General features: G+C 42.6%; 1 protein-coding gene across 2 annotated transcripts; it reads right to left on the reverse strand.

Moving 5' to 3' along the window:
• Positions 1-24,645: 24,645 nt before the first annotated feature.
• Positions 24,646-60,511, reverse strand: LOC140210406 (mixed lineage kinase domain-like protein). 2 transcript variants are annotated; one of them, XM_072279337.1, is made up of 11 exons: positions 60,432-60,511; positions 52,780-53,247; positions 43,050-43,157; positions 36,584-36,761; positions 36,386-36,483; positions 34,023-34,158; positions 30,969-31,053; positions 30,708-30,853; positions 28,722-28,771; positions 25,686-25,826; positions 24,646-24,864 (listed from the first exon to the last, which is right to left on the reverse strand). In XM_072279337.1, exons 2-11 carry the CDS (start codon positions 53,237-53,239, stop codon positions 24,797-24,799), a joined length of 1,470 nt encoding a protein of 489 aa, XP_072135438.1. In that variant the 5' UTR covers positions 53,240-53,247; positions 60,432-60,511; the 3' UTR covers positions 24,646-24,796. The 2 variants fall into 2 exon arrangements, with proteins under 2 accessions (XP_072135438.1, XP_072135439.1); XM_072279338.1 differs by lacking the exon at positions 60,432-60,511 and adding an exon at positions 60,197-60,280.
• Between the last annotated feature and the right edge of the window lie 437 nt (positions 60,512-60,948).

Genomic DNA, 60,948 nt, shown 5'->3' on the forward strand with positions numbered 1-60,948 from the left:
AATGTGCAACGTGCAATCATTGTAATTTGTAATAAATAGTATGTATAACAGGACAATCAATATAACAAAAAATTACAATTGTATCATCATGAATTAATCAATCTGTCCCGGAGCCTGTTGGTCCTGGCTTTAATCCTACCATACAGTACAGTAACATTAATGTACGGGCTAGGAAAGAGAAGTTTAGAACCCATGTAATACCGTCGGCAGCTGGATAGCAATCCCTATGCTTGGCAAGCAGAGACTGTATGACACATTGATAGGACAAGCCAAACTCTACCTACCAAATCTGTAATGCTTGTTTAATGGCAGTCGAGAAAAGCAGCTCCGCTACACGGCCTATCACACTCTGCAGACTGACCGGCCCTATGATCAAGCTGTACACCCTTATTTGAATGATTTAAAAAAAGCTAAAGGCAACACCGTATGTGTATTTTGGTCCTGATAGACAGTGGAAGATCAGGAAGAAAATTCCAAATGGGGGACTCCTCAATGTCCCATTTGACAGTGGCTGTAAAACCACCAGCAAAACATAAAGATAGCGGGACAATGTAAAATGACTGATGAAATACACTGAGGCTGTTTGTACTTTAACTCTGCCCGTATTGGGATGAGAAGTGTGAATAGAATTGTTTAACGAAAAGGAGAGGAGGATTATGTTGAAGTCCGAGATCTAAGAAACAACCTTTGGAAAGCAACAGCCACCAGCAGAAGACCCTCTACTTCTCCCTACAGCCTTAGCACGGATACCAGTGAACCTATGGGCTCAACATAAAAATCACGTGGGTAACAGCTCCAGAGCATAAAGTTATTCAAAAAAAAATGTGTCACTGCCCTGTATTAAACAGTGCCATATAGCTACTGAAGCTGAAGGTATTGCTTCAGTAATTGACTCATTGTTGCAGCAAGGGTTGCTGGTAAGGACTCAAAGACCGTATAGTATCCCCATACTCATCATCATCGGATGCTGTGCCCAGATTGAGCTTTGACTGCCATAGCCCACACACTCCTGTTTCGAGTCAAGTGGATCAATTCATTGGTATTCATTTCCAGTTCTCTGGCTGCTGTCTCCATCATCATTTGTCTTTGCCTTCCTCTTGCTTTCTTCCCTTCAATCTTTCCCATAATTACCGTGCATTCTAACTCCTCTTTCCTAATCACACGTCCAATGAAGTTACATTGCCTTTTCATGATCTCATACATTATTTCTCTTATTGTGTTTGCTCTGTTCATGACGTCCTCATTAGATATTCGTTTCATCCATGCTATTCTTTGCATCCTCCTCAAAAACCACATCTCTGCTGCTTCAACTCGTTCCCTCATGTTACTAGATATTGTCCAACATTCTGATCCATATAACATAACTGGATAATCCCCATATAACCTAAAGTGGGCAGAAGAAATGAGTGCGTTTTGTGCAGGACCTAAGAGCCAATAATATGATAGTCATCCCTATTGCCCCGCTGGTGCCTGACATCAATGTTAAACCTGCGGCAGCTAGTACCTTTACTGTACTCAGCACTTTTCTCCATACCTTTGCACAAGGATAGCCAGTAGTTATTTGCCTTTAGTTATAAGAGTCAGCAATCTAAGTGGACACGTCTGCCCAGGGGTAGATCGACAGCCCTGCAGTTTATGCCGCAGCAGTTAAAAATGATTTGGCCGAATGCCAGCTGTCCAAATATTCCACTTTAACTCACTATGCAGATGATATCCTGATACCTTCCACTACAGGGCCACCTTGTCTAAATCCTTGAACATTTGGCAAGAAGAGGGCACTGGGTATCTTTGGAGAAAATACAGTTTTGCCAAAAGACTGTCCCGTACCTTGGATTCTAGCTCAGTAAAGTTTGGGAAGGGATAGAATAAAAGCAACAAAGCAGGTCCCAATCCCCAAAATGAAAAGGGACATCCTTTCTTTCCTCGGTATGGTAGGGTACTGCCGACAATGGATTCCGGAATATCGGGAGAGGGATGCCGTATTACATTCTGCTATGTTACAAACTGAGCCCCCCTCCCCGTCGTAGAATGGACACCTGAAAGGGAGAAAGTTTTCCATGATCTAAAGCAGGTTTTAGTCATGGCATCCGTGCTAGGATTACCTAAGCCCTTTTAACTATATGTGAATGGATTGCAAGGGTTTGCTACGGGCATCCTATGCAAGAGTACAGAGGAGGAAAGAGACCAGTAGCTTATTATTCTGCGGCATTACCAGCCATTGTTAAGGGAATGCTCGCCGGTTTGCATGCCGTAGCTGCCACTGCTGTAATGGTAGAAAAGTCTATTCCTGATCATCTGTGTAATGTGATAGTGCCCCATGCCGTAATGCTACTATTGAATTCCACTGCTACTCAGCACTTTACCAATGCCAGAAGAACAGGCTATGGGCTGATTCTTCTCTTTTGATCCAACTATATGTACAAGAGATCTCCAGCTAAAATCCAACTACTTTATTCCATTACCATCTGCACAGCAGGATGAGGATGACCATGAGTGTCTGCTCACAATGGAAGCCACTACTATTCCCCGTCCAGATCTGAGAAACGAACCTATTAACCATATAACCATATAACAATTGCAGCATGGAAACAGGCCATCTCGGCCCTTCCAGTCTGTGCCAAACTCCTACTCCCACCTAGTCCCACTGACCTGCACTTGGTCCATAACCCTCCATTTCCTTCCTGTCATATATCTATCCAATTTAACTTTAAATGACAACATCGAACCTGTCTCAACCATTTCTGCTGGAAGCTCATTCCACACAGTTACCACTCTCTGAGTAAAGAAGTTCTCTCTCATGTTACCCCTAAACTTTTGCCCTTTAACTCTCAACTCATGTCCTCTTGTTTGAATCTCCCCCACTCTCAATGGAAAAAGCCTATCCATGTCAACTCTATCAATCCCCCTCATAATTTTAAACACCTCTATCAAGTCCCCTCTCAACCTTCTACACTCCAAAGAATAAAGACCTAACTTGTTCAATCGTTCTCTGTAACTTAGGAGATGAAACTCAGGCAACATCTTAGTAAACCTCCTTTGTACTCTCTCAATTTTATTGACATCTTTCCTTTTATTCGGTGACCAGAACTGTACATAATACTCCAAATTTGGCCTTACCAATGCCTTATACAATTTCAACGTTACATCCAACTCCTATACTCAATACTCTGATTAATAAAGGCCAGCATACCAAAAGCTTTCTTCACCACCCTATCCACGTGAGATTCCACCTTCAGGGAACTATGCACCATTACCCCTAGATCCCTCTGTTCTACTCCATTCTTCAATGCCCTACCATTTACCATGTATGTCCTATATTGATTAGTCCTACCAAAATGTAGCACCTCACATTTTTCAGCATTAAACTCCATCTGCCATCTTTCAGCCCACTCTTCTAACTAGCATAAATCTCTCTGCAAGCTTTGAAAACCTACTTCATTATCCACAACGCCACCTATCTTAGTATCATCTGCATACTTACTAATCTAATTTACCACCCCAACATCGAGATCATTAATATATATGACAAACAACATTGGACCCAGTACAGATCCTTAAGGCACACTGCTACACACCGTTCTTCAATCTGACACACAGTTATCCACCACTACTCTCTGGCGACTCCCATCCAGTCACTGCTGAATCCATTTTACTACTTCAATATTAATGCCTAACGATTGAACCTTCCTAACTAACCTTCCGTGTGGAACCTTATCAAAGGCCTTACTGAAGTCCATATAGACAACATCCACCGATTTATCCTAGTCAACTTTCCTAGTAACCTCATCAAAAAATTCAATAAGATTTGTCAAACATGACCTTCCACGCACAAATCCATGTTGACTGTTCCTAATCAGACCCTGTCTATCCAGATAATTATATATACCATCTCTAAGAATACTTTCCATCAATTTACTCACCACTGATGTCAAACTCACAGGCCGATAATTGCTAACTTTCTTCTCAGAACCCTTTTTAAACAATGGAACCACATGAGCAATACGCCAATCCTCCGGCACCATCCTCGTTTCTAATGACATTTGAAATATTTCTGTCAGAGCCCCTGCTATGTCCACACCAACTTCCCTCAAGGTCCTAGGGAATATCTTGTCCGGACCCGGAGACTTATCCTCTTTTATATTCCTTAAAAGCGCCAGTACTTCCTCTTCTTTAATCGTCATACTTTCCATAACTACCCTTCTTGTTTCCTTTACTTTACACAATTCAATATCCTTCTCCTTAGTGAATACCGAAGAAAAGAAATTGTTCAAAATCTCCCCCATCTCTTTTGGCTCTGCACATAGCCGTCCACTCTGATTCTCTAAGGGACCAATTTTATCCCTCACTTCCTTTTGCTATTTATATAACTGTAGAAACCTTTTGGATTTATTTTCAACTTACTTGCTAAAGCTGCCTTGTATCTTATTTTAGCTTTTCTAATTTCTTTCTTAAGATTCTTTTTACATTCTTTATATTCCTCGAGCACCTCATTAACTCCAAGCTGCCTATATTTATTGTAAATCCCTCTCTTTTTCCGAACCAAGTTTCCTATATCCCTTGAAAACCATGGCTCTTTCAAATTTTCAACCTTTCCTTTCAACCTAACAGGAACATAAAGATCCTGTACCCTCAAAATTTCACCTTTAAATGACCTCCATTTCTCTATTACATCCTTCCCATAAAACAAATTGTCCCAATCCACTCCTTCTAAATCCTTTCGCCTCTCCTCAAAGTTAGCCTTTCTCCAATCAAAAATCTCAACCCTGGGTCCAGTCCTATCCTTCTCCATAATTATATTGAAACTAATGGTATTGTGATCACTGGACCCAAAGTGCTCTCCAACACATACCTCCGTCACCTGCCCTATCTCATTGCCTAACAGGAGATCCAACACTGCCCCTTCTCTAGCTGGTGCTCCTATGTATTGCTGCAAAAAACTATCTTGCACACATTTGACAAACTCCAAATCATCCAGCCCTTTTACAGAATGGGCTTCCCAGTCTATGTGTGGAAAATTAAAATCTCCCACAATCACAACTTAGTGCTTACTACAAATATCTGCTATCTCCTTACAAATTTGCTCTTCCAGTTCTCGGTCCCCATTAGGTGGCCTGTAATACACCCCTATAAGCGTCACTACACCTTTCTTATTCCTCAATTCCACCCAAATAGCCTCCCTGGACGAGTCCACTAATCTATCCTGCCAGAGGACCGCTGTTATATTTTCTCTGACAAGCAATGCAACACCTCCCCCTCTTGCCCCTCCTATTCTATCACACCTGAAGCAACAAAATCCTGAAATATTTAGTTGCCAATTACTCCCCTCCTGCAACCACGTTTCACTAATAGCTACAGCATCATATTTCCAGGTATCAATCCATGCTCTCAGTTCATCCACCTTTCTTACAATGCTCCTAGCATTAAAATAGATGCATTTAAGAAACTCTCCATCTCTTACTCTCTTCTTATCCTTAATGGAGCAAACAAATTTGTTATCTTTTTCTTCCTTGTCCCCTACATCTTTGGTCTGAATGCTCCTGATCTCTGTCCCCTGCCTATCCTCCTATTGATAACCCTGATTTAATTATTTTCCTAGATGGCTCTTCGCACCGCTCAAAAGATGATCTGTTGCTGGTAGGGTTTGCTATAGTAACTCCCCACGAGGTAATAGAAGATTATGCCTTGCCAATAGGAACATCAGCACAGGCAGCAGAACTTTACACAGTGACATGTGCTTGCATTTTGGCTGAAGTAAAAACTGTCAATATTTATACTGACTCACATTATGTGTTTGGGGTAGCACATGACCTTGGACAATTGTGGAAAAATAGAAGATATACCACCTCATCGGGAAAAATGACTAAACATGCCTCCCTAGTGCTTAACCTTTTAGAAGCCATACAGCTGCCACAGGATTTAGCAATAATTGTGAGGCACACATCTCAGCCGAGAATGAGGTCTCCAAGGGAAATTGGTTTGCAGACAAAGTGGTAAAACAGGTGGCTCTTCAGCAACAGCCTGTGCTACAAGACCCTTGGGTTGATTGAATCAGAAGGGAAGGAGCTCCCTGTGTCTACTGATCTCCAGCAGTTGCAGGAAGCTCAAAATCTTGCCTCACAGCAAGAGAAATGTAGCTGGAGCAAATCTGGGTGCTACCAGGATACCAGTTTTTGGCATCATCCAGACAGCAGACTAGTGTGCCCGTGTAGTTTAATTTTGCCCCTTGTTCACCTGGCACATGGCCAGGCTCACATGGGCAAAGGAGGGATGCAGCATGCACCATCAACAATGGTACGCCCCAGGGATAACAATAATGATTGGGAAGGTAGCATGAACTTACTTAGCTTGCCAGCAAAACAACAGAGGAAAAAGGGGGTTTAGGTATACAGTACCTAATAGTAGACATGTTAGCCAGAAGGGTGGAGGCCTATCCAACTAGGAGCAATGATGCAATAATTGTGGTGAACGTATTGATGAAAGGAATTATACTTAAGTTTGGAATTCCCATAGGGATAAATGGTGACAGGGGAATCCATTTTACAAATAAATTAGTGCAGGGACTGAAGGAAGCCTTGGGGTTCCAGTGGAAATTCCATATCCCCTATCAGCCCCAGTCCTCAGGTATGTTGGAAAGAGTAAATGGGGAAATAAAAGCAGCTTTGACAAGTTTGTCAGCGAAACGGCCTCAGATGGCCAGAAGCACTACCTTTAGTAATGTACACTCTGCAAAACCAGAATAGAAATCCAGGACTTACCCTTCATGACATTTTGATGGGGCGACCTATGACGACAGGAACTAAACCTCCCACGACCCCAGGAAAGGTAGCACTAATATGGATTGATGAGAAGACTCTGAAATATGCACGGTGTTGTGTCAGGAGGCAGGAAATTGTATGAGAGGGTCCAGCAAGCGCAGGTACCATTAACTGAAGGTAACATGCATCCGTTTAAACCGGAGACAGAATGTATGTGAGATCAATGAATAAAGATTCTTTCTCTCCCAGGTAGAAAAGCCCCTACCTAGTGCTGCTGATGACCCGTAAAACCATTAAGGTGAAGGAGAAACCTGAATGGACACTTGCCACCAGGTGCAAGTTGCACTACGATGAAGGAGAAATAAACGCTGAAAAAGTGACATCTTCCCCAAGAAAGGAACAACGCTGAGAACTAAGAACCAAGTGCTATTAACAGACTGAAGAAAAAAAATCTAATCTAACCTGGAGCTCGTGTTACATGTATTTAGTGACCGTAATCATCAACAAAATATATACTCAATAAAGGACTGACATGAGAAAAATAGTGGTAATAACCATATTGGGAGTACGATTGATTCGGTGTAACAGCGTCGGAATATAAATACAGGGAAGTGGAGAAAAAGTTTTGAGCCTGTGAAGGAAGGGCACAGTCACCCACATTTACACAAGACATAGTGGCAATTAGCTAATCATATAGCCTACGGTACAAATTTAACCAACTGTTATGTTTGCATGGCAGTTCCCCATTCGGTGCAGAGTCTGGTAGATCTTAAACCCTTGCCAGTGGGAAAAGAACCCTCTTGATGTATATTGGTAGGATTACAGGTCGATACTATTTCAGGCAGCGAGTCTGCTTGACATTGTCTCAACTCCGTAAAGTATCTGGTCTTGAAAAATCTTAAGTTATGGGGAAACATTGTCACTAATTTTACAGCAAGTGCTCCCCCTATTGTCTCCAAGTTCGGGCTTAGATAATAGCTCCAACACCACCACCACACCACCGCCAATAGAGATGTATGTAAAAACCCGTGTAGCCCCAGCTCTGGTCTGTTTGTGTTCAGGACCAGGGTCTAAGAAAAACTGGTTAGGATTTTCCTTGTGTGATATGTCCTACGTGCCCCAAATGTGGTGGTCCAATCAACCCAACAATGTGACCAACAGAGAGTATTGGACAGGTAAAAATTGGACCAAAGTCCGTTTAAGATTTTTCAAGCATATCCGTGGCTCCCTAGGCAATAGGCTGGGTGCTGCTATTTGGGAAAATTGTCTACCCCTGTTACAGGTATAGTTTCACCACTCCATGTTTCTCCTGCAGACCACCTACACTCATGAACTAGACGAGATCTTCAGATTTCTGTGGGGAATAAGTTTTTAGCAGGATTACTCCCCTGTTAGGGTAAAGTAAATAATGCCCATATAATAGGCAATATAAGTGTAGAACTAGAATAGTTGACCAATGAGACAATGTAGGGATTCACCATTCTTAAGAAGGAAATGCAAAATCTTCCACTGGTGACCTTACAGAACAGAATGGCCCTGGACTATGTACTAGCCGGGGAAGGAGGAGTCTGTGTATTAATAGAGAAAGAATGTTGCACCTACGTACCCGATGCTTCAGAAAATATGACCCATGTGTTAGAACATATGGCCCAGCTGCGACATGAAATACATAGACTGAACTATCAAGTCCCTCCAGAAGGCTGGGATTTATTTAAGTTGGTTAAATCAGTGTTAGGAGAAGAATTTTCCTGGTTACAGAACCTCTTTACTGCTCACTGCCCTGATCTGTTTAGCGGTGGTAGTTCATTGTATCATTCAATTATGCATTCACTAGGTCTCTGCCCCTCCAAAGTCAAAGCAGGGGAGACAGTAGCATTATTGTATGTGCAATCTCACAATGCAAGAGAGAGGGAAGAAGAGGATCATTACGACAAAGAGGAATGTTTAAGAATGCCCCCTTACCCAGTGAGTTATGAGCCCCCTTTTCAGAATGAAGGGAATACGAATTTTTAAGTGTTGATCAGAAAGACTAACAAAGAGGGATTTGTGGTAGAAATGGTTAAAACTAGTGTATGATGGGATACTTGACCATTCTGGAGCAGCTGGACTTAAGACTGCTGATGCAAAGTCGAGAGTAACCTTGAATGATCAGTGCAGTGCCAGGAATTCAAATACATGAGATATTAAGTCCTAGGAGCCAAAGAGGAGGATGCATCCGGAGTGAATCCTGAGGCCTGATAACAGGGAACAATGAGAACTGTTAGACTCTCACTCAGAGATGATTGACGCCTCTTGTAAAAGGTTGATCATGCACCGACTGTGGGATGCAAAACAATCATGCAAATTGTTTGTCTTGTTGTATAAATATGCACAGTATTACCTAAAAATCAGAGCTCTGGTGGCGGTGGAGACTGCGGCAGACTCTCCATGATATCATGTTAATACACTCTTAAAACGAAACTCGAAGCCACTCTGGTGTTCTTAGTTAGTGTTTCCATGACAAAATCCTTTGTTGCTCTGAAAGAACACAGTCGGACTAATCAGGCAGGATTTTGCTGTAGCAAATTCATGCTAGTTAACCTGTACTAACCCATGTTTCTGCAACTTACTATTTTAATTCTGATTCCCATTCCTATTCTGATGTGTTGGTCCCTGGCCCCCTCCTGTCCCAAGATGAGGCCACCCTCAGGTGGAGGAACAACACCTTATAGTCCATCTGGGTAGCCTCCAACCTGATGGCATGAATATTGATTTCTCCTTCTGATAAAAAAAATTCCCACTCCCTCCCCCACTTCTCTCTTCTTCTCTTCCCGTCTCTGACCTTTCACCTCTTCTCACCTGCCTATTACTCCCTCCTGAGTCCCCCGTCCTTCCCTTTCTCATGTGGTCCACTCTCCTCTCCTATCAGATTCTTCTCCAAAAAAATGGAGGCACAAAGGGACTTGGGTGTCCTTGTGCAGGATTCCCTGAAGGTTAATTTGCAGGTTGAGTGCATGGTGACAAAGACAAATGTGATGTTAGCATTCATTTCAAGAGGACTAGAATATACAAGTGAGGGTGTAATGTTGAGGCTTCATAAAGCACTAGTGAGGCCTCACTTGGAGTATTGTGAGTAGGTTTGGGCTCCTTATCTTAAAAAGGATGTGCTGAAACTGGAGAGGGTTCAAAGGAGGTTCATGAAAATGATTCCAGAATTGAATGGCTTATCATATGAGGCGCATTTGATGGCTCTGGGCCTACATGCACTGGAATTCAGAAGAATGAGAGGCGACCTCACTGAAACCTTTTGAATGGTGAAAGGCCTTGATAGAGTGAATGTGGAGAGGATGTTTCCTAGGGTGAGAGAGTCCAAGACCAGAAGACACCGGCTCAGAATTGAGGAGTGTCATTTTAGAATGGAGATGAAGTGAAATTTCTTTAGCTAGAGAGTGGTGACCTATGCAATTTGTTGCCACAGGCGGCTGTGGAGGCCAATTCATTGGGTATATTTAAGGCAGAGGTTGATAGGTTCTTGATTGGTCAGGACATGAAGGGAAACTGAGAGAGGGCAGGAGATTGGGACTGAGAGGAAAATGGATCAGCCATGATGAAATGGCAGAGCAGACTAGATGGGCCAAATAGCCTAATTCTGCTCCTATATCTTAATGTCTTATAAATGATCCTTACTTGTAAAGTAACTGCAAAGTACCTGCTTCCAGTTTACTTTGCCTGACCGTATCTTAGGATATTGAGAAAAGTTCAGGATCTTAATTTCCAGACCACCTTTATTACTTCCAATCATCACCTTGCATTCTACAGAGTTACAGTATAGTCACTACCTCCATAATGCTTTCCCACTGACACTCCAAGCATTTGCTGGGCAACAATCGTCAAGGTTAGGTCCTGTATTGCCCTTTCTCTGGCAGAGGTATCAACAAACTTGCTTAAAAAGCTTCCTGAAAAATTCTATCATCTCTCAGCCTTTTACACAAAGGTAATCTCAGCTAATATTCTCAGATTGCCTTATAGTTAAAAGACCAGAGTATTAGATAGGCACACGAATGATAGAAAAAAAGAGGGCTATGTGTCAGGGAAGGATTAGATTAATCTCAGAGTAGGTTAAAAGGTTGGTACAACATTGTGGGCCAAAGGGCCTGTACTGTGCTGTAGTGTTCTATGTTCTATGTAATACTGGGGAAGTTGAAATTCCTTTCTGCTGTATCTCTGTTACTCCTTGCTATGTTTTGTAACTCCAAAACATAAAACTAATTGCAAGAAAAGGACGTGAGCCCAGGAGAATGGGTCGTAGTTTGTTTTTACTTTAAGTGAGGCACGTGTATGACGTTGTAGCGCAATGACCTATGGCATTCACAATCAAAGTTCAAGGTACATTTATTATCAACCTTGAGATTCATCTCCTTAACAGGCAGCCACAAAACAAAGAAACACACAAGAACCCAGTAAAAAAAGATCATCAAGTACCCAATGTACAGAGAGAGAGAAAAAATAAATCAAACAGACAATAAAAGTAAGCAAATAGCATTCCATAGAGCCAAAGCCCGCCTCAGCCTCAGTTCAGCACAGAGCCAGTAAACGAAGCAGTGAGCACAACAGACCTGACCCCCGCCTATTGTTCCAGAGCTCTGCCTCTTCAATGCGTCTGGCTCGGCATTTAAATTGTCCAGACATCAGGTTGTTCCTCAGACTTGGGCCCGCACCTATTGCATTAATACACTCTGGGCCTGGGCCTGGACCCTGCCACCGTGTTTTGGCCTGTATCCGAGCTTCCCAAATCTGTCTGGCACTTAGATCGATCAAACCTCACTCTCGGTTTAGGTGGACGGGCCTTGAATCAGCCACTCCTCTGCTCCATTTGCCTGACTTTGCCTCAAATATGCCTCAAGCTTGCCTTGATCGGTTCGACCCTCGACTCAGCTTTGCTTTCTCTTGCAACTCCATTGTCTGCTGTGATAAGTTATCATAACTTTTATAAGAAAAATTGTTATTAATAAAGTATATAGTTGTACTCTTTGTTTTATTTGCCGCCAGTAAGTACACTGGACTTCACCAGCGCCATCTTAATCCATACACGTAACCATAGAAACAGGAAAGGGACAATAAATTTGATGGGTGTTTTATTTTTTGGCCCCCCCAATAGTAACAGGGACACAGAGGAGTAGATAGGGAGGAAGATTCGGTAACGGTACAATAATAACAGGGTTGTTGTGATGAGAGATTTTAACTTTTCTCTTATTGATTGGCATCTCCCTAGCGCAAGGGGTTTGGATGGGATGGAGCTTGTTAGGTGTGTTCAGGATGGTTTCCTGACGCAATATGTAGATAAGCCAACTACAGGAGAGGCTGTACTTGATCTGGTATTGGAAATGAACCTGCTCAAGTGTCAGATCTCTTGGCGGAAGAGCCTTTTGGAGATAGTGACCTCAACTCTAACTCCTTCGCCATAGCACTGGAGAGGGATAGGAGCAGACAATTTGGGAAAACATTTAATTGGAGTAAGGGGAAATATGATGCTATTAGGCAGGAACTTGGGAGCAGATGTCCTCAGGGAAATGTACCGCAGAAACATTCAGGGAACATTTGCATGGAGTTCTGTATAGGTATGTTCCACTGAGGCAGGTAAAGGTAAAAGAACCATGGTGTACAAAAGATTAGAAAATCTAATTAAGAAAAGCTTATGAAAGGTTCAAGAAACTAGGTACAGCTAGAGCTCTATAAAATTACAAGGTTGCTAGGAAGGAGCTTAAGGGTGGAATTTGGAGAGGCAGAAGGGGCCATGGGAAGGCTTTGGTGAGCAGGACTGAGGAAAAACCCCAAGGCATTCTACAGGTATGTAAAGAACAAGAGAATAAGACATATGAGAATGGGACCAATCAGGCAGGAAAATACTCAATGAATACTTTGCTTCAGTATTCACCAGGAAAAGGACTTTGGCAATTTTGGGGATGACTTACAGTGGACTGAAACTCTTGAGCATTTAGACATTCAGAAAGAGGATGCGCTGGTGCATTTGAAAAGCATTAAGGTAGATAAGTCACCAGAACCAGATGAGATGTACCACAAGCTACTGTAGGAAGCAAAGGAGGAGATTGCTGAGCCTCTGGCAATGATCTTTGCATCATCAGTAGGGACGGGAGAAGTACCAAAGGATTGGAGGGTTGTAAGTGTTGTTCCCTTGTTCAAGGAAGGGAGCAGAGATAGCCCAGGAAATTATAAACCAATGGCAGGCAAGATGTTGGAGAAGATACTGAGAGGCAGGATTTATGAGCATTTGGAGAGACATAATCTGATTAGGAATAGTCAGCATGGCTTTGTCAAGGGCAGGTCGTGCCTTACGAGTCTGATTGAATTTTTTGAGGATGTGACTAAACATATTGATAAAGGTAGAGCAGTGGATGTAGTGTATATGGATTTCAGTAAAGCATTTGATAAGGGTCCCCATGCAAGGCTCCTTCAGAAAGGAAGGAGGCATGGGGTCCAAGGAGACCTTGCTTTGTAGATCCAGAACTGGTTTGTCTACAGAAGGCAAAAGGTGGTTGTAGATGGTTTGTATTCTGCATGGAGGTCGGTGACCAGTGGTGGTCTGCAGGGATCTGTTCTGAGACCCCTCCTCTTTGTGATTTTTATAAATGACCTGGATGAAGAAGTAGAAGGGTGGGTTAGTACATTTGCTGATGACACAAATGTTAGGGGTGTTGTGGATAGTCTGGAGGGTTGTCAGAGGTTACAGTGGGACTTCAGTAGGATGCAGAACTGGGCTGAGAAGTGGCAGATGGAGTTCAACCCAGATAAGTGTGAAGTGGTTCATTTTGGAAGGTCCAATTTGAAGATAGAATATAATATTAATGGTAAGACTCATGGCAGTGTGGAGGATCTGAGAGATCTTGGAGTCCATGTCCATAGGACACTTAAAGCTGCTACACAGGTTGAGAGTGTTGTTAAGAAGGCGTATCGTGTGTTGGCATTCATCAACCATGGGACTGAGTTCAAGAGCTGTGAAGTAATGCTACAGCTACTTATATAAGACCTTGGTCAGACCCCACTTGGAGTACTGTCCTCAGCTCTGGTCACCTAACTACAGGAAGGATGTGGATACTATAGAAAGAGTGCAGAGGAGATCTATAAGGATATTGCCTGGGTTGGAGGGCGTACCTCATGAGAATAGGTTGAGTGAACTTGGCCTTTTCTCCTCAGAGTGATGGAGGATGAGAGGTGACCTGATAGAGGTGAATAAGATGATGAGGGGCATTGATCGTGTGGATAGCCAGAACCTTTTTTCCCAGGGATGAAATGGCTAACACAAAGGAGCATAGTTTTAAGGTATTTGGAAAGAGACACCAAGGAGATGTGAGGGGTAAGTTTTCCACACAGAGTGGTGTGTGCGTGGAATGCACTGCTGGTGGCAGTGGCGGAAGTGGATACAATAGGGTCTTTTAAGAGCTTCTTAGATAGGTACATGGAGCTTAGAAAAATAGAGGGCTATGTGCTAGGGAAATTCTAGTGAGTTTCTAGAGTAGGTTACATGGTGGGCCGAAGAACCTGTAATGTGCTCTAGGTTTCTATGTTCAATGTTATAAAGAATGCTTAATCAAACAACATATTTACCATATTAATCAAGTATTACTGAAACATTCTTCCCTGCTTAGCTATAAACTCTCTCTCTCTCTCTCTCTCTCTCTCTCTATATATATATATACATACACACACATATCAACATATACAGTAGAAGCAGATGAGTTATTAACTTCAAACTTTCTGCATAATCACTCAGAGTTGAACTGCACATGCATGTAACAAGAGCTGTATAACTCATCCCCTTTTACCTTAGGCCACAAACTTATCAATCACCGTGTGTGTGTGTGTGTGTGTGTGTGTGTGTGTGTGTGTGTGTATGTGTATATATACAAATACTATAATCACACAGCATAGTAAATTTTTTATTTTCCCATTCTGGTCTCAAGATTTAATTGCTGTGGAGGATTTCCTACTTTTGTAGGATAAAATCTTTCTTGACGGGTTGATGGGGGAGGTGGACCACTCTGCTTGGCAGTTGAAACTTGTGGCTGCGAAACAATTTTGGATTCGGGAGCCTGTTCCGTGTTGGTTGTAGGAGTTGACTCTGGTACTGCAGGAAGTGGTTCTGACAGCTCTGGACACCTTTCTTCTGGATGTGATGGCATCCTGAACAGTGCATGGTAAGTTTCACTAGACAATGTAGATCATAATGTGTGAGTATAGTGTCAGATGTCAGCATTTCCTTCACCTTCTGGAAAGCCACCTCGCACTGCCTTATCCATTACTAATTCTTCCCAAACTGTAGTAATGAATTGAAGGGGTGGAGCAGAGTAGCCGGATTTGGCAGGACCACAACTGAGATATATCATTTGGCCTTGGGGCATCCAACGCTGTTTGAATTTTCTCATCACAATTGTATAAAACTTGTGTGTCAATGGTGTGACCACAGTAAGTGATACATGGTTTAAAGAATTTACATTTGTTACTTTGTGCTCCAAACCCATAATCTTCTAATCTTTATAACACAGTCTTCAGATTTTGGAGATGTTCCTTATCACCTTTACCAGTAAAAATGAGTGCCTGGACAGCCTCGTAGCACCTGGCCCATAATTTTCTGCAGAGTGCCGGTGCCGATGCTACTCCAAAACTATGTCTATTATTGTGTTAAAGCTTTATGCAAGTGTTTATGGAGAGAAACACTTTGGGCTTCTGTTTCATCTCCATCTGTAGGTAGGCCTCAGCTACTGTAAATCCACTTTGCTGAAGTGTTTTCTTCCAGGAAGTTTTGCAAAGATATCCTTTATCCTGAGCAGAAGGTATTGATCTACTTTAAGTGCTGGATTGATGGTGACCTTAAGATCACCACAAATCCTGACAAACCTATTCTTCTTGGCCACTGGGACCACTGGCATTCCTTCAGCCTCCATATGATCTAGCTCATTGGCTACTTTATCATGGATAGGATAAGGAACCTGACGGGCTTTGTAAAATTTGGGAGCGGCATTTTCATTTAACACTATTTTGTCCTTGATAGGTTTGATTTTTTCCAATGCCATTCTTGAACACTGCTGTGGCATCATTCAGTAACTTCCTTAGTTCACCTTCAGTTGACTCTATTGCAGGGAATACAGAAAGCAAACGGGAAACGGATCTCCAATCAAGTTGTAGTTGTCTCAGCTACTCACTCCCCACATGCTTGTCCTCCTGCTTTTACCACATACAAGCCTATGTGGCTTGTTGGTTGTTGTATTTCACTGTTATGAACGCTATTCCCTCGGGATCCACCCATTTCTCCAGTATATATTCTTTGTTGGATATCTACAGGCTTTAGTTCAGTATCTTTGAAATACCATTCAACCTTATGGCTGAACCAGCTATGCCAATGTCCAATTCCATTTTAATTAATTTATCATTCAGTTCTGGTGTCCAAATTCTCATTATGGTTAAGTACAAGGCAAGCATTAAGTATACCACAAATGATACAAAATAATACACAAGATACTGTATACAAAGAAGTTCCAAATATATCATAAAGATAGGCTACTGGTAAGCAAGATGTTGCTACATACGATGTATCTTATGCACATTTTCTCACTACAGGTTAGCCAGAACATGTGGCACACATGAATATTCCATCTGTATTTTATCTGCACATGAACTATTCAAGTATCTCTGATTTGTGGAAATATGCATATACATCATTAAATAATAAACCCAAAGATTACTTTTACATACCGAGGATGCTTTCAAAGACCTGAACGTCAGGATGATGTTGAATGGAAAGGCACAAGCTCTCCCTCAACTCAATATGGAGAACAGTCACTCTTCTAGTCCTGTGATTACAAGTCGCACCTTCTGTTTTTGTGCTTCCATTGTTATCTCACCCAGTCCTTGGTTAACTCCTATAGGAAGTTTAGTCTCCTGCAAATCTATGTGGCCCCAGTTTATCAGTCCATACTTTCAGACCAACAAATGGTCGGAGCTTAGGAGGCTGATGGTGCCTAACGGCGTCTCCATTGCTGGCACCTTCGGAAACAGCTCTATTTCTATCTTTGGTATCTCTTTTTTCCCCTTTCAAGGTTCTTTACAAGAACCTGACCTGGAGTTACACGATGACTATGGTTCTTTTCAGAATGAGACCAGCTCTCGGGGCCTCACGACCAGCTGCTTTTCGATATGCCAAGGATGTGGACTGGAAGACTAATTCACCTTCAGGGTACCGGATTTTCGTGGCTCTGGAGACGAGTGGATTTGAGGCCAGTGCTGCTGTCTGATGTGTCGTGGGAGTACACGGAAGATCGAGAGCAGCGAGCTGGCTGCTGGCTGTGTGCCCAGGGGCCCAAGTTCTTTGGGCACAGAGCTCGGAAAAAGTGACGCAACAGACCTTTAACATTGTAAATCAGCGAGTTGTTTTGTTTTTTTTTTGGCATGTGCTTGTGTGCATGCGAGTCTGTGCATGTGCATCTGCATGTGCGTGCGTGCGTCCGTGCGTGCTTCCGTGATAATGTCTTTTTCATGGCTTTTTACAAGGCGCGGAGCAAGAGAGAGAGACTGTGTGGTGCGCCACTCCTCACACAGACATTTTCGCAATATTTTTCCCTTTATTTTACGAGGTCGAGTTGTGATATCGACACTCAACCCGTCATGGATGGAAAGCGAACTTTAGAGCGTACCCGATTGGTTTTGAACCTGGGAACCTCTGCTCCCGGGTCTGGCGCCGATGTCATTGGGCCACTAGCCGGCCCGTGAGTTACCAGCCAGTCCATGAGTTGTTTTGTTATGTCTCCCCTCTCACTGTGAAACAGGGACACCTCTTTTCCCCTTATTAGGGAGAGAGAGAGCCTGTGGTATGTCGAATTACCAGGTGAACCAGTAGTCTTTGGAGTAGTGTAGGTCTGTGTCTTTATTGATGCTTTGCTGCACACTTGAGGTCTCGGTGGAGGGTGCTGATGCGTTTTGCTGGTGGGGGAGGGGTGTAATTGCTTTGCTGCTGCTTATGTGTGGAAGGGAGAGTTTGGGGGGGCTTTGCAGTTCCAACATTTAACTGTCATTCATTCTTTGGGGCACTCCTCTGTTTCTGTGGATGTTGGTGAAGAAAAAGAATTTCAGGATGTATATTGTATACATTTCTCTGACATTAAATATACCTATTGAAACCTATTGAATTCAAGATAGCTGTCTGTTTAGTTGGCTTGCTTTCCATCTACATGTTTACTTAATCTTCATTTAACCATACATACATCCAGCACAATAATCCTACAGGGTGGGTAGTCTTTTTCTGAGTTAGGCCCTCCAAAAGGAAGATGACACGTTTCCATTTTATCTGACCTCAGATAGTCAGGCTGCACAACCGCTCCTCCCTCCTCACCATCCTTGTCACAGATGCCACCCCCCCCCCCGGTGCTGTGTGCTGAGCCCACTGCTGTACGGTCTGCTCACAGATGACCCCCAACAGGGTTGAGCCCACTGCTGTAGGATCTGCTCACATGAGTGCACGGCCAGTCCCCTGCGTAATCACATTGTCAAGGGGTCGCCGATGACATGCAGTGATGGGGCTCTCCCTAACAATGATGAGATGGCCTGCAGAAAGGAGGTGGAAGAGCTCAAGACCTGGTGAAATAACCTCTTCCTCAATCTACAAGACAAAGGAGGTGGTTATCGATTTCAAGCGAACTTGTAACACTCACACCCCTCCTTACATCAGCGGCACAGCAGTGGAAACTGTGAGCAGTTTCAAACTCCTGGGAATGCACATTTCGCACAATCTCTCACGGTCCCGGAACACATTCTATGCAATCAGGAAAGCTCACCAATATTTCTACTTTCTGAGGAGGCTAGAGACGGCTAGACTATGCACATCTATATTCTCATCATTCTACAGATATGCAGGATATGCATATCTGTAGAATGCAGTGCAGTGGACAGGAAGACTCTACAACGGGTGTTCAAAACTGCCCTACGCATTACAGTATCAGCCTACCTGCCATCAAGGACATACGGTATACAGAAAGGTGATGCAAAAGGGTCAGTATTGTCATAGAGGATCCCACCCACCCTGCTCGTGGGGCTGTTTATCCCACTCCCGCCAGGGAGGACGCTACGCTTCAGGACCACCAGACTCAAGATGTTACTTCCCCAAACAGTAAGGCTGATCAACACCTCCACCCACTAACCCACCCTTCTACACCCCCTCAACCACTACTACTTTATCGTTTCCTGACAGTCACCTTACATACAGACACTCCTGTGCCTAACGTCACATTATAGACGTAGAATCAAGCCTGGCCTGCTGCGTTCACCAGCCCTCTTCCTAGAGATGCAGCCTGGCTTGCTGCGTTCACCAGCAACTTTGCTGTGTGTTGCTTGAATTTCCAGCAACTGCAGAATTCCTCGTGTTTACATAAGCTGTCTTATGTTTTTATGTTCATAGTTGTTTTCTTCATTACTATTGTGTTCTTTATGTTATTGTGATTCTTTTTGTGCTGCATCAGATCTGGAGCAACAAATATTTCATTTTCTTTACACTTGTGTTGTGGAAATGATATTAAACAAACTGGAACCTTCTAATTCTTTGGGTATTAGAATAGCTGATAAATCTTTGGCTAATAATTCTGACACCGGTGCTTTATGCAATGTAGTGAGGGGAGGGATGGGTAATTTGAGATGTCGTGGGTTATCTTTCCCATTTAAATCCTTGCTCCCATATTCTCCCATCATATTACCTGACCAAATACACCTTCTCCATTTTGAGCAGTCACAGGCAGAAGATTTCCATGGGGACATTACAGACAATCAGGAATCTTTAAGAATATTTCGTTCTCTCTGGAAATCTCAGCCAGTCAGGCTATGTCTGTGAGGAGAGAACTGGGGTCAATGCTTCTGGTCAGAAACCTTTTGCCAGGGTAGTTCTGTCAGAATAGGATGAAGGGTCTCTAATCTGAAACATTAACTCTGTTTCTCTTCCCACAGAAGAGGCCTCACCTGAGTATTCCCAGCATTTTCTGTTTTGTTGCTTTAGATTTCCAGCAGTTTTTTAGTTTCATATTTTCTCAGTCTTCTTGGAAATCTCTTTCTGTAAAGGAATTCGGAGTAGAATATTTTTGGGATTCTGGTGTCAGAAATGAAGACAGTGTGACTAGTTTAATGGAGCTTGCTAAATCTGACTACATCTTTTAACTTGGGATGTTGGCCTGGGAGAAGAATCTGATACTGGTTTGCTAATCCTACTTTCAGGATTCTATGGAGCATTGACATTATCCATCATGTGCTTTACTTTGAACTGCCCACTGTTGGTTGCTCTTTGCAGCACATAGGTTGTGCAGTTGCTTGATTGGAGCTTTCGATCTCCAAACTACCTTTCAGCTGAAGCTCTGTAGTTGCAAGTGAAGTTTGTCATTCACTGAGGGTGGCTCTCAAGACATTGAAATCTTAATGGGGAATCATTATAGTTGTGAGATGGTGCTGTACAGTTGGGTCTAGTTAGTAGAGGATCTTTGTCTTGCAGATGTGTAGTTTGAAGCCCATCTTTTCATACCATTCAGTAACGGATTCAGCAAAAATTTGGCATTGGTCTCCAAATGTGAGCATTTACAAACACCATCAGTAAATCAGAAACTGAGGCTGCATTGATCTTGAAGAAGAGATGATGAAGGTTGAACAGTTTGTCCACAAGGCTAATTCAATTTAGCTGGCAGCTTGTTGGAAGGATTGTGCACTGTTGTATTGAGGAAAGCTGAGAAAAATGTTGGGGTAACAGCACTGAGATTGGGTCTACGGGGGGCCCATTGGTTACTTGTCACTGAGAAGCAGAAATAGAATGGGAATGGATTTTGAAGACATTCAGAAATGAGATTAAGCATTCTTCAAGGGAAGGTGCAGAGACGAAACATCAGCCAATATTCTACCACTGCAATAAAAAATGCATCGCAAAGCATTTTACGCTCAATGAAGTCACTGTGGAAGTGTAATCTTTGGAGATGTTGTATCAGCACTTTACACACATTCATTAATAAGATAGATGAACAGATACTGTAGTCTGCTTTTAGTGATGCTGTTTGAAGAGATAAATATTTACCGAGGTGATGGGGAGAGCCTGCTTTTGGAGTCATAGAGACACACAGGACAAAATAGGTCCTTTGGCCCAGCAAGTCCATACTGACCAACAACTACCTATCAACACCAATCCTAAACTAATCTCTTTCTATATTTCTTGCATTTCCAACAATTTTCCACACAATGAGTTCAACCCATCACCTCTGCCTTAGGAGTGGTTTGCAGGGAACAGTTAACCTGCCAACCTGAATGTAGAAGGAAACTGAAACACCATAGACACCCATGTAGTCACAGTGTGATCCCTCAGGCAGCATCCAAGATTATGACTGAACCCAGGTTTCTGGAGCAGCAATGCAGTAGTTCTCCGAGCTGCCCCACTCTGCCCCGGTATTTTCCATCTTACCGGTGCTACAGGATCTTGTATGTCTTATTGAGACCTGAAGAAAGGAAGAACCAGAAGCAAGAGGAGGCCATGTGTCAGCTCTGCTACTCAACATGATCTTTGCTAATGTTTTACATCAATGCCAGTTTCCTGAAGGGAATTCCATATCCCTTGATTTCCTTCATATCCAAAAATCTACGGATGACTTCCCTGAGTGCATTTGCAACATAATCTTCACAGCCTTCTTATGTAGAGAATTGTAAAGTTTCAGTAACCTCTGGATGAGGAGACTTGTTCTCAATAGCTGATGTTTTATTTTGAGACTGCTAGGAAGGGGAAAAAAGATTATGAGAGAAACCTGGCAGGGAACATAAAAATGGACTGTAAAAGCTTTTATAGATATGTGAAAAGAAAAAGATTGGTTAAGACAAATGTAGGTCCCCTACAGACAGAAACAGGTGAATTGATTATGGGGAGCAAGGACATGGCAGACCAATTGAATAATTACTTTGGTTCCGTCTTCACTAAGGAGGACATAAATAATCTTCCGGAAATAGTAGGGGACAGAGGGTCCAGTGAGATGGAGGAACTGAGGGAAATACATGTTAGTAGGGAAGTGGTGTTAGGTAAATTGAAGGGATTAAAGGCAGATAAATCTCCAGGGTCAGATGGTCTGCATCTCAGAGTGCTTAAGGAAGTAGCCCAAGAAATAGTGGATGCATTAGTGATAATTTTTCAAAACTCTTTAGATTCTGGACTAGTTCCTGAGGATTGGAGGGTGGCTAATGTAACCCCACTTTTTAAAAAAGGAGGGAGAGAGAAACCAGGGAATTATAGACCGGTTAGCCTGACATCGGTGGTGGGGCAACTGCTAGAGTCAGTTATCAAAGATGTGATAACAGCACATTTGGAAAGCGGTGAAATCATCGGACAAAGTTAGCATGGATTTGTGAAAGGAAAATCATGTCTGATGAATCTCATAGAATTTTTTGAGGATGTAACTAGTAGAGTGCATAGGGGAGAACCAGTGGATGTGGTATACTTGGATTTTCAAAAGGCTTTTGACAAGGTCCCACACAGGAGATTAGTGTGCAAACTTAAAGCACACGGTATTGGGGGTAAGGTATTGATGTGGATAGAGAATTGGTTGGCAGACAGGAAGCAAAGAGTGGGAATAAACGGGACCTTTTCAGAATGGCAGGCAGTGACTAGTGGGGTACCGCAAGGCTCAGTGTTGGGACCCCAGTTGTTTACAATATATATTAATGACTTGGATGAGGGAATTAAATGCAGCATCTCCAAGTTTATGGATGACACGAAGCTGGGCGGCAGTGTTAGCTGTGAGGAGGATGCTAAGAGGAGGCAGGGTGACTTGGATAGGTTAGGTGAGTGGGCAAATTCATGGCAGATGCAATTTAATGTGGATAAATGTGAAGTTATCCACTTTGGTGGCAAAAAGAGGAAAACAGATTATTATCTGAATGGTGGGCTGATTAGGAAAAGTGGAGGTGCAATGAGATCTGGGTGTCATTATACACCAGTCATTGAAAGTGGGCATGCAGGTACAGCAGGCGGTGAAAAAGGTGAATGGTATGCTGGCATTTATAGCAAGAGGATTCGAGTACAGGAGCAGGGAGGTACTACTGCAGTTGTACAAAGCCTTGGTGAGACCACACCTGGAGTATTGTGTGCAGTTTTGGTCCCCTAATCTGAGGAAAGACATCCTTGCCATAAAGGGAGTACAAAGAAGGTTCACCAGATTGATTCCTGGGATGGCAGGACTTTCATATGATGAAAGACTGGATGAACTAGGCTTATACTCGTTGGAATTTAGAAGATTGAGGGGGGGATCTGATTGAAATGTATAAAATCCTAAAGGGATTGGACAGGCTAGATGCAGGAAGATTGTTCCCGATGTTGGGGAAGTCCAGAACGAGGGGTCACAGTTTGAGGATAAAGGGGAAGCCTTTTAGGACCGAGATTAGGAAAAACTTCTTCACACAGAGAGTGGTGAATCTGTGGAATTCTCTGCCACAGGAAACAGTTGAGGCCAGTTCATTGGCTATATTTAAGAGGGAGTTAGATATGACCCTTGTGGCTAAAGGGATCAGGGGGTATGGAGGGAAGGCTGGTACAGGGTTCTGAGTTGGATGATCAGCCATGATCATACTGAATGGCGGTGCAGGCTCGAAGGGCTGAATGGCCTACTCCTGCACCTATTTTCTATATTTCTATGTTTCTACGTTACTCCAGGATCTAGACAGCCCAACCAAAGGATGCATCATCCCTCCATTTTGCCTGTCAGGTTTTGTAAGAATTGAGAATGTTTCAGTAACAGAAGATGTTTAATGTCCCATTCTAGAGAAAGCAGCTGACAGGATTGCTCCCTCAGTGGTAGGCATTATGGAAATACCTAATCAGCAGGATCTCCATGCATAAAAGAATGCAGGCATGGTCAAGAGGTTCAGACCAAATATCAGAATGGGGAGATAATATGATCTAAGTGAGTTTGTCTGTGGAATGATTGTTGGTGCCAGATGGGTTGATTTGGCTATTTTCAGACGCAGCAGCTCTCCTGGGATTTTCACACATAACAGTCTCTAGGGTTTGCAGAAAATGCCGTGGAAAACAAAAAAAAGCATCCAATGAGCTGTAGTTCTATGGGCAAAAACATCTGGTTAATGAGAGGGGTCAGAGGAGAATGGCCAGGCTGGTTCAAGCCAACAGGAAGGTGACAGTACGAGGGATGATTGATAAGTTCGTGGCCTAAGGTAGAAGGTGATGAGTTATACAGCTCTCGTCACATGCACATGCAAATCAACTCTTTGAGTGTTTATGCAGAAAGTTTGAAGTTAATAACTCATCAGTTAATTACTCATCAGGGGTGATTGGTAAGTTTGTGGCCTAAGGTAGAAAGAGATGAGTTATTAACTTCAAACTTTATGCATAATCACTCAAAGAGTTGACCTGCATGTGCATGTAACGAGAGCTGTATAACTCTTCTCCTTCTACCTTAGGCCACGAACTTATCAATCACCCCTCGTAACTCATATAAACATGCATTACAACAGCAGTGTGGGGAAGAGCATCTCTGAATGCACAACACATCCGTTTGCGCAATTTGTTGTTTTTTGCATGGGGGGGTTGATGTTCTGGTTGCTGTTTGTGTGATTTGTTTTTGTGTGTGTGGGGGTTTGATGTTCTTGCTGCTGTTTGCACAATTTGTTTTTTCTGTGCGTGGGGGGGTTGATTTTTTTTTGAACGGGTTCCATGGTTTCTTTGTTTTTGGCTGTCTGTGGGGAAGACGAATCTCAGGGTTGTATACTGCTGACATACTTTGATAATAATTGTACTTTGTGCTTTCTCAATCATGTAAATACTCTACTGTGAACAAACACTCTCAGATTGCTGGACAAGGGAAAACACTTCATTTTTGATGTTTCCTCTTTAATGACTGGGAAAGCAGAGCTCACAGACATTAATGAATCAGTGTTGCACAAAGCCAAATTCAAGTTGCACAAATGAAGTATATAGAATGCCTGGGCAAATGCAATTGCCTGGAGCTTGCCGAGCAAGTGTCGAGTCCCCGCAGGAGTCAATTCCTCGCTTCTTTGGTGGCTTCAGTAATTCTCTTCAGGATATTCTTCAGCCTGTCAACGATAGCTGAAAGCAAGAGGAGAAATTGTGTGTGACAAGATGAGAAACACTCAGGAGTTCCTCCGCTCACTCCCTGGGAACAGACAGAGCTCTCAAAGATCTCTTCACACAACAGAATGACCATTGGCTGCTCACTGAACCACAACAGCTCCCTCAGCTTTGTAATGTGCATTCACCAAAATGGGTCTGATGAGCCTTGGATCACTTCATCTGGAGCTCGTTGTACGCAATGTAACATGTACCATTGGAATATTTCATCAAGATGAACCTTGAGTGTCTCGTTGTTGGCTGCATGTCTAGAGCAGTGGTTCCCAATCGTTTTTATGTCATGAGCACCTACCATTAACTGAGGTTGGGAACCCCTGTTCTAGAGATTTCATTACATGCCCAGTTTTCAACTGCAATGCATTGTGTTCCAATGCTGTTTAGAATGTGATTCTTAACAGTGACTCAAACCGCCTTTAGACCCTCTCTGCAATATCTTTATGATTGGTGAATAAAAGTGTTCAAAGGATTCTTCTCCCAGGCAGGCAGATTTAATCCTTGGTGGTTCTCGAATGACCCTGGAGAGCTGGCAGACCGGGATTCTCTGACTCGTGGTGCTCCGTGCACTGGCCTGCTTTCAGTACTGCATCAGATGTAGAAGGAAGACATTCAGAGCTGTACCTCTCTGCTTGTGACCTCTGTTTGTCACAGCTCATTATGGGGCTTCGGGCACCATGCACGTTAATTTTTCGTACATGTTTTTGGCCCAGGCAAACTGCAATCTCTCTGTAGCTTCCCTAAATCTGCTATTTAGGATCCTCCAGAGCAACACCATTGCCTACCTCCAGCTGTTGGACGCTCAAAGGCGTCAAAGGCACGGCATTCGTCGATCAGCTCACAAAGGTCTTTGGGACAGTCACTTGGCAGAGGCTCACGGACTCGTTTCTCGCAGACTTTGTTATGGATTTCTTGATTGCTGCAACCTGCTCAAGAAAGAAGTTTAAGGCAGTTATGCTGGCTCATGAGTCTAAATGCCGTATGACCAGTCTCCTTGCTTCCAATATAAACATCACTAGTGATAAAATGCCACCCAGACTCTGGTCAACCTCACACTGCAGAGTCAAATTCCAAGGGCTTCCTCCACAAATCTTGTGAGGACATCAGAAAAAATGACAAGGCCAGCTTTGTATGTGATGGAACTAAGATAAGCACACTGCCTTGTATGGGCAAGGGAAGAGAAATGGGTGATACACAGATGAAGTAGAGCTGAACTGAATCCTAAGGGTATCAGAAGATGGAAATTGACTAGTCAATTTGGGCAGTGAAGTGGCAAATGTGGTTCAACACTGGGAAATATAAGATTATGCGTTTGGGGAGGTACAGTGGCATGCAAAAGTTTGGGCACCCCCGGTCAAAATTTCTGTTACTGTGAATAGCTAAGCAAGTAAAAGATGACCTGATTTCCAAAAGGCATAAATTTAAAGATGGCACATTTCTTTAATATTTTAAGCAAGATTACTTTTTTATTTCCATCTTTTACAGTTTCAAAATAACAAAAAAGGAAAAGGGCCCGAAGCAAAAGGTTTGGGCACCCTGCATGGTCAGTACTTAGTAACACCCCCTTTGGCAAGTATCACAGCTTGTAAACGCTTTCTGTAGCCAGCTAAGAGTCTTTCAATTCTTGTTTGGGGGATTTTCACCCATTCTTCCTTGCAAAAGGCTTCCAGTTCTGTGAGATTCTTGGGCCGTCTTGCATGGACTGCTCTTTTGAGGTCTATCCACAGATTTTCGATGATGTTTAGGTCAGGAGACTGTGAGGGCCATGGCAAAACCTTCAGCTTGCGCCTCTTGAGGTAGTCCATTGTGGATTTTGAGGTGTGTTTAGGATCATTATCCTGTTGTAGAAGCCATCCTCTTTTCATCTTCAGCTTTATTTCAGACAGTGTGATGTTTGCTTCCAGAATTTGCTGGTATTTAATTGAATTCATTCTTCCCTCCACCAGTGAAATGTTCCCCGTGCCACTGGCTGCGACACAAGCCCAAAGCATGATCGATCCACCCCTATGCTTAACAGTTGGAGAGGGGTTCTTTACATGAAATTCTGCACCCTTTTTTCTCCAAACATACCTTTGCTCATTGCAGCCAAAAAGTTCTATTTTAACTTCATCAGTCCACAGGACTTGTTTCCAAGATGCATCAGGCTTGTTTAGATGTTCATTTGCAAACTTTTGACATTGAATTTTGTGGTGAGGATGCAGGAAAGGTTTTATTCTGATGACTCTTCCATGAAGGTCATATTTATGCAGGTGTTGCTGCACAGTAGAACAGTGCACCACCACTTCAGAGTCTGCTAAATCTTCCTGAAGGTCCTTTGCAGTCAAACGGGGGTTTTGTTTTGCCTTTCTAGCAATCCTACAAGCAGTTCTCTCAGAAAGTTTTCTTGGTCTTCAGACCTCAAATTGATCTCCACTGTTCCTGTTAACTGCCATTTCTTAATTATATTACGCATTGAGGAAACAGCTTTGCTATCTTCATATAGCCTTCTCCTGCTTTGTGGGCATCATTTATTGTAACTTTCAGAGTGCTAGGCAGCTGCTTAGAGGAGCCCATGGCTGCTGATTGTTGGGACAAAGTTTGATGAGGCAGGGTATTTATAAAGCTTTGAAATTTGCATCATCTGACCTTTCCTAACGATGACTGTGAACAAGCCATAGCCCTAACAAGCTAATTAAGGTCTGAGACCTTGGTAAAAGTTATCTGAGAGCTCAAATCTCCTGGGGTGCCCAAACTTTTGCATGGTGCTCCTTTCCTTTTTTTCACTCCAAAATCGTACAAAACAAAAATAATACACTAATCTTGTTTAAAATGTTGAAAAGAATGTTTCATCTTTAACTTTATGACTTTTGGAGATCAGTTCATCTTCTATTTACTTAACTATTCACAGTAACAGAAATTTTGACCAAGGTGCCCAAACTTTTGCATGCCACTGTATAACGAAGGAAGGGAATATACAAGATATACTGTCAGACAATATTCAGAAACAAAAGGATATTGAAGTGTATGTCCGCAGATCCCTAAATAGAACAGTAAGGTGGAGAAAAGGAAGAAGAATAATCTTCTTTATTAGGCAAGGTACAGAATATATGAGCAGGGAGAATATGCTAAATGACATGGCCACAGCTTGGATATTGTTACCAGTGCTTATCACACACCACAGAAAAGATGTGATTGTGCTGGAGAAGATGCACACAGGAAACATATAAGGATATTGGACATTTCTAGCTACGAGGAGAGATTTAATAAACGGGCTGTTTTCTTTCGGAGGAAGACACTGAGCAGAGAATTGAGGTATGTACATTAAAAAGCATTAGATTAGAGTAACAGGAAGAATCTATTTTCTTTGATTGATAGAAGGGTGATATAGAAGTAATTTTTCATAAAGAGATATGGAATTCACTGGTGGAAGGATGCTAGAGGAGAAACCGTCTTCATATTTAAACAGAAGAGCTGTGACTTTGAGGGTTACAGAACAAGTGCTGGAATTGTGTTTACTCTGGGAAACTTTTCTTCAACTGGCACAGGTACAATGAGCAGAATGGCCTTCAGTGTAATAAATTTTGAAGGATTTTCAGCGGGCGGGGGCTGGGGCTAGGGGGCTGGGGGCTGGGGCTGCGGCTAGGGGGCAGGGGAATTGTTTGCATTGCAGGAATTCCAAGGACGTGGAAGAATGGGATGAGTGCAAAGAATAGGGTCCATTTAGTGGTAGTGGTAATGATGGGGGGTGAGACTGAGTGTGAGAGGAGCAAGTGATGAGCATGCTGAGATATCTAGTTAGGTTAAACTAAGATAGGTGAAATACATAAAATTCTACTTGTTACCTTTGAATGGTGCTTTACGGCTGGCAATCTCCCAAAGAACAATCCCGAAACTGAAAGGAAAAAGAAATAAATACCAAATACTCAGTAACCTTGAGCAGTAAGGGTTCTGTGAATAACTATAATATTAATACAATGCACATTTTCTCCTTTGTACTAATACATCACCCAAATAGACACAAATATTTGTCCTATAAAATTCCATAAGCATGAACATGCATTCATAAACACATTGAGCTTTGACCAGACATCGGAAGCTTGGAGAGGAGGGGACTTCAATCAGATCCACTGCTCGAGGATAAAAGCCGCTGTAGCATAATAGAGTGACCAATTGGGGTTGGGGAGTGATTAGTAAGAGCAAATTAAAGGAAGGCATGGGCAAGCAGCCATTGCCTGAGTGGGCATAGTCACAATGGTGATCTTAAGACTTCGAGGCTTCACTCACAGAAAGCAAAGGAAAGAAAAGCTCAAGTTCTTTTCCTTCTCTTCTTCGTATCTGCTCAGCTAGGACAATAGAGATGCCAGGCAGGATGGTGAAGTGCTCCAATTGTGGGAGGTGCGAAAGCAGGGAGACCTCCAGTATCCCTGACAACAGGGAAAAGAAGGAACCATTTGACATAACCTGGCTGGAAGCTGATCATTGCATTTATGTTCAGAATCAGAATCAGGTTTCATATCACCGGCGTATATGTTCATTAATGTTATGGCAGCAGTACAGTGAAATACATGATAAATAAATATTGAGAACAAAAAAACTGAGTTGCATTCAGTATATATATATGTCTATTAAATAGTTGTGTTAAAATATGTAGTGCAAAATAACAGAAATAAAAAAAAGTAGTGAGGTAATGCTCCTGGGTTCAATGTCCATTTAGGAATCGGATGGCAGAAGGGAAGAATCTGTTCCTGAATCACTGAGTGTATGCCTTTAGGCTCCTGCACCTCCTACCTGATGGTAACAATGAGAAGACGGAATATCCTGGGTGGTGGGGGTCTTAGTGATGGTTTACGCATACGTTGATCAGTTCCTCAATGTGTACATGTACAGTAAAATTCCGATAACAGGAATCCCATGGTTTGGACATTTTGATGTTTGACATCTGGCTCTCAAGTGCTGATTCTAATGCTGCTTTTAACGTAGAAGGATCCTAGTTCCTGTTCTCCCTTTAAACTTACCAACGGCCTGGTCCTGTCATGCCCTTAAACTCAATCTCTCTGAGGCCTGTCTCCCACACTCTCTTGAAACTCACTGGCTGCTTTTCTCTGCTCTTTCTTGAAACTCACTAGATTCCTTTCCTACACTCTGTCTAAACTTAAAAGGTAGTCTGCACCAGTTATTATTCTACTGCGAAACATTACAAAAATGTGCATTAAAATTAATGAATTGCAACAACATCCAACAGTTTGGAAATCTTTCAGTTTAGCATTATCAACAGCTTGACTATGACAGATTAATGGACTTACACTGCTTGAAGATATATTTGTTAGAAAAGAATTCAAGACGGGTCTTGGGGCCAACCTAATTAAGGTGCAGACCTGGGATTGTAAATCAGTGGATAGCGAGGACTGGATATAAGACTGTGATTGAGAACATAGCAATTATTGTCAATGAGATTCCAGCTTAATGCAAAATAGCTTCACACTCCTGAGTTTCTATTCTGAACTAATTCAATAACAGCCAGATAGTTCATTATATGTTGATCCCTGATAATCTGTTTTAAAGTAAATGATTCATATAGCAGAATGAATCTTTGTTAACTTCTGATATGACCTTTGAAAACTAAATACAGTATATCACTCTCTGTTACACACCAATCTAATACTGTTGCAATATGATTTCAATTAAAGGTCAACCTCCATTTACATTAGGGGTTCCCAACCTGGGGTCCATGGCAAAAAAAAAAGGTTGGGAATACCCACAGGCTTGGTTCAGATAATATCTGTATCTAGTGTGATTTGTGCATCACCTTCTCCTGCTTAAACTCTTACCTGTACACCTCACAGGGCTTGTCATACTTGTAGTTGATGTCACTCATTTGCTGTGGTGAGATGTACGGTAGCAACTGGGATTTCTGGCTTGAGGTGTCAACTTGATGGATGGAGGTCTCCGTCTTGGCTAAGTCCATGCCCCCCAGCTGAACAAATGAAGAGACAAAGAATACCACAATATTTATTTCTGATCCTGAGCGATCCAGATATGAAGACTGGAGTTAATTTTAATGGTGGATGCTCGTGATTATATCAATTAACCTTCACTCGGAGGCCGTGGTCAACCAGGAATCTGGTGCTGTCAATAGAACAGTGAAGTTTGAACTTCTCAGTTGATTGGTGCAACCTGCAATGAAGCAAAGCACAACTGTTGACAGTAAACAGAGGCCTCCATTCAACAGCTCGATGAAGACGGAGAGTCTTTATGTTCTTTTACCTCACAAGGTACGTGGACTAAACAAGGAGGTGGCTGAGAAAGTGACGAGGCAATTTTTCTATTAATCCTGACACAAAAACGTAATCAAACAATGTCACATCCACTTATAGCTACTTAAAACAGCAGCCATTCTCTCCTGATGAGAAAATCCACGGGAGATCCATGAAACACCCACAAAATGCCGGAGGAACTTGCCTTGAAACTGGAGAAACCGTAGAGGACCTGTCGGTCCATAGCCTCCTCTACCGCCATGATGAAGCAACACTCAGGTTGGAAAAGCAACACCTTATATACCGTCTGGGTAGCCTCCAACCTGATGACATGAACATCGATTTCTCGAACTTCCGGTAATTGACCCCCCGCCCACCCCGAACATTTCCATTCCCATTTCCCTCTCTCACCTCATCTCCTTAGGTGCCCATTACCTCCCTCTGGTGCTCCTCCCCCTTCCCTTTCTTCCATGGGCTTCTACCCTCTCCTATCAGATTCCCCCTTCTCTCGCACTTTATCTCTTTCAGCTGTCAGCTTCCCAGCTCTTTACTTTGCCACCCCCCCCAGTTTAACCTATCACCTTCCACCTTGTACTTCTTCCTCCCCTCCCCCCCACCTTCTTGCTGTAACTTCTCATCTTTTTTTCTAGTTCTGATGAATCATTCTCTTCTGCCGACAATATAATCAGAATTTCCTTGTTTATTCCACGTTCCTTGTGATGTAAAAGAACATAAATGCTTTCCATCTTTATCGTGATTGACTCAGCACATTCCTGCTGAGTGGAAACCTCCAAAAAGGAATGCACCTCTATGGGATTCAAGGGGTGAAAAGAAGATAGAAACGAAAGATTAGCTTTATTTGTCAGATGTACATCGGAACATCAAAATATACACTGAAATGCATCATTTGCATCAAATTAAATCAGTGAGGATTGTGCTGAGCAGCCTGCCAATATAGCATACCCACAACTCATTGATCCTAACCGTGCATCTTTGGAATGTGGGAGGAAATGGGAGCCCTGGAGGAAACCCACACAGTGATGGGGATAACGTAGAAAATCCTTACAGACGGCGGCGGGAATGAAACCCTGATCTTACAGCTGGCGTGCTGTAAAGTGTTGTGCTAACTGCTACACATGTGGGTTGGCGTTACATAAAAATCATGATATGGATGGTTCTCTAGGAATGTAACCCTTCATACCACGGGGGGGTGGGTTGGGGGGGGGGGGCGGGGATACACTGTACAGGCAAGTTGTACAACAGTGAGTGCAGGTGAGCAGCCACAAAGCGGATGATTTGAATGCAAGGCCATGCTCCAGGAGGAGGTGATAGCTGTTTCTCAGCCAGGTCTCAGAACAAAGGACATCTTCCAACGCTCCTGTAAAATCCTTTCTTCACTATCAGAGAGTGTTGATTCGACTCTATTTTCAGTAACACCCTTTCCTGAGCTGATTATGATTTTAAATGTTTTTCTCACAGCAATGATTTAGGAATTTATAGGATTTTGTAGGACATTCAATCCCTTGACCCTTTCCATCATTCCTATAGATCAAAGCTAACATTTTCCTCAGTTTGTTGACCTGGGTTCTCTCTACTTCCTTTCATGAAGTTATACAATAAAAAAACTCTTGGACTTGGACTTAAAATTCCATTGACCTGTATTCACAGCTTTGTGGGTTTAATATTCAAGATTTCAACTAATCTTTTGGGTGAGAATGAGTTTTGGTGAGTCTTTGTTTTGTTCTGTTTTGTTCATTTTTTTTGTGCAGGAGAGGGGATATGGGGTCAATGCGCCTGATCCACTTTTGTGGGGATTTTAGGGTCAATGTGCCTGATATGTTTTTGTGGAGATTTGAAGGTCCATGTGCTTGATCTGTTTTGTTCATTTCTTTTTGTGAGAGAGGAGGGATTTGGGGGTCGATGTGTCTGATACATTTTGTTTGTATTTTTTGTGTGGGTGGAGGGATTTTGGGTTCGATGTGCCTATTCTGGTTTTGTTATTTTTTTTGCGGGGAGGTGGGATTTTGGGGGTTGATGATCATGCTGCTTTTCTTTTCATTCTTGGTTTCCTGGCTACCCGTTGAATTGAAGAATTTCAGAGCTGTATCCTTTGATAATAAATGAATCTTTGAGAATGTGCTTTCCAATGTCATTGCTAAAAGGTCCAGGTCTATTTCTTATCTTAGATTCCCAAAGCAGAATAAGTAGTTTTCTTAATAAAATTTCCATCCCATTTGAAACATTTTGATGGCATTATAACCTACCTTCAAACATCTTTCCTTTTAGTTGGTGCTGCTTCTCTTCTGAGAAGCTCCTGGAATATTCTAATAATTTTAGTAGGTCCGTGGCTACAAGAACAGGAGAGTTTGTAGATGCCGGAAGTCCAGAGTAACACACACAAAATGCCGGAGGAATTCAGCAAGTCAGGTAGCATTTATTAGGAGGAATGATATCTTGTACTTTCAGATTCATTCTTCTTCAGCCCTTTACCTCTTCCATCTATCACCTCCCAGCTTCTCACTTCATCCCCCCTCCCCCACCAATCCACCTTACCCCTCACCTGGCTTCACCTGCCAACTTGTAGTCCTTCCCCTCTCCCACCTTCTGATTCTGGCTTCTTCCCCCTTTCCAGTCCTGATGAAAGGCCATGACCTGAAATGTTGACTGTTTATTCCTCCCCATAGTTGCTGCCTGACCTGTTGAGTTCCTCCAGCTTTTTTTGTGTGTGTCCACGGTTATGATTTCCTTATGCAGGCTCGGTGCCATCACTTTGGAGTGAGTCAGTATCCTAAAGTAATATCTACATTCTGTGTTTGGCAAACCCAGGGATGAACAACTCTGTTAAGCTGCAGCGTAATCTCTCCATTCTCCAGTGATAAGAAAGGCTACCTGTACAAGCCACTGGCAGCATCCAGTGCCATGTGAACACGACTCTGCCAGCTGAGATGCCATTTGCCTTCCAGAACGCTGCGCAGGCACCCCAGCTCGCAATACTCCATCACAATCAGGAACTCAGGGGTGGCACCTGATGGGAAAACCAGTATGGCAATCAGTCTGAGACTTGCTGAGATTTGGAGACTGGACAGAAACTAAACATGGTTTGTGTGCTGGTGTTATGAATCCTGTTGTGCTTGTCCCATCTATAAGTACTTCCTGACTCAATAAAATCTTATTTTATTTAAAAGCTCAGTTTATATTGATCCAGCTTGGGGTGAGTGTGTTGCCCTGGCCTGAGCCTTGCAACCATTCACATGGTTGCTCTGTTAAGTCTTGTGTAGACACTGCTTTAGAGTGTGAATTAGGAACCAAAATCTGAAGACTTTGTCCAGAGAGCAACCTTAATTTTACCCTTCTTCCTCAAATGGAATATATTAGAACCTGCACTATCCATGTTTGATGTACCTGGTGCTTATCTTCTCTATTTTTATCCTTTCCATTTCATCTACCACCTGGGAATACAGAGCTAAGTATTGTTTAGTACCCGAGTGTGGCATTCCGTGATCTGCTTTTTCATTCCAAATTGGCCCCTCTTTTTAAAGCCCTTTAGAATTTAAATGTCTATAAAAGACAAACTGCAAATTCAATAATAATTATAAACAAATAATACCGGGAACATGAGTTCTGCAGTCTTTGAAAGTGAGTCCATAGGTCATGGAATGAGTTCAGAGTTGAGGTGAGTGAAGTTATCTGCTCTGGTGCAGGAAGAACTCTGACGGCTGTAGGGTAATAACTGTCCCTGAACCTGGCCATGCTGGACCTAAGGCTTCTGTACTTCCTTTCACAGGATGATTTGCTGGTGAAATGATATTTCACAGGCTAATCATCCTTGCACTTGTTTCTGTCAGAAAAAAGAATACTCAATGAAGATCTTTAATGGACACTTCTGACACTTTCCTGGGATTGAGTATGCACCTAATTAGGTTACCTTCTGAGCAACACTCATTATTTCTCCTTTCTGGTACGTTCTGGAGTTTCAGGGTGCAACCTACAACAGTTATGATTGAACAAGGCTCTACTTTATTACTTTTCTTACACTCAGGGGGACACTCTGCTGTCAGCAGGAAACCTGAGGGATGGATCTTGCCAACATGAACATTGCCACTCACACAATTGCACTCCCCAAGTAAGGCGGCGGTGGCCAGATACAATAGGAGCAACAGAGGTCCTGTCAAGATGAGATTCTGCTGCCTTCTGTTCTGGGGTGCACGGCAGTACAAACCAAACAGATGGAGTGACTTCATCATCATCTGCTACACACTACACGGTCCTACAATACCACCAAGGGCAGCCACTGCCAGAAGAGGGGAGCAGGGAGAGCCATGAGAAGCAACAGAGGCAAGAGGTGCAGGGGAGGGGTGCAGGGGAGAGGAGCAGGGGAGAGGTGCCATTTATCAGGGATATCCCTCAGGCTCATTTCTCAGCAGAGCAGAAGGGGGAGACATGACAAAACGACACTAAAGAAACACTATCAAGAAGCTTCTTATAAAGATTTCTACAAATTGTAGTCCCAGTGATAACCTCCTTTACACCTCAACAACCAGCAACAACAGTACAGCAGTAACTTGGCAGGGGAGTCCAGCTGAGACTTAACAGCAGCCATAACCTGCCTGCTATTTAATTAGGGTGGAGACCTTGATGAAATGGAGGAAGAGGACAATATGTAATGTCACATGACTAGCTATGTTGAAACTGGCGTGGAGGACAAGATACCAAAAACTACTATAGCAATGCAGTAAATACAAATGACTACAGTTCATCTTGATCGCTCTTCATCATAACACAACAGTGGGGTTATAAGAGTTGCCGACTAACTGCGCTAATGAATCTCTGTGTCTTTAATCTCTCCTCCTGCTGCACTGATCCTGGCCCATGAGTGATTTTAATCTCCTATCTAGCCCATGGTTCTGAATGTTAACGCTGCAAGGACTAAGGCAGCAGCATATTAGAATGCCTGAATATCCATATGAGCCAATGGGGTAATTCTAAACTTCATTTTCACAGTCAAATGAGATAGGTGGGCTGGAAAGCAAGTAATAAATGAAAGAGATTTCAGTTGGAAACAGCACCCAAAAAAAATCAAAACAGCTTTCATTTAAATTTCCCAAATTGCAACAATTATAAAATTACGTTTCAAAACTACTTTGTTGGCAGTGAAGTGCTTTGGCAGGTTCTGAATTGTGAAAGGTGCTTTTTAAAGCCAAATCCTTCTTTCCTGAGAACTCATTAAAAATCCATGCCTGGGACTAGCTTACCCCTTTGATCAATGCAGATTCCATAAATTCGCACGATATTTGGGGATTCAAAGTGCTTCATGGTCTCAGCCTCTTTGTGAAAAACATTGCGTATTTTCCTGTAGGGGAAGGAAGAAAGCACCAAGCCATCAATCCTTGCATTCCTGTGAGTGTGAAGCATTAAATTCAACTCAATTCTGTTTTGTTATCCATACTCACTCCACATTGGATGATCCAGCATTAACAAAACGTTTAATGGCTACTGGAAATTTGTGCAACATTCCTTTGTAATATCTGTAATTATTAGTTTTCAGAAAGGGCTTGCTCTCTATTTCAATGCTCTCTGGGTTTAATTCCCGAATTCCCTGCACTGGGTGAACAGAAGTTTTCGATTGGTCTACAAGAGAAGAGAGACACGTCAACACCAGACCTGGATAACCAGTGGAAAACATGTTCTTCATATTTTTGCTAATTTGGTCAATATTCCCAGGACAAATACGTTATATGCAGGATGCTGCTCCCTCAACTCAATAGTCTATCATTATCTCCAAAAGCTTGAAAGATGAGAGCACAAGTCCAGGCAAATGCAACCATTCTTATGCAGTACTTTGACACAACTTGTCAACCTTCACCACCGTTGGATTGAAATCCTGGAGTTCTTTACACCACAACATTAAAGGTTCAAACATTCATTTTGTGATTCAAGTATGTATGCACAATACAATGCTGAGATTTGACTTCTCCAGGTAGCCCAAAAATACAGAAAACCATAGGAGTAGTTGAAAGATATCAATTACCCCCCACACAAAAGAAAAAACTAACATACCCCCAAACCACCCCCAGCCCTTCCCTCACACAAAAACTGACAGATCACCCACAAGGAGAAACAACAGCAAGGACATCAAACCCCAAACCCCCAGCCCGCCAATCAGCAACAAGAAGGAGTGGGCGAGAACACGAAAAGAATGCGGTAGTTATAGGGGACTCCATCATAAGGGGGACGGACAAGAGATTCTGCGAGCCGGACAAGGATACCCGGATGGTGTGTTGCCTCCCTGGTGCCAAGGTACGGGATGTCTCAGATCGAGTCCAGAGTATGCTGAGGAGAGGGGGCGAGCAGCCGGAAGTCTTGGTACATGTTGGTACCAATGACATAGACAGAAAAAGAGAGGAGGTCCTGAAGAAAGATTACTGGGAGCTAGGAAGGAAATTGAAAAGCCGGACCTCCAGAGTAATAATATCAGGATTGCTGCCCGAGCTGCACGGTAAGAACAGCAAAATTAAGTGGATGAATGTGTGGCTAAGTAACTGGTGCGGGGGCAGGGTTTCAAATTCTTGAATCATTGGGATCTATTTTGGGGAAGGTATGACTTGAACAAAAAAGATAGATTACACCTGAACTCAAAAGGTACTAATATCCTAGCGGGATTGTTTAATATAGCTGTTAGGGAGGGTTTAAACTAAGTTGGCAAGGGGAAGGAAACCAAGGTGTTAGGATCGAGGAAGAGGAAAATAGAAATAAGTCAACAATACTGTGCAGCAAAGATGGTAAGAAGGACAGGCTGGTGAATATACAGGATAATTTGCTGCAAAATAGATATATAGCACAAGTGGCAACAGGTACCGATCTAAATGTACTGTACTTAAATGCACGCAGCATTAGAAATAAAGTGGATGACCTTGCTGCACAGCTGCAGGTTAAAAGGTATGACGTTATGGCCATCACCGAATCATGGCTAAATGATGGATGTGATTGGGAGCTGAATATCCAAGGATACACAGTGTACAGGAAGGATAGGAAGGTAGGTGAAGGTAGGTGAAGGGGGTGGCGTGGCCCTGATGGTAAGTAACGATATCAAATCAATAGAAAGAAGGGACATAGGATCAGAAGAGGTAGAATCCTTATGGGTAGAATTAAGAAATGGCAAGGGTAAAAAGACACTAATAGCAGTTATATACAAGCCTCCAAACAGCAGTCGGGATGTGGACTACAAGTTGCAGCTGGAAATAGAAAAAGCATGTCAGAAGGACAATGTCAAGATAATTATGGGGGATTTTAATATGAAAGTGGATTGGGAAAGTCGGGAAGGTAATGGATCTCAGGAGAGGGAGTTTGTAGAATGCCTATAAGGTGGCTTTTTGGAGCAACTTGTCCAGAAGCCCACCAGAGGACTAGCTGTTTTGGATTGGGTGCTGTGTAACGAACCTGAGGCGATTAGGGAGCTGGAGGTAAAGGAACCTCTTGGAAGTAGTGATCATAATATGATTGAGTTCAGTTTCAAATTTGAAAAGGAGAAGCTGGTATCAGGTGTATCGATATTTCAGTGGAACAGGGGAAATTACAGTGGTATGAGAGAGGAACTGGCCCAAGTCAATTGGAAAAGTAATCTAAATGGAGGGATGGCAGAGCAGAATTGGATGAAATTCCTACAAGAAATAACGAAAATGCAGGAAAAATATATTCCAAAAAAAAAGAAAATCGTGAATGGAAAAATGGCACAAACGTGGCTAACGAGAGAGGTTAAGGCAAAAATAAAAGCAAAAGAAACGGCGTACAAGGAAGCAAAAATTAGTGGGAAAAATGAGGACTGGAAGACCTTCAAAAACTTACAGAAAGAAACTAAGAAAGTCATTAGGAAAGAAAGGATGAATTATGAAAGGAAGTTGGCGATTAACATAAAAAAGGATACTAAGAGTTTTTTTAAATATATGAAGAGTAAAAGAGTGACAAGGGTAGATATGAGACCGATTGAAAATGATGCTGGAGTAATTATAATGGATAACCAAGAGATGGCGGAGGAAATGAATGAGTATTTTGCATCAGTCTTCACAGTGGAAGACTTTAGCAATATACCTGATAGCCAGAGGTATCAGGGAATAGAATTAGGTACAGTCAAGATAACTAGAGAGAAAGTGCTTGGGAAGTTAAGTGGACTAAGAATAGATAAGTCTCCCGGCCCGGATGAGGTGCACCCAAGGGTTCTGAAGGAGGTGGCTTTGGAGATTGTGGAAGCATTGGAAATGATCTTCCAGGAATCAATAGACTCTGGTATGGTTCCAGAGGACTGGAATGTCGCAAATGTAGTTCCGCTATTTAAGACAGGAAGGAGGCAGCAAAAAGAAAATTACAGACCTATTAGTCTGACATCGGTGGTTGGAAAGATATTGGAGTCAATCCTCAAGGACAAGGTTATGAAATATCTCGAGGTGCATGACAAGATAGGCTGAAGCCAGCATGGTTTCATGAAGGGAAGATCCTGCCTTACCAACTTATTGGAATTTTTTGAGGTAACCTCGAATAAGATTGACAAGGGAGAGGCTGTGGATGTTGTGTATTTGGATTTTCAAAAGGCCTTCGATAAGGTGCCGCATATGAGGCTGCTTAATAAGATGAGAGCTCATGGAATTATAGGAAAGATATTGAAATGGGTGGAGCATTGGCTGATAGGCAGAAAGCAAAGGGTGGGAATAAAGGGATCCTATTCTGATTGGTTGTCGGTTATTAGTGTTCCGCAGGGGTCGGTGTTGGGGCCGCTTCTTTTTACGATGTATATCGATGATTTGGATTATGGATTAAGTGGTTTTGTGGCCAAGTTTGCGGATGACACCAAGATAGGTGGAGGAGCAGGAAATGTTGAAGAAAGGGAAAGGTTGCAGAGAGAATTAGTCAGTTCAGGATAGTGGGAAAAGAAGTGGCAGATGAGATACAACGTTGACAAATGTACGGTTGTACATTTCGGAAGAAGAAATAATTGGGCAGATTATTATTTAGATGGGGAGAAAATTCAAAAATCGGAAGTGCAAAGGGACTTGGGGGTCCTCGTGCCGGATACCCTAAAGGTTAACCACCAAGTTGGATTGGTGGTAAGGAAAGCGAATGCTATGTTGGCAAGAAGAATAGTATATAAGAGCAAGGAGGTGTTTATGAGGCTCTATGGGGCATTAGTGAGACCTCATTTGGAATACTGTGTGCAGTTTTGGGCCCCCTATCTTAGAAAGGATGTACTGATGTTGGACAGAGTTCAGAGAAGATTTACGAGGATGATTCCTGGAATGCAGGGGCTAACATATGAGGAGCATCTGTCGGCTCTTGGATTATATTCATTAGAGTATATAGAAGAATGAGAGGGGATCTCATAGAAACGTTTCGAATGTTGAAAGGGTTGGACAGAGTAGATGTGGAAAGGTTGTTTCCCTTGGTGGGTGAGTCCAGGACAAGAGGTCATAGTCTTAGAATTAGAGGGTACCCAGTTAAAACAGAGATGAGGAGAATTTTTTTTAGCCAGAGAGTCGTGGATTTGTGGAATTCGTTGCCACATATGGCTGTGGAGGCCCGATCATTGAGGGTGTTTAAGGAGATTAACAGGTATCTAATTAGTCAGGGTATCAAGGGATATGGGGAAAAAGCTGGAAATTGGAACTAGATGGGTGAATAGTTTAGCTCATGGGGGAGCTGTAGAGCAGACTCGATGGGCCGAGTGGCCTACTTCTGCTCCTTTGTCTTGTGATCTTGTGGAACATAGAACTGAAAGAAGCCAATAGGAACCACAGTCCAATCCATAACTCTCAAAATTTCCATAACATCTCAAAGAGCATCAGGACCCAGCGGCCTCTCTGAGGACAGCGACTTGAACCAGTGGCCTCTCCAAAGGAAACGACTCAAACTAGTGTCTCCTCCGAGGGCAGTACTCGAAACAGTGGCCCCTCTGAGAACCGCTTGCACTTCTCTGCATTTGCCTCAATGTTTCAACTTCCCTTGATATTTTAAACAGCGAGAAACATAATCAATTATGGCTCCTCGGTCTCATCTCTGAGCTCCTCCTTGTGGTAGCTCGTGCTTGCATGTCTCTCTGGGAGTTTTCTCAGGGACAGCAGAGTGCTGGCTCACTCGATCGAACTACAGACTGCAAGTCACAGGCTCCAGCGGTTTCAAAAGCAAAGTAAGTAGAAGATATAGAAAAACTGAAATTATTAACTATCTGGAAGATGTCACCCGAGGAATTGATGCTCACTGGTGCCATCTTGACTGGCGTGCCGTTATGGCTTATATTTATGTTACACTTGAATCTTAGATATATGTAGGAGGAAAGTAAACTGTAGAAATACATTAAACAGAAATACAATTAATATTCTTACTTGGTATCATTTTGTTTTATCTAGGTTGACTTGAAAAGGTAAAACTGCTAATTATAAGCTGCATGTATGCTCCGTAATTCTAAAACGGAGGATATAAGACAGAAGAAGGAAATTAGGGGGGCAAAAAGGGGCAATGAAATTATTTTGGCAAGTAGGGTTAAAGGGAAAAATATATTAGAAGTGAGAGAGTAGCTAAAGAGAGAGTAAGCCCCATTATAACCAAATTAGTAATCTTTGTGTGGGTCCAGAGGGTATGAACAAAGCCGTAAATGAGTACTTCTTATCGGGAGACACCAAGGCGAAGCACGTGGAGGATGGCAGCTTGTGAGGGGTAGAATGATACTCTGGAACACATATGCATCAAGGAGGAGGAAGTATTATAAATGTCACAACATTAGGGTGGATAAATCCCCATAACTTTTGGAATTAGATCAGAATGTTAAGAGAAGATTGCTGGGGCTCTGCTGGAGATTTTTACAAGGTACCAGAAGGCTGGAGGTTAGTTAACGTTGTTTCTTTATTTAGAGAGGCATTAGGATAAGGAACTGCAGAACAATCGACCTTACATCAGCAGCAGGGAGAATGTTGGAGAAGATTTGGATTTACTTTCACTTGGAAAGACACGGAAAGATTAGAAGGATTCAGCTTGGGTTTGTATAGGAGAGATTAAGTCTCAAAAATCTGATTATGTTGTTTGAGAAGGTGACTAAGAAAATTGATTAAGGCAGCACAGTAGATGCAGTTTGCATTGAATTCAATAAGACTTTTGACAAGGTCCTAAATGTTAAGCTGGAAGGTTAAAACGTAAGGGACTCCAGATGTGTTGGCTAACTGGATCCAGAACTGTCTTGTTGATACAAGGCAGAGGGTAGTGATGGATGGGTGTTTCTCTTACTTGAAGCATATAACAAGTCATGTCCCAATGGGACCTTTGTTGTTTGTAATATGGCCTGGATGAGACTATAATTGATCAGATTGGTAAGTTTGCAGATGGCACAAAAATTGATGTGGTTGTAGATAACAAAGAAGGTTGGATATGGATACAGTAAGACACAGATCAGCTGGAAATTTTGGGCACGATGGTGGCCGATGGAACTTAGTCCAGATAAGTATGAGGTAATGCGCTTTGAGATGTCAATTTTTGGTAGGACATGTAGACTAAATGGCAGGGACTTTAGGAACATATATGCAGAGAAGGGCCTTAGGGTGCAAGTCTAACAACAGTGTCTTTGGTAGTGTATAAAGATCAGTCCATTCTAACGACTGGAGAAGCTCCACTGCATACTTGTGTTGATTAAATGAAAGACTTGTTGTATCTATAACTCTAGAGTCTGGGTAGTGACTAATGCACAGCAGAGAGCCTTCACCCAAAACGACTGTTGTAGTTAAGAGGATAACTTGTATGCTCAAGGACAATTGGCTGTAGATAAGTTACCTGACTGGCTGTGGACTCAGATGTACTGTGTGACATATTACCTGCCTTGTGAGACTGAGAACCTAAATAAATGAATGTGCTGAGCGCATTGTTGTTTTCCCGTTGTATACTCACAGGCCTCCATTATACGTTGGATATCTTTCAGATTCATTTTAACTTCTCCCAGGTCATCATGCAAAGTCTCCACAGCCTGCTGCATTCTCTCCTCCACTGAATGCAATGCTGTAATGTCAGGTTAGGAGCTGTTAGCAGAATCAGGCTCTCTTACCACAAATATTCAGAACACACAAAACTGGCATAGAACTTATTACAAAATAGGAGGAATATTTAAAGTAATGAATCTTCCTGAGTCTTGGAAACAAATGACATTTTTTGTTTTGTTGTGTATATGAAATATTGGAATAATGTTATGTCAATGAACCTGAAAGATTTTTAGAAATATTTGAACATTTCTCAACAGGGAGATTCTAGAAAGTTACTTAGAAATAAGGCTTTGATTTATGTTCTCTGGAAAGCAAGAGGCTGTAATTAATATGAATCTAAAGCCAGATGAAAAGCAATCAAAATGCTAGGTGGTAAACTGTTGCTGCCGAAACACAGTTCATTCACCACTTCCTCTCAGAAAATGCTTCAACCATGGCACACAAACAGAAAAGCTGGAAGAACTTAGCCAGTCACACAGAATCTGTGGAATGAGCAATCATTCAATGTTTCAGGTCAATAAACGATGCTGAAAAAGTCCTTCCAGAATTTAGACTCTGAAACTGTACGCAATTTAGACTCTGAAACTGTACGCAATTTAGACTCTGAAACTGTACGCAAGGAGCTCTCCAAGAGTGGATGTGCAGATTTAGCAGAAAATTGTGAGAAGAGGAAGTAAAACAATGGGAATTTACATAACTTCAATGAAACCTATACACTATACACTAGGATAGAAACATAGAAAACCTGCACCACAATAAAGGCCCTTCAGCCCACAATGCTGTGCCGAACATGTACTTACTTTAGAAATTACCTAGGGTTACCCATTGCCCTCTATTTTTCCAAGCTCCATGTGGGCAGCCCTCTGGTGAAAAATGATAACCGTATCCGTTAAATAGGGGCTGCGGACAATTCTGATTTGATGGAGACGGATGTGAAAGCTCAGAGGAACATCTGGAAAAATTTCTGAAACATTCGTTCGCTGCTGTCGTTACTGCGAGGTCGGGAATCTTTAGGAGGGAAGGACTCAAAATCCCCGGCTTTGCCTGCTGTTGGCGACCGAGATGGAGGTCAAATCATTCAGACAGAGATGGCGCTCAGTACTCGGTGTCGGACAGCTGATCAGAGCTTGAAGTTTTCAGATGACTCAGAGTCAGACTGTGGTCGGGTATGGCAGGGAGAGTTTTTCTTCCTTCTCCCATCTGCGTGAGATGTGGGACATCTGAGAGACTTTGAACTTTTACTGTGCTCATGGACTTCTTCATCAAGTTATGGTATTGTTTTACTGTTGTAACTACATGTTATAATTATGTGGTTTTGTTTGTTTTTCAGTCTTGGTCTGTCCTGTGTTTTGTGATATCACACCAGAGGAAATATTGTATCGTTTCTTAATGCATGCATTACTAAATGACAATAAAAGGGGACTGCGTGTCTTCATAATCTAATAATCTAACCTATCCAGGAGTCTCTTAAAAGACCCTATCATATCCATCTCCACTACCGTCACCAGCAGCACATTCCACACACTCACCACCACTCTCTGTGTAAAAAATCTTGCCCCTGACATCTCCTCTGTACCCATTTCCAAGCACCTTAAAACTATGCCCTCTCATGTTAGCCATTTCAGTCCTGGGAAAAAGCCTCTGACTATCCACATGCTCAATGCCTCTCATCATCTCATACACCTCTATCAGGTCACCTCTCATCCTCCATTGCTCCAAGGAGGAAAAGCTAAGTTCACTCGACCTATTCTCATAAGGCATGCTCCCCAATCCAGGCAACATCCTTCTAAATCTCTGCACCCTTTCTATAGTTTCCACATCCTTCCTGTAGTGAGATGACCAGAATTGAGCACAGTACTCCAAGTGGGGTCTGACCAGGGTCCTATAAAGCTGTAACATTAATTCTCGGCTCTTAAACTCAACCCCACAGTTGATGAAGGCCAATGCACCATATGCCTTCTTACCACACAGTCAACCTGCACAGCAGCTTTGAGTGTCCTATGGACTCAGACCCCAAGATCCCTCTGATCCTCTACACTGCCAAGAGTCTTACCATGAATACTATATTCTGCCATCATAGTTGACCTACCAAAATGAACCACCTCACACTTATGAGTTGAACTCCATCTGCCACTTCTCAGCCCAATTTTGAATCCTTTCAATGTCCCACTGTAACCTCTGACAGCCCTCCACACTATCCACAATACCTCCAACCTTTGTGTCATCAGCAAATTTACTAACCCATCTCTCCACTACCTCATCCAGGTCATTTATAAAAATCACAAAGAGTAGGGGTCCCAGAACAGATCCCTGAGGCACACCACTGGTCACCGGCCTCCACGCAGAATATGACCCAACTACAACCACTCTTTGGCTTCTGTGGGCAAGCCAATTCTGGATTGACAAAGCAAGGTCACCTTGCATCCCATGCCTCCTTAGTTTCTCAATAAGCCTTGCATGGAATACCTTATCAAATGCCTTGCTGAAATCCATATATGCTACATCCACTGCTCTACCTTCATCAATATGTTTAGTCACATCCTCAAAAAATTCAATCAGACTCGTAAGGCATGACCTGCCTTTGACAAAGCCATGCTGACTATTCCTAATCATATTATGCCTCTCCAAATGTTCATAAATCCTGTCTCTCATGATCTTCTCTATCAACTTATGAACAACTGAAGACATACAGGTCTATAATTTCCTGGGCTATCTCTACTCTCTTTCTTGAATAGGGGAACAACACCTGCAACCCTCCGATCCTCCAGAACCTCTTCCGTCCCCATTGATGATTCAAAGTTCATCGCCAGAGGCTCAGCAATCTCCTCTCTTACCTCCCACAGTAGCCTGGGGTACATCTCATCCGGTCCCGGTGACTTATCTAACTTGATGCTTTCCAAAAGCTCCAGCACATCCTCTTTCTTAATGTCTATATGCCCAAGCTTTTCAGTCCGCTGTAAGTCATCCCTACAATCGCCAAGGTCCTTTTCACTGTGAATACTGAAGCAAAGTATTCATTAATTACCTCTGCTATCTCCTCCGGTTCCATACACACTTTTCCACTGTCACACTTGATTGGTCCTACTCACTCACATCTTATCCTATTGCTCTTCACATACTTGTAGAATGCCTTGGGGGGTTTCCTTAATCCTGCTCACCAAGACCTTCTCATGCACCATTCTGGCTCTTCTAATTTCATTCTTAAGCTCCTTCCTGCTAGCCTTATAATTTTCTAGATCTCTATCATTACCTAGTATTTTGAAACTTTTGTAAGCTTTTCTTTGTGGAATCTCTGTGGAATGGCAGCAAGACAGTCTCACTCATGTATCCCACTCTCTATGCTTTAAAGACATATGTAGAATGTGCCTTTCTAATTTCTTCTTATTCCCATAGAATATAGAACATAAAACACAGAACTGTACAGCACAGGAACAGGCCATTTGGCCCTCAATGTTATGCCAAACCAGCTAAAAAGCAAATCAAAAACACGCAAACACTAATCCCTCCTACCTACACCATGTCCATATCCCTCCATCTTCCTTACATCCATGTGACTATCCAAATGTCTCTTAAAGCCTCCAGTGTATTTGGCTCTACCATCATACCAGGCGACACATTCCAGGCATCCATGATTCTCCGAGTTAAAAAAAATTACCCCGCACATCGCCTTTGAACCTTCCCCCTCTCATCTTCAGTGCATGTCCCCCTAGATATTTCAACTCTGGGAAACAGATACTCTCTGTCCACTCTATCTATACTTCTCATAATCTTGTAAACCTCTATCTCCCTTCAGCCTCCGCTCCAGAGGAAACAACCCAAGTTTATCCAGCCTCTTGTGATAGCACATGCCCTCTAAACCAGGCAGCATCCTGCTAAACCTCTTCTGCACCCTCTCCAAAGCCTCAACATCCTTCCTACAGTGGGGTGACCAGAACTGCATGCAATACTCCAGATGTGGCCTAACCAGAGTTTTATAAAGCTGCAATATAACCTTCTAACTTTTGAACAACGCCTCCACTAATAAAAGCAAGCATTCCATAAGCCTTCTTAGCCACCTTATTGACCTGTGAAGTCACATACAAAGAGCTATGAACTTGGACCCCAAGATCTCTCTGTTCAGCCATACTGTTAAGGATCCTGCCCATACATTCACATTTTTGATTTCATGCAAAAGCATATCCAGTTTCTTCTGTCAACTCGCGTTTACTAATGCTCACTGATGGAAAAACTACTTCTTTTCCATGTTTCCTGCACAAGCGGATAAGCTCAAATTTTCACGGATTATTCACAGATATTAGTATCTTTCTCACAGCTCAGTTTTGCCAACCAGTTTTGTAGCTATTAACAGTATAATGGTTTCTTTATAACTATTATGTGAGTTTAATTTACAGAGATTGTATGCAGTGATTCTGTCTATGCCTATAGTTCTGTGCCTTTCATTTTACAGTGGAATGGAACAAGTTAAAATGCAAACAAACTTGAGTCCGTCGAAATTCTCATGCACACTCGGATGAGGTGTGCCAACGTTGTTTTGTTTATTGGCTCAATGTCTAAAATCTATGCTGTATATCTAGGATGAGATAAGCCAACATTGTTTTGTTTGTTGGCTCAATGTCTAAAACCTATGTTGCCTATCTAAATGTTCGAAACTGTGTCACTTGTCTTCCTTCTCCTGAGGATGCCCATAGATCTGACTAGAATGGGTCCCAGCATTGGGGATGGGTGAGGGTGGGAGTATGGGTTGAGTAGGTGGTACGGATGGTACATGGGAAGTCAGTATTTGGAGGTGGGGAGATTATTGGGATCCTATCTGGGAGCATGGGAAGTGTTCAATGAGAGGCCGGGAGAGAAGAATTGATACTTTTTGTAGAAATGTTGGTATACTTGAGAGGGGGCATGGTGGGACATAAAACATTGAATAGCACAGCACAGTGCAGGCCCTTTTGCCCGCAATGTCATGCTGACCTTTACACCTACTCCTAGGATCAATCTAACGTTTACCTCCACATGACCCTCCATTTTTCTTTCATCCATGTGCATATCTAAATCCTCCTTAGATGTCTCCTAAGTATCTGCCTTTAACATTGCCAGTAGCAGAGCATCCCAGGCACGTATCACTCACTCTGTGGAAAAAAACAACCTCTGATATCCCCACTATACTTTCCTCCAATCACCTTAAAATTATTCCTCAATCATTAGCCATCTTCACCCTGAGAAAAATGCTCTGGCTGTCCACTCTATCAATGCTTCTTATCATTTTTTTACATCTCTGTCAAGTCATCTCTTATTCTCCTTTGCTCCAAAGAGAGAAGCCCTGGCTTGCCTTTCCTCATAATCCATGCTTTCTAATCCAGGCAACATCTGGTAAATTTTCTTTGAACCCTCACTAAAGTTTCCACCTCATTCCTACAATGTGGCGACCAGAACTGAGCACAATGAAGTATAGTATAACTGGTGTTTTACAGAGCTGCAACATTACCTCACGGCTCTTGAGCTCAACCCCCTGGCTAATGAAGGCCAACACACCACACACCTTCTTAACCAGCAGATTAACTTGTGTGGCAACTTTGAGAGACTTATGGACATCAACTTCAAGATTTCTCTGTTCTTCCACACTGCTAAAAATCTTGCCATTAATGCTGTATTCTGCCTTCAGGTTTGACCTTCCAAAGTGTATCACTTCACACTTACCCAAATTTAACTCCATTCTGTCATTTCTCAGCCCAGCTCTGCATCATATCAATGTCTCTACGACAACCTTCAACCCTATCCACAACATGACCAACATTTGTTTCATATGGAAATTTACTAACACACCCCTCCCACTCCCTCACACAAGCCATTTATAAAATCACATAGAGCAGGGGTCCCAGAACAGACCCTGTAGAACACCACCAGTCACTGACCTCCAGGCAGAACATGCACCAACCTCTGCCTTTTGTGGGCAAGCCAATTCTGGATCCATACAACCAAATTTCTCTGGATCCCATGCCTCCTGACATTCTGAATCAGCCTACCTTGTCCAACACTTTACTGAAATCCATATACACCACATCCACTTCATTAACTAATTTTGTCACTTCCTCAAAAAATTCAATCAGACTTGTGAGACATGACCTGCCCCCACAAGCCGTGCTGACTAATCGTAATCAGCCAATGTTTCTCCAAATGCTCGTACATCCTGTCTCTAAGAATCCTCTCCAATAGTTTGCCCATCAACATAGCTAGTCATGTGACTAAAGTAAAACATACTGGTCTATAATTCCCAGGATTATCCCTACTACCTTTCTTGAATGAAGGAGGTACCCTCGATCCTCTGGTACCACTCCTGTGGCCAGTGAGGATGTAAGGATCATCACCAAAGGTGCAACAATCTCTTCTCTCACGTCCCACAGTAACCTGGGGCATATTCCATCAGGATTCAGGAACTTATCTATCCTAATGTTTATCAAACGCTCCTGCATGTACACTTTATTAATGTTGAAATGTTCCAGTACATTAGCCTGTCCTATGCTGTTCTCACAATATGTTCCAGCATATTAGCCTGTCCTGTGCTGTTCTCACAATATGTTCCAGTATATTAGCCTGTCTTATGCTGTTCTCACAATATGTTCCAGTATATTAGCCTGTCCTATGCTGTTCTCAAAACATGTTCTTACAAAAATTGAAAAAGGATGGAGGTCTTGCTTTGCCTAATTTTAAAATGTATTATTGGGTTGTTAATGTGTGATATATGTCTTTTTGGTTATACTAGTTTGATAAAAGTGATCGGCCAATTTGGGTAGACCTGGAACTGAAAGTTGTAAAACAGTTTTATTTAACCTCGTTATTGGGAGCTCCTTTACTTATGCAATTAAGTAAATTTGTTAATTTAAACCTATATCCTGTGATTAAGTATTCTTTACAAATTTGGCTCCAGTTCCGCAATTTTTTTAATCTTAAAAAATTTAAACTTTGTAGTTTAATTTACCGAAATTACTTTCTTGAGCTTTCTTTAAGTGATCCAATATTTTTACTTCGGAAAAATAAAGGTATTAATTCTTTTTTGGGTTTATTTAAAGAAGATAGATTGATGTCTTTTGAACAATTAATTGATAAATATTCGCTTTCATACTCACACTTTCTGCAATACCTTCAAGTTAGATATTTTTTACAAAAATATTTAAGTAATTTTCCTTACATATTGGAGGCTGACCTGTCAGATACTATTATGAGTATGAATCCTTTGATTAAGGGTTCTATTGGAAGAATTTATAATTTATTATTACTATGGGATAAACGTCCTTTATCTAAAATTAAACAGGATTGGGAAAAGGAACTTAATTTGACTTTTATGACGGAGGATTGGTAAATGCAAGGTCATCCACTTTGGAAGGAAATATGAAAGAGCAGATTATTATTTAAATGGTAAAAAAAATTCCAGCATGTTGCTGGTCAGAGGGACTTGGGAGTGCTTGTGCATGAATCACAAAGGGTTGGTTTGCAGGTGCGGCAGGCTATCAAGAAAGCAAATAGAATGTTGGCCTTCATTGTTAGAGGGATTGAATTTAAGAGCAGGGAGGTTATGCTGTACAAGGTACAGATGAGGCTGCACCTGGAGCACTGCATGCAGTTCTGGTCTGCTTATTTGAAGAAGGACATAATGGCTTTGGAGGCGGTGCAGAGGAGATTCACCAGATTGATTCCAGAGATGAGGGGATTAGACCATGAGGAGAAGATTGAGTAGCCTGAGATTGTACTTGCTGGAATTCAGAAGAATGAGAGGAGATCTTACAGAAACATATAAAATTATGAAAGGGATAGATAAGATAGAGGCAGGTAAGTTGTTTCCAATTGTAGGTGAGGTAAGAACCAGGGGACATAGCCTCGAGATTCGGGGGAGTAGATTTAGGATGGAGGTGAGGAGGAACTGCTTTTTCCGGGGAGTGGTGAATATGTGGAATTCTCTGCCCAATGAAGCAGTGGAGGCTACTTCAGTAAACATATTTAAGACAAGGTTGGATAGATTCATAGTAGGGGAATTAAGGGTTATGAGGAAAAAACAAGTAGGTGGAGATGAGTCCATGGCAAGACCAGCCATCATCTTATCGAAAGGCGGAGCAGACTTAATGGTCCAGATGACCTACTCCTGCTCCTACTTCTTATGTTATGTTCTTGCTTTATGGGCCACATGAAGGAAAGACATTTCCCTCATTAAAGGGTTTAGAACGAGGAGGAGCATTTTGAAAATAAGTGAAAGGCTGTTAAGGGCTAAGGGGGAATTTCTTCACTCAGAGTGTGATGAACAGATGGAATTTTCTAGTCCACTGAGTCACGGCATTTATTCGACATGCAGATTGATTGGTGTGTGGGATATGGAGGTAAAGCTCGAAAAGGTCACTGCAGTAGAAAATCTGCCAAGGTCTCAGAGAATCAGAATCAGAATCAGGTTTATTATCGCCACCTCATGACAGGAATGTTGTTGCTTTGCAGCAGCCATACAGTGTAAAATCATAAAATGACTGTGAATTACAAAGTAAATAAATAGTGCCAAAAGAAAGGAATAATGAGGTCCTGGTCATGGACCACTCTGAAATCTGATGGCAGAGGGGAGGAAGCTTTCTATATCTTTGAGTGTGGGTCTTGAGGCTCCTGAACCTCCTCCCTGATGGTAGTAATGAGAAGATGGTGATGGTGAGGGTGATGGATGCAGCTTTATTGAGGCACTGTTTCTAGAAGATGTCCTCAAGGAAGGGGAGGGCTGTGCCATGATGGAACTGGCGGAGTCTTCAACACTCTGCAGCCTCCTGCGATCCTGTGTGTTGAAGGTTCCATACCAGACGTGAGGCAACCAGTCAGAATGCTTCTCTCTGCACATCTATGCTCAAAGTGTCATATGACTTGTCCATGCTTGTGATTTTTGTTTTCCTGGAAGTGAGCAGCTATGGGGTAGAGAGTGGAAGTGAATAGTAGTGCACTGGGGGAGGAATAGTGCACTGGGGGAGGAAAACAGAAAGGAAATTGGGGAAATTAGGAACAGAGTGGTCACTCGATGAATAGGAATCTGATGAACAGTCAGAACAAATAGGAATAGAATAAACAGTGGGAGAAATTAGATCAGCTTTATTTGCCGTATACTGTACATTTATATGTATTAGGAACTTGCTGTAGTATGTTAGTCAGCACCCGATATGCAACAAAAACCAGCATTCAATAATTAAAAATAATTACGTATAAAAAAACTAATAAAGTTTGAAGTTAAAGGATGGATATAGAATAAAATGCTCATCGATAAATAATTACCAAGATATTTTTACAGTGTAAACAACATTACAAAAAGTGGTTGAAAGTGTCTGCAGTGCAGTGAATGGGGGAATAGATAGAGAGGAGCAAATTGGTAAGGACTGGGCAGAGTAAACTTGTTCAAGTAACCACTTGGAAGTAGAATGGAAATACAGTCAACAGTAACGAATGAACACACAAATAGACTGAGCTGCCATAATCAATAGCAGTAAAATGGACACCCAGAGCAGGCAGATAAATCATTAAGACGTGGACTGGCAGATAGCGAGACCTGCTGTATGTCATGTTATCATGGTGAACCTCAATCACAAATTTAAAAATAAACTGAATGAACTAACTGAAGATGTCCACTTAATTACCTTCCTCTAATTTCTTCTCTAGCAAGTTCAGAAATTTCTGATCTTCCTCAATATCTTGCTTGTCTTCCTTCTTCCTCTGGTTACCTTTAAAGATAGTCAGAAGCAGTTTTGTTTGTTCACTATGTAAGGCGAGGTCCAAGGCCACTGCAGCATCATTCAGTCTTTCATTCAGATGATTAAACTCCTCCCTGATCTCAAAGGCCTTGAAGACTTTGGAAAAACGATGCCTGTTGGTGAAAGACTTGATACAATCTCTTGTGCTCTCTAGAATTTCCATCATCTCCTTCAGAAGCTTTGTTAATCCATCATCCAGTTCCTCCCTTTGAATAGCCTTTACAACTTCTAAGAGAGATTCAATTCGTTTCTTTAAACGGTCGCATCGCTTGTGATTCATTTTCACCTCATTGCAGAGAGAGTTAATAATCCTTGCCACTTCAAAGATCTTTTCAATGTATTCCATACCGATACCTGCAAAATACAAAAGATCATCAGTTTACACAGAAACAACTGGGTGTGAATTTGCTAAAGAATATCTTTATTCCAAGATTAAGTGGAAGCTGCAGTCAGGGGAAAAGCACAGAAAGCAGGTTTTTTTTTTGGAATAAACCATTTATATTGTTACATATCCTATCTGTTTTTTTTTAAGACAACTAATCACTTATTGAAATTGACAGACATATTCGCAAATGGTATTTTAATCCCTACTTTTATTATAATGGAAACTTCAACACAGAAAGAGGTAATTGTCCTTTATGACAAGTGGAAATGGACCTAAAAAGATTAACAAGTATATTTCTCCCCTTCAAAAAGACCATGCCTGGAGACTTTTTCATGTGAATGGTGCATGTATCGTGTTTCTAATGAAGTCAAAGATAGATTCAATGTCCAGAAAATTGAACATTGCATGAGAACAGTGCTGAAAGTCCACACAGCTGGGTCCACCTATGAAAAAGAGTGAATGAGACAGGACATCTCTCCCACAGAACAAACCTCAATGCCTCAGGACACAATAAAAATGATTCTATAGTTGTAGCAAGAAAATACTATTTAGCCCAACGGGTCCATGCCAATGTACATAATCCACACAATCACCCTCTTCTGTGCTCCCTCCAGCTAACTCCATCCATATACCCTTCAATTTTATTTCTTATTTATTTATACAGCTTCCCTTTCAAATAAGTCTGATATTCACTTCAATTGTACAAGTTTCTAGGTGTAACTATCACCATATCTTGTCCTGGTCTAATCAGTTATGGCCAAAAAGGTACAATAGCAGCTCTATTTCTTCAGCAATCTAAGGGAATTTGGTGTATCCCTTATGACCTTCACCAATTTTTACAGAAGCACAATGGATATCATCCTAAACACAACTTGGTTTGGTAACTGCTCTGTCCGAGACCACAGGACATTGTAGAGAGTTGTGAGCACTGCGCTGTCAATCATGAAAACAAGTCTCTCCTCCACTGAACATCTAGGGAGAGGAATAAAGAGTCAATGTTTCAGGCTAAGAAGAGTCTCGGCCTGTAACATTGACAGTTTATTCTCCTCCATAGACGCTGCCCGACATGCAAGTACCTCCAGTATTTTGTGTGCCTTGAGCAAGATTTCCAGCATCTGCAGGATCTCTTGCATTCACCGGCCCCAGCAAATCTGTCACAACTTCCTGAGGTCTCAGAAAAGGGGTCAACATAATCAAAGACCCTTCCCACCCTAATCATTCTCTCTCCTCCTCCATCCACCAGACAGAAAATACTAAAGCTTGCAAACATGTTCAAGGATATCTTCCATCCTGGTGTTACTGGACTCTTGAGCAGATTTCTTGTAGGATAAAGATGAACAATAGACAATAGATGCAGGAGTAGGCCATTTGGCCCTTCGAGCCAGCACTGCCATTCACTGTGATCATGGCTGATCATCCACTATCAGTATCCAGTTCCTGCCTTATCCTCATAACCTTTGATTCCACTATCTTTAAGAGCTCTATCCATCTCTTTTTTGAAAGCATCCAGAGACTTAGCCTCCACAGCCTTCTGGGGCAGAGCATTCCATAAATCTACCACTCTCTGGGTGAAAAAGCTTTTCCTCAACTCCGTTCTAAATAGCCTACCCCTAATTCTTAAACTGTGGCCTCTGGTTCTGGACTCGCCCATCAGCAGGAACATACTGCCTGCCTGCAGCATGTCCAATCCCTTAATAATCTTATATATTTCAATAAGATCCCCTCTCAGCCTTCTAAATTCCAGAGTATACAAGCCCAGTCGCTCCAATCTTTCGACATATGACAGTCCCGCCATCCCGGGAATTAACCTTGTGAACCTACACCGCACTCCCTCAATAGCAAGAATGTCCTTCCTCAAATTTGGAGACTAAAACTGCACACAGTACTCCAGGTGTGGTCTCACCAGGGCCCTGTACAGCTGCAGAAGGACCTCTTTGCTCTTATACTCAATTCCCCTTGTTATGAAGGCCAGCATGCCATTAGCTTTCTTCACAGCCTGCTGTACTTGCATGCTTGCTTTCAGTGACTGATGTACAAGAACACCTAGATCTCGTTGTGCTTCCTCTTTTCCTAACCTGACTCCATTTAGATAATAATCTGCCTTCCCGTTCTTACCACCAAAGTGGGTAACCTCACATTTATCCACATTAAATTGCATCTGCCACGCATCTGCCCACTCACCCAGCCTGTCCAAGTCACCCTGCATTCTTATAACATCCTCCTCATATTTCACACTGCCACCCAGCTTTGTGTCATCGGCAAATTTGCTAATGTTACTTTTAATTCCCTCATCTAAATCACTAATATATATTGTAAACAGCTGCGGTCCCAGCACTGAACCCTGCAGTACTCCACTGGTCACCGCCTGCCATTCCGAAAGGGACCCGTTAATCACTACTCTTTGTTTTCTGTCAGCCAGCCAATTTTCAATCCATGCCAGCACTCCAATGCCATGTGCCCTAATTTTGCCCACTAATCTCCTATGTGGGACTTTATCAAAGGCTTTCTGAAAGTCCAGATACGCTACATCCACTGGCTCTCCCTTGTCCATTTTCATAGTTACATCCTCAAAAAATTCCAGAAGATTAGTCAAGCATGATTTCCCCTTCGTAAATCCATGCTGACTCGGACCAATCCTGTTACTACTATCCAGATGTGTTGCAATTTCATCTTTTATAATTGACTCCAGCATCTTTCCCACCACTGACGTTAGGCTAACTGGTCTATAATTCCCTGTTTTCTCTCTTCCTCCCTTCTTGAAGAGAGGGACAACATTAGCCACCCTCCAATCCACAGGAACTGATCCTGAATCTATAGAATATTGGAAAATGATTACCAATGCGTCCACGATTTCTAATGCCACCTCCTTAAGTACCCTGGGATGCAGACCATCAGGTCCCGGGGACTTATCAGCCTTCAGACCCAGCAGCCTATCCAACACCATTTCCTGCCTAATATAAATTCCCTTCAATTCATCCATTACCCTAGGTCCTTTGGCCACTATTACATCTGGGAGATTGTTTGTGTCTTCCCTAGTGAAGACAGATCCAAAGTACCTGTTCAACTCGTCTGCCATTTCCTTGTTCCCCATAACAAATTCACCCGCTTCTGTCTTCAAGGGCCCAATTTTGGTCTTAGCTATTTTTTTTTTGCTTTTCACATACCTAAAGAAGTTTTTACTATCCTCCTTTATATTCTTGGCTAGTTTACCTTCGTACCTCATTTTTTCTCCGCGTATTGCCTTTTTAGTTACCTTCTGTTGCTCTCTAAAGTTTCCCAATCCTCCGGTCTCCCACTCGTCTTTGCTATGTTATACTTCTTCTCTTTTATTTTTATACTGTCGATTACTTCCCTTGTCAGCCACAGCCTCCCCTTAGGATTTTTCTTCCTCTTTGGAACGAACTGATCCTGCATCTTCCGCATTATTCCCAGAAACACTTGCCATTGCTGTTCCACTGTCATCCCTGCTAGGGTATTGTTCCATTGAACTTTGGCCAGCTCCTCCATCATAGCACCATAGTTCCCTTTGTTCACCTGTAATACTGACACTTCCAAGTTTCCCTTCTCCCTCTCAAATTGTAGATTAAAACTTATCATATTATGGTCACTACCTCCTAATGGCTCCTTTACCTCGAGGTCCCCGATCAAATCCGGTTCATTGCACAACACTAAATCTAGAATTGCGTTCTCTCTGGTAGGCTCCAGTACAAGCTGTTCTAAGAATCCACCTCGGAGGGACTCCACAAATTCCCTTTCTTGGGGTCCAGTACCAACCTGATTCCTCCAGTCTACCTGCATGTTGAAGTCCCCCATAACAACTGTAGCATTACCTTTGCGACATGCCAATTTTAACTCTTGATTCAACTTACACCCTACATCCAGGCTACTCTTTGGGGGCCTGTAGATAACTCCCATTACATTATTTTTAAAGCATGTTAATTCCTGCAGGAGAGTGTCCCTGTCCGTTAATATAAATTACAGCCAACGTTCCTTAGCTAAATGGCTTGGGACGGTCTATGAATGAGTTATTTGGGCTAAGTGGAATGGCACAATAGTGTTACAAATCATGCTGACCAACAACCAGAGTTCAATCCTGACTTCAGGTTCTGTGGAATGTGCACATTCTCCCTGTGACTATGAGGACTTCCCAAAACACTATGTTAACACCACCACCCCCCGCCCCACATCCCAAAGACAAGTTGGTAGGTAAATGACTACTTTAAATTATCCTTAGTGTAGGTGGGTGTCAGAGGGGAATGGTGGGGGGGGGGGATTAATGGACTTTTTAAAAATAGAATAGGGAAGTAAAAGTAACTGGAATTGAGGGGAATGCTTTGAGAGGCAGGAAAGACATAATGGACTGAATGGCCTCCAGTTCTGCAATATTGATATATGAATATACAAAGGGTCTGGCAGTGCATGAGGAAGTTGTATCTAAAAGGCCCTTTAACACTGAAAGAGTATTGCTATTTCTAAGAGGAATACTTGGGAGAATGAATCTGCCCACCTACTTATCAAAGAGGCTCATCAGAGATTCAGAATAAGATATCCACACTCAGAAACCAAACTAAACTGTCAGAATGACCCAAACTATGAAGCCTGATCAGACATTGCACAGTGAGAAAGTGACAACAGCAGCAAGTCAACACACTGAGTCTCAGCAAAGAACAGGAGATTGTCACAATGGGGCATGAGGAACGGACCCAAATGCAAGACACAGACACTGAAGTACAAGGAACAGGACTTGACTAGAGTAGGGACGTGACAGGATTCAGACCAGGAGCAGGGACAAGAATGCAGACTTGGGCTAGGGAAAGCAGAACCAGGACTAGAAACCATGGACTAGGAGACAAGGCTTTGACTCCGAGCCCGAGACTGGACAAGGACCCAGAACCTGGGTCTTGCATCAGGCTCGGACCCCAGAACCAGGCAAGGACATGACATGGCTTCAGGACAGGATGTGGCTGGGGTCTAGAGGCCTGAGCTTGGAGACAGGCTAGGGTCTTTGCTCTTGAGGCTGGGGCCTTGGGTCTTGGGCTTGGCTGCAGGCTGGGGCCTTGGGTCTTCAGCTTGGCTGCAGGCTGGGATCTTTGAGGCTTGTGTTCTTGGAGCTTGGCTTGGGACCTTCGAGGCTTGTGTTCTTGGAGCTTGGCTTGGGACCTTCGAGGCTTGTGTTCTTGGAGCTTGGCTTGGGACCTTCGAGGCTTGTGTTCTTGGAGCTTGGCTTGGGATCTTCGAGGCTTGTGTTCTTGGAGCTTGGCTTGGGATCTTCGAGGCTTGTGTTCTTGGAGCTTGGCTTGGGATCTTCGAGGCTTGTGTTCTTGGAGCTTGGCTTGGGATCTTCGAGGCTTGTGTTCTTGGAGTTTGGCTTGGGATCTTTGAGGCTTGTGTTCTTGGAGCTTGGCTTGGTATCTTCGAGGTTTGGGTTCTTCAAGGCTTGTGTTCTTGGAGTTTGGCTTGGGATCTTCGAGCCCTGTGTTCTTGGAGCTTGGCTTGGTATCTTCGAGGCTTGGGATCTTCCAGGCTTGTGTTCTTGGAGCTTTGCTTGGGATCTTTGAGGCTTGGGTTCTTGGAGCTACTCCTGGGCAGGACGCAGAACTTCACCCCACGGAGGCAAGGGACAGGGAGGGACGGACCCAACTGCAAGGTAACGGCAAATGGCCTGCTTACCCGATGGAGGCAAGGGACAAGAAGGAACAGAACCAACTGCAGGGTAACAGCAATCAGCCTGGCTACCTGACAGAGGCAAGGGACAGGAAGGGACAGAACCAACCGCAGGGTAACAGCAATTGGCCTGGCTTATCCGACGGAGGCAAGGGACAGGAAAGGAGCACAATCCTTTCATTTGGCTCTGAGTCTCGGGGCAGCCAGCAACCTTGGCTTGCTACAGAAACAGCCAAATCCACTACTCCAACGAGTGGCAAAAAGGCTCCATGAAGCGGTAGTCCTCCAACCAGGCTTAGAGATCACAAATGGTTTCACTGGCCTTCCATCAGCAGGTTGCTCCAAGGGGGACTAACAAGACAAACCAGCCCCACACTCAACCCCAAGGCTACTTATATTCCAAGCCCAAAGATGGGAATCAGGTGCCTATGATCAACTCAACCACGTGAGGGACAGCTGGAAGACCCGGAATCCTGAATCCACGGACCGGACCATGAACGAGAATGCGTAGTTCACGGACCGGACCATAACAGAGATCTTGTTGATGACGGGGCTTGATCTGACATGTAGACTGTATTTTCCTCCACAGCTGCTATTTGAGCCATGAGATCCTCCAGATTTTTTTCTGCAAAGGAAGCGCTTAGTCATCATAAAATATGCAGCCTCTCAATCGTTTAAACCTGTCTCATCTGAAAACCTAATCTGATCCATTCTTCTCTGGAATAACTTTCGTGTTTTAGTGTGGCTGATTCCCCAACACAATTTTCTGTCTCTAATTATTTCAGTGAATCCCGCACCCCTGAACTTTACTGATTCCTCCTGGCCCCTCACAACAGTAATTAAAATTGTTCAAAATTTGCTCAAAAATTCCCTTTCATTTGCTCCTTATTTTGTGGACTATTTCTCCGCAGCCCAGCAACCTTCTTGGATATATGCATACATGCTCAGAGAAAACTAGAGCAATCGTTATATCATTTTGCATATACGTATAATTTAACACCCCCCCCCGCACTTTTTTAAAATGTCTGACAGACTCTACCTTTATTTCAAGAGAGTTTGGGTATCTGATAGAGTTGGACATGAATTGCAATTTCGATGCAAATCATTTTCACTCCACTGAAATCAAACAGAAACAAAAACTACCAGGCACTGGAAATCTAAAACGGAAACAGAAAATGACGATAAACAAACTCAGCAACTACAGGCAACGAAACTTCTCAGATCAGAGATTTTTCAACAGCAGTGGGCTTTCACCTCTGTTTCTCTTTCCACACGTTTCCTGACCTGATGAGCATTAACGATGTTTTTTTGTTTCTGCTCAGTTCCTGAACTGTTGTTAGGAGACCTTCAATCTTTCTGGTCGAGAATCTTGGAGTTCTCAAGCGTACACAAATCGACTGTAGAAAGGACTACCTTCGAGCCGGTAAAGGCATATGTACCACCTAGGACTGTGTTGTACAGAAAGAGGTCCCGGTAAAGCGCTGGTTACCTGTTGGAAAGCTGGTTCGGCTCCTGTCTGGGTCAAAGTTTGAAGAGAGTCCGATTTCTCTGATTGACTCCGCTCCTACAGCTTGGGTCACTGAACTTAATTTCTCTTTCAACTTGGCAAGCGGTTGCATCACTGCCCTCTTTCGGTTGTCCTTTCTTCACTGACTCTCTCTAACAATTCCGAACTGGTTCTCCGCACTCTAATCTTATACTGTACTTGATTCTAAAAGATCGGGAAATTCGACCTGTTTCAGCCGGTGTTTGCTAGTTTTGTTCGTGTGTGAGAATTCCTAATGAAAGTGGCTTCGAGGAAGTAAGGAACAGCAAGCATTGCATCTTGAATGCACAAAAAAATGTAAGAATTAGGTATTGCGCGCGCTCCAAATTTCTTCTTGAAATATACAAAGCAAAATGCCTATCTAATATAATTCGACTTGTCTGCATTTGGTTCAGATCCTTCTATATCTTTCCGATCCAGAGCAACACACACAAAATGCTGGAGGAGCTCAACAGGCCAG

This window comes from Mobula birostris, chromosome 15 (genome assembly GCF_030028105.1).
Source record: "Mobula birostris isolate sMobBir1 chromosome 15, sMobBir1.hap1, whole genome shotgun sequence".
Lineage (NCBI taxonomy): Eukaryota > Metazoa > Chordata > Chondrichthyes > Myliobatiformes > Myliobatidae > Mobula > Mobula birostris.

Excerpts from the sequence above, each read along its gene's own strand:
- LOC140210406 (XM_072279337.1), bottom strand. The coding sequence starts at position 53,239 with ATGGAATACATTGAAAAGATCTTTGAAGTGGCAAGGATTATTAACTCT. Across the intron at positions 34,159-36,385 it reads AATCTGCATTGATCAAAGGG|GTGCCACCCCTGAGTTCCTG; the intron begins GTAAGCTAGTCC and ends TTTTCCCATCAG. Across the intron at positions 31,054-34,022 it reads GCTGCCAGTGGCTTGTACAG|GTTGCACCAATCAACTGAGA; the intron begins GTAGCCTTTCTT and ends GCTTCATTGCAG.